This window comes from Triticum aestivum, chromosome 5B (genome assembly GCF_018294505.1).
Source record: "Triticum aestivum cultivar Chinese Spring chromosome 5B, IWGSC CS RefSeq v2.1, whole genome shotgun sequence".
Lineage (NCBI taxonomy): Eukaryota > Viridiplantae > Streptophyta > Magnoliopsida > Poales > Poaceae > Triticum > Triticum aestivum.
Window position 1 is genome coordinate 85,865,120 of NC_057807.1, and position 72,089 is coordinate 85,937,208.

General features: G+C 46.7%; 2 protein-coding genes and 1 pseudogene across 2 annotated transcripts; 1 reads left to right on the plus strand and 2 right to left on the minus strand.

Annotated features, from left to right (window-relative positions):
• Positions 1–3,633: 3,633 nt before the first annotated feature.
• LOC123115744 (senescence-specific cysteine protease SAG39-like) lies at positions 3,634–4,924 on the minus strand. Its single transcript, XM_044536841.1, has 2 exons — positions 4,492–4,924; positions 3,634–4,214 (listed from the first exon to the last, which is right to left on the minus strand). The coding sequence occupies exons 1-2, from the start codon at positions 4,922–4,924 to the stop codon at positions 3,634–3,636; spliced, it is 1,014 nt and encodes a 337-aa protein (XP_044392776.1).
• Positions 4,925–9,048: 4,124 nt separating this feature from the next.
• LOC123110544 (54S ribosomal protein L37, mitochondrial) lies at positions 9,049–13,333 on the plus strand. Its single transcript, XM_044531094.1, has 2 exons — positions 9,049–9,384; positions 12,622–13,333. The coding sequence occupies exon 2, from the start codon at positions 12,641–12,643 to the stop codon at positions 13,028–13,030; it is 390 nt and encodes a 129-aa protein (XP_044387029.1). The 5' UTR covers positions 9,049–9,384; positions 12,622–12,640; the 3' UTR covers positions 13,031–13,333.
• A 949-nt stretch (positions 13,334–14,282) lies between these two features.
• Positions 14,283–60,380, minus strand: LOC123115745 (putative F-box/FBD/LRR-repeat protein At1g78760; annotated as a pseudogene).
• Positions 60,381–72,089: the final 11,709 nt, after the last annotated feature.

Here is a 72,089-nt window from a genome sequence, read left to right on the forward strand (position 1 = left end):
GCTCCATCGGATCCATCCGCTCAGCATATTCCGAGCTGACGTGGAGGCTGTTTTCGATGACCCGAGAAGTCATCGTCGGCGCGGCGGCCGATCGGGCGGTCATGACGAAGCCGCCTAATCGGAGGGTTTGGCCTGAGGCCAGGGCTCCCCCAGAGGTGATGTTGTCCTTGATAACAAGGCAATCCATCAAACCTTTTTTTGACGTCACAGTGGAACTCTCAATGAAAGCACCAATGTTGGTGTCAAAACCGGCGGATCTCGGGTAGGGGCTCCCGAACTGTGCATCTAAGGCTAATGGTACCAGGAGGCGGGGGACACGATGTTTACCCCGGTTCGGGCCCTCTCTATGGAGGTAATACCCTACTTCCTGCTTGATTGATCTTGATGATATGAGTATTACAAGAGTTGATCTACCACGAGATCGTAGAGTCTAAACCCTAGAAGTTAGCCTATGATTATGATTGTTGTCGTCCTACGGACTAAAACCTCCGGTTTATATAGACATCAGAGGGGGCTAGGGTTACATCAGGTCGGTTACAGAGAAGGGAATCTACATATACGAATCTCCAAGCTTGCCTTCCACGCAAAGGAGAGTCCCACCCGGACACGGGACGAAGTTTTCTATCTTGTATCTTCATAGTCCAACAGTCCGGCGCATATAGTCCGGCTGTCCAAGGACCCCTTAATCCAGGACTCCCTCATCAGGAAAGGACCAGTCTTGGAGCAATGACGAGGATGAACCTCGCAGGACAAATAGCGGTGGCCAAAAGAAGTTCCCTTTTTATGTCAAGGATGTGAATATGATCTTTCTCACGCACATTCCCAAGAAGGAGCAAAAACGCGCACTTCGGGACGTCTATGCCTTAGAGCCTGTAGCCCCGAAATTCAACCCTTGATCGGCTTGCCCGATCACTTTTGACAAAAAGGATCACCCAACCAGTATCCGTCATGGCGGGTCGGCTGCCCTGGTGCTAGACCCCATTGTCGATGGATTCCACTTAAACCGCGTCCTTATGGATGACCGAAGTAGTCTCAACCTGATCTATGCCGATACGGTCAGAAAAATGGGAACCGATTCATCACAAATCAAGCCCAGTAACACCACATTCAAGGGTGTCCTACCCCGCGTGGAGGCCCAATGCGCTGGCACCATAACGCTAGAAGTTGTTTTCGGCTCGCCCGAGAACTTCTGCAGCAAGGACTTAATTTTTGATATAGTCCCCTTCCGCGGCGGATACCATGCATTGCTCGGTCGTACTGCGTTTGTTCGCTTCAACGCGGTGCTGCACTACGCTTACCTGAACCTCAAGATGTCGGGGCCCAACGGTGTTATTATCATTAATGGCAACATGGAGCGCTTCCTCCGTACAGAGGAGAAAATAGTTGCCTTCGCAACTGATCTCCAAGCGGCCGAGGAAGCGGCCCAACATACAGCTCGACAAGACTCATCAGCATCCTCAAAGCGCGTCTGTACTATCACTTTAGCCCTTGGCCAAACTCGTGTGAACCCTAAATAGGGGCACACGCTCCCCAGCTCCTCTCCTCTGATAGCAGACAACATACCTCGAGTACATAATTTTGCACTTAAAATTCCATGGGAGATTGGGGAGCATAACTTTATAAAAGAGGTGTGTTATCTTGGGTCACCTGTACACGCAACCATCCAAAACCTAATGTCTCTTCAGCACTGTAAAAGGCCCACCAGGAAGTACATCTTGGCATCATAAAGCTGTCACACTACGGCTTTAGCCTTGTTAGGGGCTCCGCTACTCAAATGCATCTAGCATAGCCTATGCGGAATAGCCGGCAGTATTTACCAACCTTGGATTAGACAAGGAAGAGCTGGTTAATAGCACGGAGGCACAGACGTGCGGCAGGGAAACATGGGACACAACGCCCGCTTTTTTACAGCCTTGTATGACACTCCTTTTTTTCTTCTTCCAACATTATCTCTATATTTTTATGATTTTTTAAAACTAGCTCGGCATGTGTGGTTAAACCTTATGAATGAAGAAGCAAAACTCTTTTTGGTCCTTGCACAAATTTACGTGTCGTTTTTCCGTCCTTGCCTAGTAGCAATAGAGAAACCATTTGCAACATACAAATGAGTCTGACTTTCAATCGGGCTCACTCTCCCTCTTCCTCCCCCCCCCCCCCCCCTCTCTCATTTCTGAAGAAGACTATGCTTTTTACCAGCTATGAACAATGCATGTATTGAGCACATCATCATCATTTCTCTTATGTCCAGAATTGGCATCCTACAACAGAGTTGCCAACCACAACAAACAAACTCCTTGCTCTGTGCTCCTTGCATCCCACGGCACAGTTGCCAACCTCGACACGATACAACTAAAGGAGCTAGGCTATGGAGTTTGCAACTTTGGCAACCTTTCGTTTGGGTGTTGAGGTCCCAAGAGGTAGACAAAGTTGCCCCAAGAACTCCATGACAAACGCAACATAAATGCTTAATTGTTCCTTTTTGCCCTCTGCTAGAAGTACTGGCTCACAAGGTTGATAATTGCTAGTGGAATTTTTCAATTAATAAAAGTTAAGCTTGCAACCGGTATACATATGATCGCAATAGGGCAATGGCCGGACCAACCGACCACTGCAAAGTATGTAGAGAGTGTGCGGGGGCTCGGCTTGTGCCTCTGTTCAAGAATTCATCCGATTAACCAGTTAACTTGCCGATTAATCCCTACTAGTAGGGTCACCGAGTAGCCTATACACCTATAAATTATCCGATTAATTGATTAAATGGTCGATTAACTTGTCGATTAGCCGATTAATCCCCTACTCACCACTCAATCGAGCAGTTACCAGTTAACGATTTTCTCAACAATGCCTTGTGCGCACGTCGAGATGAGAAGTGCCTGGTGAGAAGGGAAGAGGTGGAGAGGTGCATCAAAGAGGTGATGGGTGTGGAGGAGTACAAAGGAATGCTTCCAAGGGCATGTTGAAGGCCAAAGAGGCAATGCAGGAAGGAGGGAACTCTCACAAGAACATTATAGATTTTGCAGCCAAATTGATCCCTCTATCCCGAAATATATGGCATATGAATTTAGTCAAAAATTCAATGCTTCCTATGTTTGACCAAATATATAAGAGTAAATAGCACCAACAATAATATTAAATGAATACACTATAAAAATACATCTAATGGTAAGTATATTTATATTCATTTGTTTTTGTTTTTTGCGAAAAGATTCGGTATTGTTTACCTTCACATATTTGTGTATACGCTTTCTCAAACTTAGAAAACGTTGATTTTTTGACTCGGTTTGTACGCCATGTATTTATGGACGAAGGGAGTATATCAAATTAAGACCTTTTTTTATTAGAGACAATTCTAAGTTGCTAAGCCTATACTGAACATTTGAGTCTCTTTTGTTGTAAAACCGAGTGGTTTCTAATAACTGCTGCTTACTAGGAGAAATAAGATATCCGATTATGGTAGTACACTAGTACTCATGTGAGGACCGGAGGTGTGTGAATAGTAGATTTCTGATTGGAGAATCATTTTTCGAAAAGGGTGATATAGAAGAATACGCAGGTCGTACCATATATATACACCACAAACGCTTCAAAGGTGGATCGATTTACAAGCTAGTAGGATAGGAATGAAGCAGCTGGCTACGCCGTGGGGTAGGAAGGCTGCATGGCGAGCCCGCAGAGGCCCTGCTCGTCGGCGACGTCCCTCTCCATCCTGATAAAGCCGTCCTCGCCCCACCCCGCGCCCCACGAGTTCTTCATCACCCAGAACTTGGTCCCGTCTCCGGACACGCCGTACCCGACGGCCGCGATGCCGTGGTCGAGCTGCGTGCCGCACGCGCCGGAGAGCACGCCGCCCTTGTAGAACCGGAAGAGGTTGTCCCCGCCGTCGACGGCCAGGGACACGGGCTGCGCCGCCACCGCCTTAAGCAGAGACGCCTCGTCATTGGCCGGCACGTCCTCGTGCCCCGTGATGGTCGCCGCGGCCGTGCTGGAGTCGCAGGTGCTGCCCTCTGCACCGGTGTAGGGGTAGTCGGCCTCGGTGGCGAGGCCGCCGTTTTTGACGACGAACTCGAAGCCGTTGTCCATGAGCCCGCCCTCGCAGCCCTTGTCTGTGCCGTCGCAGTCCACCAGCTCCTGCTCCGAGAGGGAGACCAGCTTGCCCGTGCTCAGCTTCACGATGCCCTCCATGGAGGCCACCGTGGAGAACGCCCAGCAGCACCCTGAAATGAACAAACGAGTCAGCATACTCCAGTGACCATAGGTTCATGCAAATATAGAGCATAATTGGTTTGATGCCAAAAATTGGCATGCCAACATTTGGCAAATGCCAAATTTTGTCCAGTGCTTGGTTGGCTACCATGTTTCCTTGCCAACCTCACAAAAAGTTGCCAACTATTGGCAACTTTTGATATTGCCAATTGTTGGCTTGCCAAGTATTGGCAATGCCAAATGTTGGCATCAAACCAATTATGCTTGTTTGTGCTGCGTAGTGCGTACCACATTGGCCTTGGTCTTTGATGGGAGTGACGGCGCCATTGGTCCTCCAGTCCACGGAGGCCGGGAGGTCGTCGAGGCTGGCGTTCGCGTACCTGAACCCGGTGCTCCGGTCCTTGTTAGTCACAGCAACTGGCTTGTATCCGGTGTGGGTAGCCCTGAACTCGTCCTCAGTGATATCGGCGAACTGGTTGGCCTCCAGCCAGAACTTGTTGTTCCCGGCGTTCGCGGACTCGATGAACGCGACGTTGGCCTTGAACACCTCCAGCCGCCTTGCTTTCTCGGCGGCGTCACCGTACACGCGGCCATACTTGCCCATCCACTGCTCGTGCCTCGCGGCCATGGACGCATCGTCGGCGAGGTCGCGTGCCGCCAGTGCGCCACTGAGCGCGCAGGTGCACGCCAAAACGAGAACTATCCAGTAATAACTAGCCATGGCCGGTAGGGGTGGAAGATCGATGGAGAAAGTTGTGCTGGATCTTGTTTGTGTGATGATACATGTGGGTGTAATGAGGATCATATATAGCTATGACATGAGATGGTTCGTCTGCAGTGAACTGCTTAATTTGATTCTGGGGCAGTGATTGCTGCGTGCCGTGAGAGGGCGAACGGAAGATTAGTTCTAATCTTTTGTTAAACAAATGCACGGAATTGCTTTGGGGGCGAGCTGGCTTGGTGAGAACAACACTAGTTAATACTAGTATTATTCGACCGAAGAATGTTGAACATCTTGTTACATCGTTGAACAAGATGTAGATTAACTAATTAGCTGTACACGACCTGTAACATAAATACTGCTTAATTAAGCATTGTGTAGCAATAAAAAAAAGAATGCACTTAGTTATAGAAGGCAAGGCACGGAAGAAGCAAAACTCAAGATCATCCTCCTCAGACCCACATAATATATGCAAAGTAATGGATCCTTCCAAGCCAAAACAGGAAATGAAAAAGAAGAAGAAGAAAACAGACATCCATGCACTTTGTGCGAGGCCTGGAATGAAATGTGAAATCACAGATCAAAGAAATGGCATCCAAACTTTGTGCATGGCCAAAGTTTTCTAGCCAAATGTTGCATGCTAAGAGTGCCACATGTAACAATATATTTGTAAGAAGAGTAGGGCGTTTTGAAGCTTGGCCTCCATGGAGGCTGAATTTTCTGGAAAAAAAAATTCAAACTTATCAGTTTCAAAACAATCTGAAGTTTTTTGTACAAGTATGTATACAAGGATATAATGTGTATGTGTGTATTCCTTTTGGGTGAAATACCTTGAAATGCGAGCTGTACAAATAAAAACAAAATCATGGATTGTAAGGATGAATAGTGCATATAATAAAAAGGCGCAGATTTTTTTTCTTGAAAATTTACACAGTTGTACATTACTGTCTCTAAGTATATGTGTATTTTTAAATAAAAATCTGAAACGTACAAATATGAATCTTGGTCATCTTAAATTCGGCTTCCATGGAGGCTGACCTCCATTCAACATTTTCGATATCTGCTATATATAGTCTACTAAGGCCCAGTTCTTTTGAGCAGATTGTGTAGAATTTCGGTCTGGAAAATCTGGAGTCAAAAGAACTCGTTTTGACTTCCAAAATCTGGAGAGGATTCTCTAGAATCCTAGTGCAATCCAAAAGCACCCAAAAAGCTAGATTTTCCCAGAATCCTGAGATTTTGGCAAGTCCCACCACTGAAAACGTTTCAAAATATGAGTGTACCCCTATCCCATGGAGAAATTACGTCCAAAATGCCACTAGCTCATCCACATCCACGCGCTGGAGAGCTAACGCTTCGCACGGCCGCTCCCTGTTCGCATCAGGGGAAAGCACTCCCATTCTAAATGTAATATTTAGCACTTTTTATGACATTCGGAAATCACTTTCGTACTCATATTCGACTAGATACTGTTAGAAACAACAAGGTGTTAATAAATTCATCAAACATTTTCTGTCTAAAGGTACTACAGACATTTCAACACACAACTTTTTCCCGAATCTCAACCTACAATCTCAGAAAAGAACTCGGCAACAGATTCTGGGAGAAGCAGATTCTGGGAGAATTTTCCAAAATCTTGATTCTGCAGAATCCTGTGTGAAAAGAACTGGGCCTTAGTCTAGTAAGATTCACAAGGTCAATCATATTTGCTGGGAAACTGTTCAAAAATAAGTTTTGCACGGAAGGCCTAAACTGTAATGATACGGCTCAGCTGAGAAACTGCACTGGCTGTGTAACCCGGAGACGCGCTGGCGGCGACCTTCCTGGGACTCATGGCGCCGGAGTAGGTTCCTTGGCACATGTGCCGATTTAATGGAGATAGGCGGGTAGACTGATGTTGTTTCAGTGCGGAGAGAAGGCGTGCGCAACGAACGAGCAACAGGCGGCGAGCCGCTTCAATGCCGACTTCAGTTAGTGGTCGCGTCTGATATGGGCCGGCATGAATGCGAGAAGCTGACTTCGGTGGGAAAATGTGTAGGCGTGGGAGAGGGTTTTTTGGTGGGCCAGGTTAGTTAGAAGCGTGCGTGACAATAGTTCATGCACCCGCATCCCCTCTCCAGATTGTCTAAAAAGCACGTCTGGACCGGTTGATGGATCGATGATGGCAAAACACGTCACAGTTAGACGGGTGCGGGTGGCTCGACGTGGGAGATTCCTTAGAGCAAGTACAATAAGGTGGCATAAGCAGACTATAAGGACTAGAATATTGTATATTTGCTTAGTTGGAGGAGAAGAAGAGGAGAAAGAAAATAAGCGGACTCTTCGTTAGTAGCCAGCTGCAATATGAGCCCCAAGATGCTTTGTGAGGTTGTAAGGTGGGTCAACTACTAATAAAGTACTAGTACACAATTAAAACTTAATATTGTACATGTCGTCTATGAGGTTGACTCTAAATGACATGGCAACTCCTTAGAGCAACTCCAACGCGCCGACCCAAACGGATGACGATTTTGTCCGCCTTTTGTCCATTTGGGTCGGCCGCCCGCTCGACGTCCGCCTTGTTTATGACAGTGCGGCCAATGCGCCGATCCATATTTACCGGTGTGGCCGGTTGGCCGCTGTTTTTCAACAAATATACACCCATTTTGTATAGTTTCACAAGCAAACAAAAAATAGCATAATTTCACAACCAAATAAATTTAGCATAGTTACAAGCCGAATAAAAAATAAATTGTCTCAAATACATTTGAAAAAAAGATACATCTATTAGTTGCCAACATGATCCCACATATACTCAACCAAAACATTTTGCAGCTGCATGTGAGTTTCTCAATCACGCATTTCATGATGAAATTGGGTGAACTGTGCAAACGTTGTCGCTCCTCTTCCATGCTCAGGCACAACATCCTCACCCTGAAATTGAAAACCTTGATTATAGATACGTTTCGGGCGCTCATCTTGCTGGCATTCATCCCAGTGCATGCAATCTATGCTGCCAAGCATCCCTGGGAAGCCCCTGCTGGCTTTCATCGCCAACAATCGGACTGTATCTTGAGCAATCGGCTCTCTCAAGTAATCAAGGCACACATCAATCACAGTTTTGCAGAACCTGTGCATGGACTCTAGGCATGTAGACTCGCTCATACAGACGTACTCATCAATGAGATCACCGAGCACTCCTATGCAAGCATGCGTACGGCTGTAGTGCATTTTTGATAAGATGAGAAGCCAATCTTTCCAAGGGCATCCTATTTGCACTCGAAATAATTATCGTATCCGACCACCCCCTCGCTAATACGGTTGAAAAGATGCCTAGCCATAAGAAAATGCCACATGAATTTTTGATGTTTGAACATCGGGTTGGTTGTGTCAAAGTAGTTCTTCCAAAGAAACAAATGACCGCTCTCTCTGTTGCAATTCAACACCGGAATGTGCCCTTGGATCGAGCCCCAGAACAACGACCGCTGCCTATTAAGGTGGTCATGGACCAACACGGCAGCCAACATATCCTCATCATCGGACAAGGAATCGTCGGAGTCGCACATGAAATTGTGGAAAAAGAACTCGTTGGCGGAGTCTATTGTTTACCTTGACAAACTGTCGAACTACTTGCGGGTGTCGACGGAGAAGCTGGCCGACGAAGAGAAGAGACGGTGGAGTGTGGGGTGGGAAGCTTTTGGGGCCCCGGCGGCGAGGCGTGGTGCCGGCGACGTGGGAGGTGGCAACGATGGGGGAGGCCTGTCGGCACGGGCCACTGGCAGAGGCACCGAAAAATGGGCGGCACCAGCGACTGTGCGGGCAAGGGTTTACTGCCGATATGAATGGAAGAGGATGGCCAATGTGCCACCGATTAGCGGGCCAGAGGAGTAGACGCGCGTCGCGTGCGTCCCTTCGTGTCCGCGTCGACACAAATCAAGCTCAAAATTTGGCAAGAAATGGGTCGGTAGGTGGACAAAAAACGGACGCGCGTTTATTTGAGTCGGCGCGTTGAGTCGATTTTTCTATCCACGCCGACCCGAACAGACACGCGTGGATGAAATAGATCCACGCGTTAGAGTTGCTCTTATAGCTTATCGTTGGCTGTATTATTAACCATGGTCTGAAGTGCTATATAGTCTAGTAAGATTCACAATCAGAGAAGACCTGAAATGAAATGATACAGCTCTGCTGATCAACTGCACTCGCTGAAAAAGGCTCCTCGAATCTGGGCTGCCTCCAGCTCCTCGCGCCGCCGCCTAGATCCCACGCGTCGCCGCAGCCGGCGTCACGCCCCTTCCCTCCCCGGGTTCGTCGCCGAACTTCCCCGCCGCCCGCCGCAGTCTCCTCCCCTACGACCTCCTGCCACCACCAACCGCCGCCGGCTCCTCCCCATCTTCAACTCTACCGACCGCCTCCTCCTCTTCCCCATCTTCAACGGACGCCACCGAGCGTGCGCTCCTCCTGCGCAGCCACCACCCAAGGTACTCAGCAGCCTAGGCTTCTCTCCCTCTCTCTTTTCTCTTCTGCAAAGATGAGTAATTTCAGAAATGGCGATTTCAGATTGCATATTTCTCTGAAACCAAATACTACTATTATCCTCGTTCCTTTCTCTTGTGGTAGTTTGAGAGATGACTAATTTCCGACATTGTAATTTTAGGCTGTACTTCTTTGTTGTAATTTTGCCGACACTAGTAATTTCAGATATATTGTACATCTCTTGGTATAATGTCGACACAGATTGTACTGTACTTCTTTGTGGTTGGTCCATCTATATGGACCAAAAACAATTATGGGTTTAGCATTTTTGACATCTATTCCTTCCATCCCATAATATAAGAACGTTTTTGGAGAGTGGCAATAGAGCACACGAGCTCACTTGCTCCTGTTAGCTGCACCAATGGAACAATCACACTTGGGCACATGTATTAAGTGTGGGTGTTCAAAACAGGGAAGGATACGCAGCATCCACAGTAGCATACCGTGACAGGTTCCGTTTAATGTGACGGCACGAAGACGGTAGGACATGCAACGGAAGATGCACATATGTTCCGTCGGTACAACATGCTATTTATTATATATTTTTTGCAAGAAATACTATTTATTATAATTAGACAATATATTTTTTGTTCCCCAAACTTTTGTCAGATTCTAAATTTAATCCCGTAACTTCGAAACTGGACAACTTGCACCCTCAACTATTGAAACCGGACAAGTTTCACCCCGGTTTTGATTGCGCTGACTCCAATTCATGTATTATTTTCAAATTCGTGAATGTTTTAAAATTCACATACATTTTTCAAATCCGTTTAATTTTCTAAGTTTTCGCAAACTTTTCAAGTTCGCGTAGTTTTTTTTTCAAATCCATGTACCTTTTTGAAGTCCGAGTATTTTTTTAAAGAATCACATACTTTATTTTTCAAATGCATTAACTTTTAAAAAAATTGTGTACTTTTTCAAATCCATAACTGTCTTCAAGTTCACATGCTTTTTTCAAATTCATGTACTTTATTTGGAAAATTCATGAATTTTTAAAAAATCTGAACTTAAAAAAGGTATGCGGACCTGAGAAAGTATACTAATTTGGAAAAAAACATGCGTTTGAAAAATTAGATTAACTTTAGAAAAGTACGTGAATTTTAAAAAAATACCTAAACTTGAAAAAAATAAGTGGATTTAGAAACAGTTCATGGATTTGAAAAAATACGCGGATTTGTAACTTTGTCCAAACTTGAAGAAAGTATGCAATTTTGAAAAAATTATGCGAACATAAAAAAGTACGTGAATTAAAAAAAAAGGTCGCTCGACGTTACCATCAGTTCACACCTTGGACACGTGCCTTGCACATATCGATATAAAAAACCAAAAAAAGCATCTCTGATGCATGGACGTCCGTCGATCTGTGCCGTACTAACGTTGCCTCTTCGGTCCATAGTATACGCATTAAATAAGCCCATAAACCCACGCGAAGCGACGCCTCATGATTCCATGATCAGGCGAGCTTGTCCACGCCTGTGGATATTCGACCAATCATGCTCTTATGTCTACATGAATTTAATTTGCATGTGGGAATTTATGCAACGTGACAATGTGTTAGAATAGACTAGATTTCAGTTGTTGATGTGTTGGGTAAGGTGTCATGAAATGAAATGGAATTCAAACATATAGTGGGTGAGGACAAGTTGCTGTTTAAAATTGAAATGAACGGAGGGTCGGCTTATGATTCATGAAGTGTTGCGTCGATTCAAACGAATGTGCGTAAGTGCGTTCCAGATGCACTAGATGACTCTCCCAACTAGCCATGCCTTTATCTGATGTATCGACAGATAGATTGAAACTTTAGTTTTTCCTGCTGGAGCTCGTCTTCGTTTTCCTTTTTGTGGAAAAAATGGTGGGTAGATAAGCAGTACTACTACCCTTTTGCCTTGGATGCCTCGTGAAAGGATAGTGACTGGGCTCTCGGCAGCCTATTATGACCTGGGCTACGGGTAGAAGACGGAGCCTGCTGTCAACCGCTCTTACCATGGAATGAATGTTACTGCGCTAGGTGGGCCAGCTGGCTAATTTATGGCAGCGTCCTCTGTACCCGCGAGCATCCTTTTAGCAAATCTCGATGATGTCTCACGGTGTATGATACCGTGACCAGGCGAGGACGGGCACTCCTGTGAGTTTTCGGTTTTTGACACTACACTAGTGTCAAAAACGTCCTTACATTATGGGACAGAGGGAGTACATTACACGTAAGATTGGACTAACTACTGCTCTAGGTGGAAAAAAAAATCTGCATCCGCCCCTGCCAAAGTTGTTCATCCTGTGATAGGTGCAGCCCTCCCATGGTTTAACGGTGAATTAAATTTGCTAACCATGTAGTGCCGCATATAGCTGATTCTGAATTGTGCATAATAAATAAATGGTCTAAAGGCGGGATTGTAGTTCTGATTTTGGGTCGGCCAATGCTTGATGCTGGAAGGTGTGTCTGATGTTCCAATTGATTTTGCTTCAACAACAAACAGAACAGTGTTATCTGGGCATTTTCTGGTCTGCACCTTTCTCATGGTTTTGCTAAACTCCTAGACAAATTTGCTAATCATATTGTGGTGCTCATTGCCTGACATCTTGTGAATGATGCCATACTGCCAATCATGCACTATGGCCTTACGCGGGGAATCGGGGATTATTATAGTTCAGATTTTGCTTTGGTTGGGGCTTGATGCTGGGTATAGTGTTGATGTTCTTCAGGACTTTGGTCTGATCCGGTCTAAATGTTGTTTTATTTGTTTTCACTTTTGCAAGAACCTTTAGATGATGGTTATATCTGATTGTCATCTTTAACCATGTGTAATTCATGTATTCAGTTGAACAACATAAGAATTTGGAAATAAATTGCAGTGAACATCTTGAAAGCAGAATAACAAGTCTTAAATAAAACATGTTAGCTTTCGAGCTTTAGTTCCCCATATTACAGTATATAAATAAAGACCTTGTGGCAGAAGCAGGCTGCGATAACATGGCCCCAGATCTGATATTCCAGAGTCAACATACTCCTTGTACATCTGTGTACTAATTATACGACCTTCTGTTCAAATGCCTTGATTCGTTGCGGATTCTGAACCTTCTTTTTTCTGTCAGCACTAGTGGTTTTCTAATGTTATATCAGTACACACTTGATTCTTTTTTTAGCAGAGTTAACACTTCTTAGTTGTGATGTTTGACGTGTGCAGCTAAAATATCGACCCAGGAATGGCAGTGTCTTGGACACGAGTATTGAAGCGTGGAGTTATTCCAAGAGACACAGCTCAATTGGTTGGGACAAGAGGCTTTGCCGTTGCGGCCAAGGGAAAGGAGGGCGGAAAAGGTGGCGCGGCTGATGCTAAACCTGTGCTCAGCAAAGAAATGAAGAGCACAGGTGTGTTTGGGGCGAATATCCTGAAGGAGGGTTCTGACCCGAAGATCCAACCAGACTCTGAGTACCCTGGCTGGCTGTGGCACATGATCGACAAGCGTCCGGTGCTGAGCGAGCTACGGAGGAAAGATGCCAAGGTGCTGCCCTATGAAGACCAGAAGCGTTTTATCAAGCTGGACAACCGGACTCGGATCAAAGAGAACAATGCTCTCACAGTTAAGAACTGATCGGGACACTCTCATCTCATCATAGTGTCTTCTTATCTGGAGTAGTTGATTTTGGTAATAATGTAGCATTGAAGCCGAGCTCACAGTAGAATGTAGCCTATGCGACCAGCAAAATAGTTTGTCATGTTCTTATGAAGATTTAACTTGTGTGTCCTGTAGCAAATGCTGTACCAAGTTTCCCATGCTCCTGCTTGTTTGCGTTTCACGGTAAGATGTAAGTTCCATGCTTTGAAGTAAAAGCTATAGCACAGGGGGGTGCTTGTGATGATACCTATTATTGGTACAGCTTTGAAATTTGAATTATTTATGCTTGTTCCCTCCTTGTCCCAGTGGATAATCACCGACATTTCAAGCAGCGGTGCGTGAACTGACAGATCAATACTTCCGTGCATTAAACCACCAAGGGTTTGTTATGCTTGCTAACGGGAATTGCCATCCTCGCGACAACTTAATTTACCATAAAAAAACGTTTGATTTGCCATGGTTAAAAATCCGACGTCAGATTTTTGACATTCCCGATTAGAAAGTGAGGCAACCGATTTCAGTCAACCGTGGAGGTCTTAAACATGTGAACGGTTTGCCAGATGTCAGCCGTGACAACCAGTTGAGAATAACTTTTCTATAGTATGCTGATGACACCATCTTGTTTGTGGGAAACGGTTGCACCGGCTTTTATTTTGCGCCAATGCGAAATGGCATCAAGTTCTACCGAGGTTATACATGCAGTTCATTCTACACAAACTCTATCAGAACAACAAGCTCTACTAAGTACTACCGAGGTTACAGATGAAGAAAATATTCCAAATGGTCAAATAGAACAGTGCAAACAAAATCTGAACATACAACTAGCAATGCAATGTAAATTTATAGATCAAACGATATGACATCATAATATCATGCATCAGCCCTAATGCTATTAGCAAAATAAGCACGCGAGTATGCAACCCATAAATTAGATTATATTTGTGATTCATAGTTACATGCAAAGCAACAAAGGCTCTTTCAGATATGTGAAAGGCCTGAAAAACATGGCAAGGGGGTGGTGTTCAAAGTCATTGTTGGTCAAGGATACCCGGTCGTGCAATTCAAAGATATTATATGTGATCACTAAAGTGCATGCCAAAGACCATGGAGTGCTCTGATGGTAACTAAAATTTTCAGATCAGTCAGGAAGGGAAGATGCAAATCTGCAAGCAATGTGACATGCTGCCAGATGGGACAAACGTTTGAAGGAGCAAACTTAAGGAGCAAACTTAGGGAAACTAATAACACAGATTACACAGCAAGCAAAATACCATTTAAAGTATTTCTGTTTCCCACCAGATATCAATCAGACCACAAATTTAACGCAAAGTTTGCGATGTAAGGCCACCAAAGTCAGGGGCGGCTACTTAAAGAAGCAGATACCATGGATGCTTCATAGTTCAGCACATCCAAAAATCTTCCACTCCTCACAGGCATTTTGAAGCAGATGTCATGCCTGTTTCCTAATTCATCAAATCTAATAAACTTCGACTGCTGCTGAGTGAATAGGCTGCTCTCCACTGCTAAAAAAGGGTCCTCGCATGAAAAATCACTTCCTTCTTTAAAACTCCATGCTTTGCCTCCTTCGGGCCCTGTACTCTTAAGAAGCAGCACTTCGCAGCACCTTATGACCTCAGAAGCCTCCTTCAGTTTGGAGAACGCCACGGCTACTGAAAATGGAGTGAAGCTTGGGTTTGCCATTATAATCACCGCAGTCTCCAGCACCTTTGGGAAGATCGACTTGAGGAAGGCAACCTCGCCTTGTTCCCCTCGGAATTCACGGAAATACATCTGGACTATGTGCAACATAGCACTTTCAGTAGGACCCTCCTGGAAATTGAGGCTGAGCCTACCAGCGGACCGATCACATTTTCTGGACTGCAAAGGGAGATCAAATCAGTCAATAGTTGGAGAGCAACTGAGAGAGGTGCACACATTTGGTGAATGAAGAAAGCCTTAACATGTGTTGCTTGAATAACTACATACAGGATTCACTTTCCACAACAGAAGAAAACATAGACAGTAAAGAGCTCTGATGGTAATTGACTTGACAGGTCTATGCAAATCAATCAGAACAAATAATCTACAAGTGATAAAATCTGCCGCATGAAGGAACAAGTATTAGATGTAATATCTAGAGGAGATTGGTAGGAATGTAAGTAAAACATGAATTAGCTCAGATATCTACAGTTGCTATTAGCTGTTTCGGAAGAAGAAAATATATAAGGTAGCAGTATTACGAAATTGCGTCTTTTGTGAACAAGGGAGATTTACTTTTGGCAGCTCAGGTTCATAAATTACATGCAGCGCTCAACTCTAAAAACTGGATGCTATATGCACACATAACTAAATGCTTTCATGTGCATGATGAAACTAGCAGAAAGTGCCAAGGACCAAGTAGCAGCTAGTGGTACAGAGATAAAAAAATACAAAAACTAAGATGGTGTGTGCGTTATTCGGCCTCTCATGATTATCGTCCACGCATAAAAGAAAAAAGAAATGAGGCTGCAATCTTTCAATATTAAAAAATCGGAGATACATTCCTGAGCTGATGCAACTAGTATTATGCAAATATTAAAATCGCCCATGAAAGTGCAGCTATTGCGGCGCAATCGCTGCCTGGGATGCTTCCGCGACGCTATGGCCAAAATTACGCGATCTCCCGTGAGGCCCGCGATCGCATTTAAGTTTTCATTTGGAACCAGAACATGGCAGGCTCTTGGTTCCCTTGTTTGTGAACTAGTGATGCTTGTTTGTAAGTTGTAATTGGTGATGCTTGTTTCAGTTTATGTAAGTATATTATATACTGCAATCCTCTGTTTTCCTGATGAAAATACCCTGTTTTCCTGCGAAGAATGTCCATGTACTAGCTGCCGCTAAATGGCTTAGCGGCCGCTATTGCCCGCAATAGCGGCTGTAGCGTTTCGGACAAGCTGCCGCGAAATGGGATTGCCTGCGATTTAAAACTTTGGTATTATGTTATATCATACAGACCACTAAGAAACTGTAGACAGCAATGTGCAAGATTACCATATGTATCTGTCATCAGTGTGAAATAAGCATAGCAGGATTGCTATGTTGCTACTAGCTTGCAACAGCTCAAATGCATCAGTGTGAACTAAGCAAACGAACATTTAGATGCTGTGTTCCAGAAAAGGATCCGGACATGCCAGAATTCAAGAAGCAAAGCAATAGAAACAAAATTTGATATAATAGAAATTGTGCCACGAGAAATTTTTTTATTACCAAATGTCATAGCATAAGCAGATGAGCATGCAATCCCTGGAATTATAGTTGTGTACTCTAGTCTGTGAAAACTTGGGTTTAACGTCGTGTCTTCGTCTGACCGACGGCTGCGTGTTTATATGCTGGGGCGCGACTCCCAGATCGCGTACATGGTTGAGATCACAACTTGGGATACAAGGGATAAGAGGATAGAGAGATAGAGTTGTTACAAAGATAAACATGCTAACAACCTGGACTATCCTAGCCGGACTCCCCTTGGGACGTACGCCATCAACCTGTCACGACTGGGCACACAATGCGTTGCTTAACATCCTCCCTTAATCACAACTTTGTCAAGTTGAGATTACGCTTGAATTCTTCGAAACTTCTTGTGGGTAGTGGTTTTGTGAAGCCATCTGCAACTTGATCTCTGGAATGCACAAAACGAATCTCTAACTGGTGATTTGCAACTCTTTCTCTGACAAAGTGAAAATCAATTTCAATATGCTTCGTTCTTGCATGAAACACTGGATTTGCAGATAGGTAGGTAGCACCAAGATTGTCACACCATAGGCATGGAGCTTTAGTACTCTTTATACCAAGTTCCTTCAACATAGACTGTACCCAAATAATCTCTGCCGTAGCATTTGCAAGTGCCTTGTACTCAGCTTCTGTACTTGACCTGGATACAGTAGCCTGTTTCTTTGCACACCATGATATTAGATTTGGTCCAAAAAATACTGCAAACCCACCAGTGGAACGTCTGTCATCTATGCATCCTGCCCAATCAGAATCTGAGAAAGCACTGACTAGGGTAGACGAAGATTTACTGAAAGTAAGACCAAGATTCATAGTATTTTTCACATATCTTACTATACGTTTAGCAGCAGTCCAATGAACTGTGGTGGGTGCATGCAAAAACTGGCATACTTTGTTAACAGCAAATGAAATATCAGGTCTTGTCAAAGTCAAGTACTGAAGTGCTCCTACCAGACTTCTGTAGTTTGTACTGTCCTCTTGATTCAAGGGATCTCCTTCTGTAAGTGAGAGTTTTTTTGAACTGGTTGGTGAGGGTTTACATCCTTGAAGACCAGCCCTTCTTACCAGATCAGTGGCATACTTTTCTTGAGAGAGATGAAGGCCATCTTCATGTTTCTTTACCTCAATTCCTAGGAAGAAATGCAAATCTCCTAGATCCTTCAGAGCAAACTCAGCACTTAGATCCTTCAGAAGTCCTGTTATTGCTTCATCAGAGGAACTTGTGACAATTATATCATCAACATAAATAAGAACAAATATGGAGGTATTTGATCTATTATAGATAAACAGTGATGTATCAGACTTTGAAGGGACAAATCCAAGTGCTTGCAGTTTCCGACTTAGACGTGAGTACCACGCCCTAGGAGCTTGCTTTAATCCATATAAGGCTTTATCAAGTTTGCACACGTGTAGTGGTGAGTTTTTGTTTACAAACCCAGGAGGTTGCTTCATGTAGACTTCCTCTTCCAGAATGCCATGAAGGAACGCATTCTGAACATCCAATTGTCTGAGACTCCATCCCCTGAAAACAGCAACAGACAAAACGAGGCGAATAGTGGCAGCTTTAACAACAGGACTAAACGTGTCCTCATAGTCTATGCCGTACCGTTGTTTGAACTCCTTTGCAACGAGTCTTGCTTTGTAACGATCTATAGATCCATCAGACTTTCTTTTGATCTGAAACACCCATTTACAATCAATTAGATTTTTACCTGGTCGTGGAGGCACCAAGTGCCACGTTTTATTTTTCTTCAATGCCGAGTATTCTTCTTCCATGGCCTTTCTCCACCGCGCATCATTCATTGCCTCTTCAACTGAACTAGGTTCACCTGTGGAGCAACAAGCAAGGCCGAATTTTGTTTTATAATTAACATGTTGAATTACCCCTTTTTGGAGACGAGTCCGCGGCTGCACCGGCGAAGCTGCACCACTCCGAGGCGCAGAAGATCCCGCCTCAGATCCCGAAGCAGATGCGCCTGGCGCTGTCCCTACAATGTTCCCGGCGCCAGGATCGTCTGTGGCTGTAGCGCGCGCGGAGCCCGTTGTGGGCGGCACAGAAGATCCCGTGTGTGCTACGGCCGCATCATTACGCGATGGTTGCAGGGGATCAGCGCCGGATCCCACGCCCGCGGGCCCCGTCGAATCGGTGTGGGGCTGAGCGCCTGCTGTCGGATGTCGGCGCGCGTAGCAGCGGGGTCCATCCGTGGGCCAGCGCCTCTCAGGCAGACACGTGGTCGCCTCGGATTGGCGTGTCCCGGTGTCTTCAGGTGGGCGAGTCTCTGGCGCCCGCGTGTCGGCTGGAGAGTCGACGCCGCCGCGCCTGATAGGTGACGCGGTTTCTGGCGCGCCGTGCGACGCGGTTTCTGGCTGCAGCCGCGCAGACTCCGAGGTGGATAGCCTGGGCAGGTGCTGCAGTAACGATCCCGAGGAGGATTTGCCTCCCAAACCTGGACACATGAAATATTGCCCATTGGGGCTGATTTCTTGATCATTTTGGGTGATTTCTTCACCAGTTTTGCTTCCTTCTGCTGCATCAACACATAGCTCATGCACATGGTTATGAGAATTAGTCAATGATGAATCAACACAATTATTATCCCCCCTTTGATCAAGACCGGTGAGATGAGAGGGCAGAAGCAAAATTTCTTGGCGTAGTAAAGCGCCAGCGTTTGGATGAAGATCAGCAAAGGGGAACTTGGTTTCATCAAAGACCACATCACGTGAAATATAGACACAGCCAGTAGAGACGTCTAGGCATTTAACGCCCTTGTGCATGGCACTGTAGCCAATGAAAACACATTGCTTAGACCTAAACATGAGTTTGCGGTTTTTGTAAGGTCTAAGATTGGGCCAACAAGCACAACCAAACACACGAAGAGAAGTGTAGTCTGGTTTGGTATGGAGGAGTTTTTCTGTAGGTGTTTCATTGTTGATGACACGACTTGGAAGCATGTTAATGAGATGAACAGCGGTGAGGAAAGCCTCATCCCAAAACTTTAGTGGCATGGAGGCACCAGCAAGAAGAGCTAAGCCAACTTCTACAATGTGACGGTGTTTGCGTTCTGCCAACCCAATTTGTTGATGGGCGTGTGGGCAAGACACGTGATGAGAAATACCAAGTTCTTGAAAAAAGAGTTGAGCTTCTCATACTCACCTCCCCAATAAGATTGGAGGGCAAGTATTTTACTATCAAACTGACGTTCAACGAGTGCTTGAAAGTTACGAAAAACTTGAAATACTTCAGATCTTTTCTTAAGAAGATAGATCCATGAATATTTGCTATAGTCATCGATGAAGCTCACATAGTACGTGTGTCTACCGACAGAGGACGGGGCAGGCCCCCACACATCGGAAAAAATAAGTTGCAAAGGTTTGGTAGAAACACTAGTAGAGATCGGATATGGCAACCGATGACTTTTTGCTCTTTGGCACGAATCACAAATGGTTTCAACATCACACTCTCCAACATATGGGAGCTTATTTTAGTTGGGGAACGTAGCAGAAATTCAAAAAATTTCCTACGTGTCACCAAGATCTATCTATGGAGAAACCCGCAACGAGGGGAAGGAGAGTGCATCTACATACCCTTGTAGATCGCTAAGCGGAAGCGTTCAAGAGAACGGGGTTGAAGGAGTCGTACTCGTCGTGATCCAAATCACCGGAGATCCTAGTGCCGAACGGACGGCACCTCCGCGTTCAACACACGTACAGCCCGGTGACGTCTCCCATGCCTTGATCCAACAAGGAGAGAGGGAGAGGTTGAGGAAGACTCCATCCAGCAGCAGCACAACGGCGTGGTGGTGATGGAGGAGTGTGGCAATCCTGCAGGGCTTCGCCAAGCACCGCGAGAGAGGAGGAGGACTTGGGAGAGGGGAAGGGCTGCGCCAGAACTTGGTTGCAGCTCCCATGCGCCTCCCCACTATATATAGGGGTGGAGGGGGCTGGCTTCTTTCCCTCCAAGTCCATTGGGGCGTTGGCAAAGGTGGGAGGAAAGAAATCCCATCATTTCCTTCCCCACCGATTGTTATCCCCCCTTTTTAGGGATCTTGAACTTATCCCTTCGGGATATGATCTTATTCCTTCCAAGGGGGGATCTTGGTGCGCCTTGACTAGGGGTGTGGGGCCTTGCCCCCACTACCCACGTTCATGTGGGTCCCCCCATGCAGGTGGGCCCCACTCCGGAACCTTCTAGAACCTTCCCGGTACAATACCGAAAAATCCCGAACATTTTCCGGTGGCCAAAATAGGACTTCCCATATATAAATCTTTACCTCCGGACCATTTCGGAACTCCTCGTGACGTCCGGGATCTCATCCGGGACTCCGAACAACATTCGGTAACCATGTATATCTATTCCCTATAACCCTAGCATCATCGAACCTTAAGTGTGTAGACCCTACGGGTTCGGGAATCATGCAGACATGACCGAGACAGCTCTCTGGCCAATAACCAACATCGGGATCTGGATACCCATGTTGGCTCCCACATGTTCCATGATGATCTCATCGGATGAACCACGATGTCAAGGACTCAATCGATCCCGTATACAATTCCCTTTGTCTAGCGGTATTGTACTTGCCCGAGATTCGATCGTCGGTATGCCGATACCTTGTTCAATCTCGTTACCGGCAAGTCTCTTTACTCGTTCCATAACACATCATTCCGTGATCAACCCCTTGGTCACATCGTGCACATTATGATGATGTCCTACCGAGTGGGCCCAGAGATACCTCTCCGTCACACGGAGTGACAAATCCCAGTCTCGATTCGTGCCAACCCAACAGACACTTTTGGAGATACCTGTAGTGCACCTTTATAGCCACCCAGTTACGTTGTGAAGTTTGGTACACCCAAAGCATTCCTACGGTATCTGGGAGTTGCACAATCTCATGGTCTAAGGAAAAGATACTTGACATTAGAAAAGCTTTAGCATACGAACTACACGATCTTGTGCTAGGCTTAGGATTGGGTATTATCCATCACATCATTCTCCTAATGATGTGATTCCGTTATCAACGACATCAAATGTCCATGGCCAGGAAACTGTAACCATCTATTGATCAATGAGCTAGTCAACTAGAGGCTTACTAGGGACATAGTGTTGTCTATGTACCCACACATGTATCTGAGTTTCCTATCAATACAATTATAGCATGGATAATAAACGATTATCATGAACAAAGAAATATAATAATAACTAATTTATTATTGCCTCTAGGGCATATTTCCAACAGTCTCCCACTTGCACTAGAGTCAATAATCTAGTTCACATCGCCATGTGATTAACACTGACAGGTCACATCATCATGTGACCAACATCCAAAGAGTTTACTAGTGTCACTAAACTAGTTCACATCACCATGTGATTAAGACTCAATGTGTTCTGGGGTTTGATCATGTTTTGCTTGTGAGAGAGGTTTTAGTCAACGGGTCTGCAATATTCAGATCCGTATGTACTTCACAATTCTCTATGTCATATTGTAAATGCTGCTTCCACGCTCCACTTGGAGCTATTCCAAATGGTTGCTCCACTATACGATCCGGTTTGCTACTCAGAGTCATTCGGATAGGTGTTAAAGCTTGCATCGATGTAACCCTTTACGCCGAACTCTTTATCACCTCCATAATCGAGAAACATGTCCTTATTTACTCCAAGGACAATTTTGACCGCTATCTGGTGATCCACTCCTTGATCACCTTTGTACCCTCTTGCCAGACATGTGGCAAGGCACACTTCCGGTGCGGTACACAGCATAGCATACTATAGAGCCTACGTCTGAAGCATAGGGGACGACCTTCGTCCTTTCTCTCTCTTCTGCCATGGTCGAGCTTTAACTCTTAACTTCATACCTTACAACTCAGGTAAGAACTCCTTCTTTGACTGATCCATCTTGAACACCTTCAAGATCATGTCAAGGTATGTGCTCATTTGAAAGTACCATTAAGCGTTTTTGATCTATCCTCATAGATCTTGGTGCTCAATGTTCAAGTAGCTTAATCCAGGTTTTCTAATTGAAAAACACTTTTCAAATAACCCTATATGCTTCCTAGAAATTCTACATCATTTCTGATCAACAATATGTCAACAACATATACTCATCAGAAATTCTATAGTGCTCCCACTCACTTCTTTGGAAATACAAGTGTCTCATAAACTTTGCATAAACCCAAAATCTTTGATCATCTTATCAAAGTGCATATTCCAACTCCGAGATACTTACTCCAGTCCATGGAAGGATCGCTGGAGCTAGCATACCTTTTAGCATCCTTAGGATCGACAAAACCTTTCTGATTGTATCACATACAACCTTTCCTTACGAAAACTGGTAAGGAAACTCGTTTTGACATCCATCTGCCAGATTTCATAAATGCAGCTAATGCTAACATGATTCCGATAGACTTAAGCATCGCTACGGATGAGAAAATCTCATCGTAGTCAACTCCTTGAACTTGTGAAAAACTCTTCGCCACAAGTCGAGCTTCATAGATGGTGACATTACCGTCCATGTCCATCCTCTTCTTAAAGATCCATTTATCTCAATGGCTCGCCGATGAACGGGCAAGTCCACCAAAGTCCATGCTATGGATCCTATCTCGGATTTCATGGCTTCTAACCATTTGTCGGAATTTGGGCCCATCATCGCTTCTCCATAGCTCGTAGGTTCATTGTTGTCTAGCAACATGACCTTCAAGACAAGATTACTGTACCATTCTAAAGTAGCACGCATCCTTGTCACCCTACGAGGTACAACAGTGACTTGATCCGAAACTTCATGATCACTATCATAAGCTTCTACTTCAATTGGTGTAGACGCCACATGAACAACTTCTGTGCCCTGCTACACACTAGTTGAAGTGACGGTTCAATAACCTCATCAAGTCTCCACCATCCTCCCACTCAATTCTTTCGAGAGAAACTTTTCCTCGGGAAAGGACCTAATTCTAGAAACAATCCCTTTTGCTTCCGAAATTGAGACTGGAGGTATACCCAACTGTTTTGGGTGTCCTATGAAGATGCATTTATCCGCTTTGGGTTCGAGCTTATCAGCCTGAAACTTTTTCACATAAGCGTCGCAGCCCCAAACCTTTAAGAAATGACAGCTTAGGTTTCTCTAAACCATAGTTCATACGGTGTCATCTCAACGGAATTACGTGGTGCCCTATTTAAAGTGAATGTGGTTGTCTCTAATGCCTAGCCCATGAACGATAGTGGTAATTCGACAAGAGACATCATGGTACGCACCATATCCAATAGGGTGCAACTATGATGTTCGGACACACCATCACACTATGGTGTTCCAGGCGGTATTAATTGTGAAACCATTTCCACAATGTCTTAATTGCGTGCCAAAGCTCGTAACTCAGATACTCATCTCTATGATCATATCATAGACATTTTATCCTCTTGTCACGATGATCTTCAACTTCACTCTGAAATTACTTGAACCATTCAATAATTCAGACTTGTGTTTCATCAAGTAAATGTACTCAGTATCTACTCAAATCATCTGTGAAGTAAGAACATAACGATATCCAATGCGTGCCTGAGCACTCATTGGACTGCACACATCAAAATGTATTACTTCCAACAAGTTGCTTCCTTGTTCCATTTTACTGAAAACGAGGCTTTCAGTCATCTTACCCATGTGGTATGATTTGCATGTCTCAAGTGATTCAAAATCAAGAGAGTCCAAACGATCCATCTGCATGGATTTTCTTCATGCATATACACCAATAGACATGGTTCGCATGTCTCAAATTTTTCAAAACGAGTGAGTCCAAAGATCCATCAACATGGAGCTTCTTCATGCATTTTTATGACTTACACGGCAGTGCCACAAGTAGGTGGTACTATCATTACTATCTTATATCTTTTGGCATGAACATGTGTATCACTACGATCGAGATTCAATAAACCATTCCTTTAGGTGCAAGACCATTAAAGGTATTATTCAAATAAATAGAGTGACCATTATTCTCCTTAAATGAATAACCGTATTGCGATAGACATAATTCAATCATGTCTATGCTCAACGCAAACACCAAAAGACAATTATTCAGGTTTAATACTAATCTTGATGGTAGAGGGAGTGTGCGATGTTTGATCACATCAAACTTGGAAACACTTCCAACACATATCGTCAGCTCGCCTTTAGCTAGTCTCCGTTTATTCCGTAGCCTTTTATTTCGAGTTACTAACACTTAGCAACCGAACCGGTATCTAATACCCTGGTGCTACTAGGGGTAGTAGTAAAGTACACATTAACATAATGTATATCCAATATACTTCTATCGACCTTGCCAGCCTTCTCATCTACCAAGTATCTAGGGTAATTCTGCTCCAGTGGCTGTTCCCCTTATTACAGAAGCACTTAGTCTCGGGTTTGGGTTCAACCTTGGGTTTCTTCACTAGAGCAGCAGCTGATTTGCCGTTTCATGAGGTATCCCTTCTTGCCCTTGCCCCTTTTGAAACTAGTGGTTTTACTAACCATCAACAATTGATGCTCCTACTTGACTTCTACTTTCGCGGTGTCAAACATCGCGAATACTTCAAGGATCATCATATCTATCCCTGATATGTTATAGTTCATCACGAAGCTCTAGCAGCTTGGTGGCAATGACTTTGGAGAAACATCACCGTCTCATCTGGAAGATCAACTCCCACTCGATTCAAGTGATTGTTGCACTCAGACAATCTGAGCACAAGCTCATCGATTGAGCTTTTCTCCCTTAGTTTGTAGGCTAGGAAAATCGTCGGAGGTCTTATACCTCTTGACGTGGGCACGAGCCTGAAATCCCAATTTCAGCCCTCGAAACATCTCATATGTTCCGCGATGTTTCGAAAACATCTTTGGTGCCTCAACTCTAAACCGTTTAACTAAACTATCACGTAGTTATCAAAACGTGTATGTCCGATGTTCACAACATCCACAGACGACGTTTGGGGTTCTGCACACTGAGCGGTGCATTAAGGACATAAGCTTTCTACTGTCCGCATAATCGCTACTGTCAACTTTCAACTATATTTTCTCTAGGAACATATCTAAACAATGGAACTAAAGCACGAGCTATGACATAATTTGCAAAGGGTTTTTGACTATGTTCAGGATAATTAAGTTCATCTAATGAACTCCCACTCAGATAGACATCCCTCTAGTCATCTAAGTGATTACATGATCCGAGTCAACTAGGCCGTGTCCGATCATCACGTGAGACGGACTAGTCATCATCGGTGAACATCTTCATGTTGATCGTATCCACTATACGACTCATGTTCGACCTTTCGATCTCTTGTGTTCCGAGGCCATGTCTGTACATGCTAGGCTCGTCAAGTCAACCTAAGTGTTTCGCGTGTGTAAATCTGGCTTACACCCGTTGTATGTGAATGTAAGAATCTATCACACCCAATCATCATGTGGTGCTTCGAAACGACGAACTTTCGCAACGGTGCACAGTTAGGGGGAACACTTTCTTGAAATTTTAATGAGGGATCATCTTATTTACTACCGTCGTTCTAAGCAAATAAGATGCATAAACATGATAAACATCACATGCAATCAAAAAGTGACATGATATGGCCAATATCATTTTGCTCCTTTTGATCTCCATCTTCGAGGCTCCATGATCATCATCGTCACCGGCATGACACCATGATCTCCATCATCATGATCTCCATCATCGTGTCTCCATGAAGTTGTCTCGCCAACTTATTACTTCTACTACTATGGCTACCGGTTAGCAATAAAGTAAAGTAATTACATGGCATTGTTCAATGACACGCAGGTCATACAATAAATAAAGACAACTCCTATGGCTCCTGCCGGTTGTCATACTCATCGACATGCAAGTCGTGATTCCTATTACAAGAACATGATCAATCTCATACATCACATATCATTCATCACATTCTTCTTGGCCATATCACATCACATAGCATACCCTGCAAAAACAAGTTAGACGTCCTCTAATTGTTGTTTGCATGTTTTACGTGGCTGCTATGGGTTTCTAGCAAGAACGTTTCTTACCTACGCAAAAACCACAACGTGATATGCCAATTGCTATTTACCCTTCATAAGGACCCTTTTCATCGAATCCGATCCGACTAAAGTGGGAGAGACTGGCACCCGCTAGCCACCTTATGCAACAAGTGCATGTCAGTCGGTGGAACCTGTCTCACGTAAGTGTACGTGTAAGGTCGGTCCGGGCCGCTTCATCCCACAATGTCGCCGAATCAAGATTGGACTAGTAACGGTAAGCATACTAAACAAAATCAACGCCCACAACTACTTTGTGTTCTACTCATGCAAAGAATCTACGCAATAGACCTAGCTCATGATGCCACTGTTGGGGAACGTAGCAGAAATTCAAAAAATTTCCTACGTGTCACCAAGATCTATCTATGGAGAAACCCGCAATGAGGGGAAGGAGAGTGCATCTACATACCCTTGTAGATTGCTAAGCGGAAGCGTTCAATAGAACGGGGTTGAAGGAGTCGTACTCGTCGTGATCTAAATCACCGGAGATCCTAGTGCCGAACGGACGGCACCTCCGCGTTCAACACACGTACAGCCCGGTGACGTCTCCCATGCCTTGATCCAACAAGGAGAGAGGGAGAGGTTGAGGAAGACTCCATCCAGCAGCAGCACAACGGCGTGGTGGTGATGGAGGAGCGTGGCAATCCTGCAGGGCTTCGCCAAGCACCGCGAGAGAGGAGGAGGACTTGGGAGAGGGGAAGGGCTGCGCCAGAACTTGGTTGCAGCTCCCATGCGCCTCCCCACTATATATAGGGGTGGAGGGGGCTGGCTTCTTGCCCTCCAAGTCCATTGGGGCATTGGCAAAGGTGGGAGGAAAGAAATCCCATCATTTCCTTCCCCACCGATTGTTATCCCCCTTTTTAGGGATCTTGAACTTATCCCTTCGGGATATGATCTTATTCCTTCCAAGGGGGGATCTTGGTGCCCCTTGACCAGGGGTGTGGGGCCTTGCCCCCACTACCCACGTTCATGTGGGTCCCCCCATGCAGGTGGGCCCCACTCCGGAACCTTCTAGAACCTTCCCGGTACAATACCGAAAAATCCCGAACATTTTCCGGTGGCCAAAATAGGACTTCCCATATATAAATCTTTACCTCCAGACCATTTCGGAACTCCTCGTGACATCCGGGATCTCATCCGGGACTCCGAACAACATTCAGTAACCATGTATATCTATTCCCTATAACCCTAGCATCATCGAACCTTAAGTGTGTAGACCCTACGGGTTCGAGAATCATGCAGACATGACCGAGACAGCTCTCTGGCCAATAACCAACAGCGGGATCTGGATACCCATGTTGGCTCCCACATGTTCCACGATGATCTCATCAGATGAACCATGATGTCAAGGACTCAATCGATCCCGTATACAATTCCCTTTGTCTAGCGGTATTGTACTTGCCCGAGATTCGATTGTCGGTATGCCGATACCTTGTTCAATCTTGTTACCGGCAAGTCTCTTTACTCGTTCCATAACACATCATCCCGTGATCAACCCCTTGGTCACATCGTGCACATTATGATGATGTCCTACCGAGTGGGCCCAGATATACCTCTCCGTCACACGGAGTGACAAATCCCAGTGTCGATTCGTGCCAACCCAACAGACACTTTCAGAGATACCTGTAGTGCACCTTTATAGCCACCCAGTTACGTTGTGACGTTTGGTACACCCAAAGCATTCCTACGGTATCCGGGAGTTGCACAATCTCATGGTCTAAGGAAAAGATACTTGACATTAGAAAAGCTTTAGCATACAAACTACACGATCTTGTGCTAGGCTTAGGATTGGGTCTTGTCCATCACATCATTCTCCTAAGATGTGATCCCGTTATCAACGACATCAAATGTCCATGGTCAGGAAACTGTAACCATCTATTGATCAACGAGCTAGTCAACTAGAGGCTTACTAGGGACATGGTGTTGTCTATGTACCCACACATGTATCTGAGTTCCCTATCAATACAATTATAGCATGGATAATAAACGATTATCATGAACAAAGAAATATAATAATAACTAATTTATTATTGCCTCTAGTGCATATTTCCAACAATTTTTCCTAAGCACTCGCTCAACTAAAGAAAAAGCTGCATGTCCTAAACGATCATGCCACCGTGTGGAAGATAGCTTGGTCGCACTAAAAACTTGTTTATTGAACCTTCTTAGAAGCCCCGGAATCAAAGGATAGAGCCCGCGAACGCATCTAGCTCGGTACAGTACCTTCCTCGTTACCTGATCCTTGATCAAAAAGAAGAAAGGGTGAAACTCGAGGAAGACATGATTATCAATGGCAATGCGGTGAACAGAGAGAAGTTTTTAGATGCACTAGGGACATGCAAAATTTTGCGAAGATGAATTGGACGATGCGGGGTTTTAATAATTGAGTGACCAACATGACGAATTTTCATACCTTCTCCACTTGCGGTGTGGATGTGGTCTTGGCCGCGGTACTTCTCGCGCATGGTCACCTTCTCGAGTTCGCCGGTGATGTGGTTCGTAGCGCCACTGTCCATGTACCAGTTTGTGTCCACGCCGTACGACCCATCAGCCGCGGCAGCCACCTTCTCATCCTGAGAGTCATCATCATCATCGTCGAACCTGTACCAGCAATCCTTTGTTGGGGAACGTTGCAGAAAATTAAAATTTTTCCTACAGTTTCACCAAGATCCATCTATGAGTTCATCTAAGCAACGAGTCAAGGGAGAGAGTTTGCATCTACATACCACTTGTAGATCACGAGCGGAAGCTTGCCAAGGGGATGGTGATGATGGAGTCGTACTTGAACGTGATTCAGATCACCGATGTCCTAGTGCTGAACGGACAACACCTCCGCGTTCAACACACGTACGGGACGGGGACGTCTCCTCCTTCTTGATCCAGCAAGGGGGAAGGAGAGGTTGAGGAAGATTGCTCAAATGGCAGCACGACAGCGTGGTGTAGTTGGTGCAGCAGTACTCCGACAGGGCTTCGCCAAGCACGTACGGAGGAGGAGAGGTGTTGGGGAGGGGAGGGGCTGCGCCTTGGCTTATGGTGTGTAGCAGCCCTCCCCTCACCCCTCTATATATAGGAGAAGGGGCAAGGGGGGCCGTCCCTCTAGGGAAACCCTAGAGGGGGGCGGCGGCCAAGGGGTGGGGGGCTTGCCCCCCAAGCAAGGGGGGTGCGCCCCCTTTAGGGTTTCCCCCCCAACCCTAGGCGCATGGGCCCAAAGGGGGGGCGCGCCAAGCCCACTAGGGGCTGGCTGCTATCCCTACGCAGCCCAAGGGGCCCCCCGAGAGGGGTGGTCCCTCCCGGTGGACCCCCGGAACCTCTCCGGTGGTCCCGGTACAAAACCGGTATGACCCTGAAACTTTCCGGTGCCCGTTTAACAACTTCCCATATATAAAACTTTACCTCCGGACCATTCCGGAACTCATCGTGATGTCCGGGATCTCATCCGGGACTCCGAACAACATTCGGTAGTCACACACTAGTCTTCCTAACAACCCTTGCGTCACGGAACCTTAAGTGTGTAGACCCTACGGGCTCGGGAGACATGCAGACATGACCGAGACCACTCTCTGGCAATAACCAACAGCGGGGTCTGGATACCCATGTTGGCTTCCACATGCTCCTCGATGATTACATCAATTGAACCACGATGTCGAAGATTCGATCAAACCCTGTATACAATTCCCTTTGTCAATCGGTACGTTACTTGCCCGAGACTCGATCGTCGGTATCCCAATACCTTGTTCAGTCTCGTTACCGGCAAGTCACTTTACTCGTACCGTAATGCATGATCCCGTGGCCAACACCTTGGTCACCTTGAGCTCATTATGATGATGCATTACCGAGTGGGCCCAGAGATACCTCTCCGTCATACGGAGTGACAAATCCCAGTCTCGATCCACATAAAACAATAGATACTTTCGGAGATACCTGTAGTGCACCTTTATAGTCACCCAGTTACGTTGTGACGTTTGATACACCCAAAGCACTCCTACGGTATCCAGGAGTTACACGCTCTCATGGTCGAAGGAAGAGATACTTGACATTGGCAAAGCTCTAGCAAACGAACTACACGATCTTTGTGCTATGCTTAGGATTGGGTCTTGTCCATCACATCATTCTCCTAATGATGTGATCCCGTTATCAACGACATCCAATGTCCATAGCCAGGAAACCATGACTATCTGTTGATCACAACGAGCTAGTCAACTAGAGGCTTACTAGGGACATATTGTGGTCTATGTATTCACACGTGTATTATGATTTCCGGATAATACAGTTATAGCATGAATAAAAGACTATTATCATGAACAAAGAAATATAATAATAACACTTTTATTATTGCCTCTAGGGCATATTTCCAACAGTCTCCCACTTGCACTAGAGTCACTAATCTAGTTACATTGTGATGAATCGAACACCCATAGAGTTCTGGTGTTGATCATGTTTTGCTCGCGAGATAGGTTTAGTCAACGGATCTGCGACATTCAGATCCGTATGTACTTTGCAAATTTCTATATCTCCATCTTGAACATTTTCACGGATGGAGTTGAAACGACGCTTGATGTGCCTGGTCTTCTTGTGAAACCTGGGCTCCTTGGCAAGGGCAATAGCTCCAGTGTTGTCACAGAAGAGTTTGATTGGCCCCGACGCATTGGGTATGACTCCTAGGTCGGTGATGAACTCCTTCACCCAAATAGCTTCATGCGCTGCCTCCGAGGCTGCCATGTACTCCGCTTCACATGTAGATCCTGCCACGACGCTCTGTTTGCAGCTGCACCAGCTTACTGCTCCACCATTCAACATATACACGTATCCGGTTTGCGACTTAGAGTCATTCGGATCTGAGTCGAAGCTAGCGTCGACGTAACCCTTTACGACGAGCTCTTCGTCTCCTCCATAAACGAGAAACATGTCCTTTGTCCTTTTCAGGTACTTCAGGATATTCTTGACCGCTGTCCAGTGGTCCTTGCCGGGATTACTTTGGTATCTTGCTACCAAACTAACGGCAAGGTTTACATCAGGTCTGGTACACAGCATGGCATACATAATAGATCCTATGGCTGAAGCATAGGGGATGACACTCATCACTTCTTTATCTTTTGCCGTGGTCGGTGACTGAGTCGAGCTCAATCTCACACCTTGTAACATAGGCAAGAACCCTTTCTTGGACTCATCCATTTTGAACCTTTTCAAAATCTTATCAAGGTATGTGCTTTGTGAAAGACCTATGAGGCGTCTCAATCTATCTCTATAGATCTTGATGCCTAATATATAAGCAGCTTCTCCAAGGTCCTTCATTGAAAAACATTTGTTCAAGTAGGCCTTAATGTTGTCCAGAAATTCTATATTATTTCCCATCAAGAGTATGTCATCTACATATAATATGAGAAATGCTACAGAGCTCCCACTCACTTTCTTGTAAACGCAGGCTTCTCCATAAGTCTGCATAAACCCAAACGCTTTGATCATCTCATCAAAGCGAATATTCCAACTCCGAGATGCTTGCACCAGCCCATAAATGGATCGCTGGAGCTTGCATACTTTGTTAGCGTTCTTAGGATCGACAAAACCTTCCGGCTGCATCATATACAGCTCTTCCTTAAGATGCCCGTTAAGGAATGCCGTTTTGACGTCCATCTGCCATATCTCATAATCATAGTATGCGGCAATTGCTAACATGATTCGGACGGACTTAAGCTTCGCTACGGGAGAGAATGTCTCGTCGTAGTCAATCCCTTGAACTTGTCGATAACCCTTAGCGACAAGTCGAGCTTTATAGATGGTGACATTACCATCCGCGTCCGTCTTCTTCTTAAAGATCCATTTGTTTTCTATCGCTCGCCGATCATCGGGCAAGTCAGTCAAAGTCCATACTTTGTTTTCATACATGGATTCTATCTCGGATTTCATGGCTTCAAGCCATTTGTTGGAATCTGGGCCCGCCATCGCTTCTTCATAGTTCGAAGGTTCACCGTTGTCTAACAACATGATTTCCAGGACAGGGTTGCCGTACCACTCTGGTGCGGAACGTGTCCTTGTGGACCTACGAAGTTCAGTAGCAACTTGATCCGAAGTACCTTGATCATCATCATTGTTTTCCTCTTCAGTTGGTGTGGGCATCACAGGAACATTTTCCTGAGCTGCACCACTTTCCCGTTCGAGAGGTAGTACTTCATCGAGTTCTACTTTCCTCCCACTTACTTCTTTCGAGAGAAACTCTTTTTCCAGAAAGCATCCGTTCTTGGCAACAAAGATCTTGCCCTCGGATCTTAAGTAGAAGGTATACCCTACAGTTTCCTTAGGGTATCCTATGAAGACGCATTTTTCCGACTTGGGTTCGAGCTTTTCAGGTTGAAGTTTCTTGACATAAGCATCGCATCCCCAAACTTTTAGAAACGACAGCTTAGGTTTCTTCCCAAACCATAATTCATACGGTGTCGTCTCAACGGATTTAGACGGTGCCCTATTTAAAGTGAATGTAGCTGTCTCTAGAGCGTATCCCCAAAATGATAGCGGTAAATCGGTAAGAGACATCATAGACCGCACCATATCCAATAGAGTGCGATTACGACGTTCGGACACACCGTTTCGCTGAGGTGTTCCAGGCGGCGTGAGTTGTGAAACGATTCCACATTTCCTTAAGTGTGTGCCAAATTCGTGACTTAAATATTCTCCTCCACGATCTGATCGTAGGAACTTTATCTTTCGGTCACGTTGATTCTCTACCTCATTCTGAAATTCCTTGAACTTTTCAAAGGTCTCAGACTTGTGTTTCATTAAGTAGACATACCCATATCTACTTAAGTTATCAGTGAGAGTGAGAACATAACGATATCCTCCGCGAGCCTCAACGCTCATTGGACCGCACACATCGGTATGTATGATTTCCAACAAGTTGGTTGCTCGCTCCATTGTTCTAGAGAACGGAGTCTTGGTCATTTTTCCCATGAGGCATGGTTCGCATGTGAATCAAGAGACTCTAAAAGTCCATCAGCATGGAGCTTCTTCATGCGCTTCACACCAATGCGACCAAGGCGGCAGTGCCACAAGTATGTGGGACTATCGTTATCAACTTTACATCTTTTGGCATCTACACTATGAACATGTGTAATATTACGCTCGAGATTCATTAAGAATAAACCATTGACCACCGGAGCATGACCATAAAACATATCTCTCATATAAATCGAACAACCATTATTCTCAGACTTAAATGAGTAGCCATCTCGTATTAAACGAGATCCAGATACAATGTTCATGCTCAAACTTGGCACTAAATAACAATTATTAAGGTTCAAAACTAATCCCGTAGGTAAATGTAGAGGCAGCGTGCCGACGGCGATCACATCGACTCTGGAACCATTCCCGACGCGCATCGTCACCTCGTCCTTCGCCAGTCTCCGTTTATTCCGCAGCTCCTGCTGTGAGTTACAAATATGAGCAACGGCACCGGTATCAAATACCCAGGAGTTACTACGAGTACTGGTAAGGTACACATCAATTACATGTATATCAAATATACCTTTGGTGTTGCCGGCCTTCTTATCCGCTAAGTATTTGGGGCAGTTCCGCTTCCAGTGACCCTTCCCCTTGCAATAAAAGCACTCAGTCTCAGGCTTGGGTCCATTCTTTGACTTCTTCCCGGCAACTGGCTTACCGGGCGCGGCAACCTCCTTGCCGTCCTTCTTGAAGTTCTTCTTACCCTTGCCCTTCTTGAACTTAGTGGTCTTATTGACCATCAACACTTGATGTTCTTTCTTGATTTCAGCCTCTGCTGACTTCAGCATCGAGAACACTTCAGGAATGGTCTTTTCCATCCCCTGCATGTTGTAGTTCATCACAAAGCTCTTGTAGCTTGGTGGGAGCGACTGGAGGATTCTGTCAATGACTGCCTCATCAGGGAGGTTAATATTCAGCTGGGTCATACGGTTGTGCAACCCAGACATCTTGAGTATGTGCTCACTGACAGAACTATTTTCCTCCATCTTACAACTATAGAACTTGTCGGAGATGTCATATCTCTCGACCCGGGCGTGAGCTTGAAAAACTAGTTTCAGCTCTTCGAACATCTCATATGCTCCGTGATGCTCAAAACGCTTTTGGAGCCCCGGTTCTAAGCTGTAAAGCATGCCGCACTGAACGAGGGAGTAATCATCAGCACGAGACTGCCAAGCATTCATAATGTCTTGGTTCTCTGGGACGGGAGCGTCACCTAGCGGTCCTTCTAGGACATATTGTTTCCTGGCAGCTATGAGGATGATCCTCAGGTTCCGGACCCAGTCCGTATAGTTGCTGCCATCATCTTTCAGCTTGGTTTTCTCTAGGAACGCGTTGAAGTTCATGTTGACATGAGCGTTGGCCATTTGATCTACAAGACATATTTGCAAAGGTTTTAGACTAAGTTCATGATAATTAAGTTCTAATCAAATTATGAACTCCCACTCAGATTAGACATCCCTCTAGTCATCTAAGTGTTACACGATCCGAGTCGACTAGCCCGTGTCCGATCATCACGTGAGACGGACTAGTCATCGTCGGTGAACATCTTCATGTTGATCGTATCTTCCATACGACTCGTGTTCGACCTTTCGGTCTCCGTGTTCCGAGGCCATGTCTGCACATGCTAGGCTCGTCAAGTTAACCCTAAGTGTTTTCGCTGTGTAAAACTGTCTTACACCCGTTGTATGTGAACGTAAGAATCCATCACACCCGATCATCACGTGGTGCTTAGAAGCGACGAACTGTAGCAACGGTGCACAGTTAGGGGAGAACACTTCTTGAAATTTTGTAAGGGATCATCTTATTTACTACCGTCGTCCTAAGTAAACAAGATGCATAAACATAATAAACATCACATGCAATTATATAGTTGTGACATGATATGGCCAATATCATATAGCTCCATTGATCTCCATCTTCGGGGCTCCATGATCATCTTGTCACCGGCTTGACACCATGATCTCCATCATGATCTCCATCGTGTCTTCATGAAGTTGTCACGCCAACGACTACTTCTACTTCTATGACTAACGCGTTTAGCAATAAAGTAAAGTAAGTTACATGGCGTTCTTCAATGACACGCAGGTCATACAAAAATAAAGACAACTCCTATGGCTCCTGCCGGTTGTCATACTCATCGACATGCAAGTCGTGAATCCTATTACAAGAACATGATCTCATACATCACAATTCATCATTCATCACAACTTCTGGCCATATCACATCACATGATCAATCGCTGCAAAAACAAGTTAGACGTCCTCTAATTGTTGTTGCATCTTTTACGTGGCTGCAATTGGGTTCTAGCAAGAACGTTTTCTTACCTACGAATAACCACAACGTGATTTTGTCAACTTCTATTTACCCTTCATAAGGGCCCTTTTCATCGAATCCGCTCCAACTAAAGTGGGAGAGACAGACACCCGCCAGCCACCTTATGCAACTAGTGCATGTTAATCGGTGGAACCGGTCTCACGTAAGCGTACGTGTAAGGTTGGTCCGGGCCGCTTCATCCCACAATACCGCTGAAGCAAGAAAAGACTAGTAGAGGCAAGCAAGTTGACAAGATCCACGCCCACAACAAAATTGTGTTCTACTCGTGCAAAGAGAACTACGCATAGACCTGGCTCATGATGCCACTGTTGGGGAACGTTGCAGAAAATTAAAATTTTTCCTACAGTTTCACCAAGATCCATCTATGAGTTCATCTAAGCAACGAGTCAAGGGAGAGAGTTTGCATCTACATACCACTTGTAGATCACGAGCGGAAGCTTGCCAAGGGGATGGTGATGATGGAGTCGTACTTGAACGTGATTCGGATCACCGATGTCCTAGTGCTGAACGGACAACACCTCCGCGTTCAACACACGTACGGGACGGGGACGTCTCCTCCTTCTTGATCCAGCAAGGGGGAAGGAGAGGTTGAGGAAGATTGCTCCAACGACAGCACGACGGCGTGGTGTAGTTGGTGCAGCAGTACTCCGACAGGGCTTCGCCAAGCTCGTACGGAGGAGGAGAGGTGTTGGGGAGGGGAGGGGCTGCGCCTTGGATTATGGTGTGTAGCAGCCCTCCCCTCACCCCTCTATATATAGGAGAAGGGGCAAGGGGGGCCGTCCCTCTAGGGAAACCCTAGAGGGGGGCGGCGGCCAAGGGGTGGGGGGCTTGCCCCCCAAGCAAGGGGGGTGCGCCCCCTTTAGGGTTTCCCCCCCAACCCTAGGCGCATGGGCCCAAAGGGGGGACGCGCCAAGACCACTAGGGGCTGGCTGCTATCCCTACGCAGCCCAAGGGGCCCCCCGAGAGGGGTGGTCCCTCCCGGTGGACCCCCGGAACCTCTCCGGTGGTCCCGGTACAAAACCGGTATGACCCTGAAACTTTCCGGTGCCCGTTTAACAACTTCCCATATATAAAAATTTACCTCCGGACCATTCCAGAACTCCTCGTGACGTCCGGGATCTCATCCGGGACTTCGAACAACATTCAGTAGTCACATACTAGTCTTCCTAACAACCCTAGCGTCACCGAACCTTAAGTGTGTAGACCCTACGGGCTCGGGAGACATGCAGACATGACCGAGACCACTCTCGGGCAATAACCAACAGCGGGGTCTGGATACCCATGTTGGCTCCCACATGCTCCTCGATGATTACATCGGTTGAACCACGATGTCGAGGATTCGATCAAACCCTGTATACAATTCCCTTTGTCAATCGGTACGTTACTTGCCCGAGACTCGATCGTCGGTATCCCAATACCTTGTTCAGTCTCGTTACCGGCAAGTCACTTTACTCGTACCGTAATGCATGATCCCGTGGCCAACACCTTGGTCACCTTGAGCTCATTATGATGATGCATTACCGAGTGGGCCCAGAGATACCTCTCCGTCATACGGAGTGACAAATCCCAGTCTCGATCCGCATAAAACAATAGATACTTTCGGAGATACCTGTAGTGCACCTTTATAGTCACCCAGTTACGTTGTGACGTTTGATACACCCAAAGCACTCCTACGGTATCCAGGAGTTACACGCTCTCATGGTCAAAGGAAGAGATACTTGACATTGGCAAAGCTCTAGCAAACGAACTACACGATCTTTGTGCTATGCTTAGGATTGGGTCTTGTCCATCACATCATTCTCCTAATGATGTGATCCCGTTATCAACGACATCCAATGTCCATAGCCAGGAAACCATGACTATCTGTTGATCACAACGAGCTAGTCAACTAGAGGCTTACTAGGGACATATTGTGGTCTATGTATTCACACGTGTATTATGATTTCCGGATAATACAGTTATAGCATGAATAAAAGACTATTATCATGAACAAAGAAATATAATAATAACACTTTTATTATTGCCTCTAGGGCATATTTCCAACATCCTTGGCCGAGTGGCCAAGTTTGCCACAGATCTGACACTTGACTGCATCAGGGCGCGAGTGATTGGAGTTGTTGCGGTGGCCCTGGTTGTTGTTGGAGGAGGGCCGGCCGCCGCCATCATTGTTGCCACGGTGGTTGTTGCTGGTGTTGGGGCTGCCGTTGTGCCTGCCCCGGCCGCGCCCGCGATGACGTGAACCGCCACCACGACCGCGCATGGCCGCGTTGGTGGAGGATTTGAAGCTGCCGCCAGAGTGGCCCCCTTGGTAGAGGGCAACCCGCTGGTCAAAGTTGCTGATCATGGTGAACAGATCGTCGAGCGAGATGGGCGTGGTGCGGGCATCAAGCACAGAGACGAGGGGATGGTACTCCATGTCTAGGGCGGCGATGATGTAGGAGACGAGTTCACCATCTCCGAGCGGCTTGCCAGCAGCCGCGAGCTCATCTGAAAGTGAGTGCATGTGCCTGAAGAAGCTCGCCACAGGCTGTGTCCCCTTCTGCGCGTTGGTGAGGGCAACACAGATATTGTTGACGCGGGACAGAGACTGGGACGAAAACATGTTCGCCAGTGCTGTCCAGAGATCTTGCGCATGATCGATCGTGGTGACCTGCACAAGGACCTCCTTGGAGAGATTATTCAGAAGGTATCCAAGTACCTGTTGTTCTTCATGGATCCAGACTCGATGAAGGGGATTGGGTGTAGTCGTCTCCTTCCCATCCTTGTCCTTGACGACGACGAGTTTGGCCGGCTCAGGCATGGAGCCGTCAACATACCCGAAGAAGCCCGCACCACGGAGCTGTGGCGTGACTTGAGTCCGCCAAAGGATGTAGTTGGTGGGGGTCAGCTTCTCGGTGACCTGACCAGAGAGGTTGGCCGGTGCAGCACTGGAGGAGGCGGCCATGGTGGTAGCGGAGGTGGTGATGGGGATGGTAGATGGGATGTGGAAGAGTTAGGCTGATACCATGTGAAAACTTGGGTTTAACATCGTGTCTTCGTCTGACCGATGGCTGCGTGTTTATATGCTGGGGCGCGACTCCCAGATCGCGTACATGGTTGAGATCACAACTTGGGATACAAGGGATAAGAGGATAGAGAGAGATAGAGTTGTTACAAAGATAAACATGCTAACAACATGGACTATCCTAGCCGGACTCCCCTTGGGACTTACGCCATCAACCTGTCACGACTGGGCACACAATGCGTTGCTTAACATAGTCAACGTATAAACAAGACATGATCGCTGACGATGAATGGCATCTTAACACGTGGTAAAAGTGCATAATTATCAGCATTCACCATAAAGAGCTATGACTGACTGACTCTGATGAATAAATGACTTGAAAGACCTATGCATTCAATCAGAACACAAACCATTTACAAGTACTCCCTCCGTCCCACAATATAAGAGTGTCAAAACGCTCTTATATTATGGAGTAATAACATGCAAATTAAAACTTGAATTGGTGGAAATTACCATGATATGGAGTCGCACGACATTGGGAAAGCATTTAAGGAACATGGGCACCATCCTTGCCTCATTGGGGACTCCAAAACGCACATTTAAGCTCAGGATCTTAACGCTTGCGACAATGGTCGCCGCACTCTCCTTTATCCCAGCCTGAAATTCACCCAATTTAAGAACAAAGATCGCACATTTAACTCATGGACCTCCCACAGCAACAACTGCACAAATGGATACTCACCATTATGACGGTGTCTCCGAACCCCAGGACATGATTGCCTGGCTCCAAGAATCCAAACGAATGTAGCTTGGGGGCATCAAGAATCCTGACCATGGTACACAGGCCATTAGCAGCGTGCCGACCTCCCTGCAGGATGAGCCACTCGAGGCATGGAGCCTTCACCACCGTGACGTTCTCCACAACAGAGTTGCAGATTTGCACGCACCATAGGCTCTGGCTCACGATGTGGAGGCGCAGCCCCTTGTGGCTTCCCTAGATGCTCAAGATCTCCAGGATGGGTGTCGGTGTCAAAACCGGCGGATCTCGGGTAGGGGGTCCCGAACTGTGCATCTAGGCGGATGGTAACAGGAGACAAGGGACACGATGTTTTACCCAGGTTCGGGCCCTCTTGATGGAGGTAAAACCCTACGTCCTGCTTGATTGATATTGATGATGTGGGTATTACAAGAGTAGATCTACCACGAGATCAAGGAGGCTAAACCCTAGAAGCTAGCCTATGGTATGATTGTTGTTCGTCCTATGGACTAAAGCCATCCAGTTTATATAGACACCGGAGAGGGCTAGGGTTACACAGAGTCGGTTACAATGGTAGGAGATCTACATATCCGTATTGCCAAGCTTGCCTTCCACGCCAAGGAAAGTCCCATCCGGACATGGGACGAAGTCTTCAATCTTGTATCTTCATAGTTTTGGAGTCCGGCCGATGATGATAGTTTGGCTATCCGGACACCTCCTAGTCCAGGACTCCCTCAGTTGCCCCTGAACCAGGCTTCAATGACAACGAGTCCGGCACGCATATTGTCTTCGGCATTGCAAGGCGGGTTCCTTCTCTGAATAATTTATAGAAGATTGTGAACACTAGGATAGTGTCCGGCTCTGCAAAATAAATTCCACATACCACCGTAGAGAGAATAATATTTACACAAGTTCAATCTGCTGACGTATTTTGTGGCGTGACGTCACACCACTACCAAGCCTTTACTCGAATTGTTTTTTATTGTACCACCTCAGCGCGTTTAGCGAAGCGGTTTCCTTGGCACGTCTTTTCGAAGCAGAGATCGTGTTCCCCTTATTTTGGGATTCCCATCAATTCGGACGTGGGTAACCCAACCGTGCCCGTTGCTACGCCCCCTCCATCGAAGGCGGGTTCCAAACAGTCACGGGGACGGCTCTTGGTATTCTCCCTCTTTATAATGAGACCAAGGCCCGTTCTTTTTCTTCAACCCTCAATCGAATCCGCCCCTCGCCCCGAGTTCCAACACCCAAGGCTCCAGATTTGGGTACTTTCGACCTTCGACAATGTCCGACTTCGACCTAAGAGGCCGGTGGATGCCCTCCTCTATCACGGAAGAGGACGTGCTCAAGCTGAGAGACACCAGGTACTTAACCTACGAGATTTCGCATAGGTTGCCTGCCCAAGGGCAAGTTATTCCTACTCCCGAGCCCGACGAGAGTGTCGTGTTCGTGTCTCACCTCCATCGGGGTTTAGGCTTCCCAATGGATCCCTTCGTGAGGGGGCTCATGTTTTATTATGGGCTGGAATTTCACGACTTGGCTCTGGTGTCCATCCTCCACATCTCATCATTCATTGTCATGTGCGAAGCCTTCCTCCGCACTACCCCTCACTTCGGCTTGTGGCTCAAAACCTTCAACGTGGAGCCGAAGATGATTGCGGGGCGTTAGGCAGAGTGCGGCGGGGCGGTTATAAACAAGAGGGCCGATGCTCCATGGCCCGAGGGCTTTTTTAGGAGGAGCTCGGTTTGTGGCAACAAGAGTGGTTCTATATCACCGCTCCCAGGGGCAGAAGGCAGAGGCTGCCGCCCGTCTTTCGCCCGGGCCCTCCACAACGGCTGACGTCATGGGTCAACAAAGGGCTTGACTGGGGGCCTTCCAAAGACGTACCCCTGTTGCAGGGCCGGATTCGAGACCTCCAGGAAGGGGAGATCAATCTGGTCGTAGTGACACAGGTTATGGTAATTCGGCGCCTTCTACCCTGCAAACGTCGCCCCCTCCGCCTGTGGGAATTTAATCCAGAGGGACCACGAGCTATCCAACACTTCATGGGTTTGACACCCGTGGAGATGTACGAACTGTTCTTCGGATCACAAGAGATGCGTCCGGACTTGACCGAGGATGCTGGCCTAAGCTGCAATCGCCCAGATACTCAAGTAAGTAGCCCTGTGTCCAGACACATTGTCCATTTATTTATCATGGGTTTGCCTTTTAACCAGCTATCCCTTGAACAGGAGTGGATAGCGCAAGCAAAATTGATACGGTGTCCGGCCCCCCTCCCTGAGACCACGCCGGATCCCGTGTTAATTAAAATGTTGGAGGTTGCACCTTCGGAGGAGGGCAAAGGGGGGCACAGGGAAACTACCACCTCTGCCAAGGAGGCTTGCAGTAAGGGGGGAATCGAGGGTCCCTCCCTCCAGGGGGAGAAGAGGACCGCTTCCGAAGACCCGGAGGCCAAGGCCTCAAAGCGGGGAAGGAAATCACCGGAAGGTCCCGTGCCGGGAAGAGCCCCGGCCGCACAGTCTCCCCACAGGAATCAGCCCTCCAGCGAGCCGTAAGTAAAAAAGGGGGTTTTTGTAATAGGGGACATCCCTACTTTATTTCTAAGGTTAACCGAAGTTTTTACCTTGTAGTTCGGATCTCAGCCCTTCTCAGTAGAGCTCATCTTCGGGTGACCTTCGTCTGGAGATTATGGAGAGTGAAACGCCTCCATCTGCCGCCCCGTCGGGCGGGGCGGACGACCCTGAGGTGTCGTCACGGAGGGTCTCCCCGAGTCCGGCGGGGCCGGGGAGTTTGGCACCCACTGGAGTACGGCCGGTGGAGCTGCAGGATTTGCTCGAGAGGGCGTCTATCTCAGAAGATCACCGCACATTAATGAGTATGGTGATTGAAAGGATCTCATCCGCCGAGAGTGGGTTGTATGAGGTCGTCGGAAATTTGCTGACGGGGTTTGAGGTACGCAAAAAATGACATACCTTTTGACAGTTTTGCACATGGAGTGCGCCCTGTATAGATAGTAGCCCCTGAGACTTGGTAGGGTGTCGAAAGTGACAGCGTGCCGAGGATCATAATCTCAGTTATAGAATGTCGCATTTCCTGTGCAGGTGGTGGAACGATCGGTGGCCAGCCGGACTGATGGAGCTGCCGAGTTGAAGCGGCAACTCGACGTTGCGGATGCGGACATCGCGCTGGTCAATAAGCGACTTGACGAGTCACAAGGTAAGTGGTTGCTCCACGGTCACCGAGTAAGGGAGCTGATGCCCGTTCCTTACAATTTGTATGCTTGATGCAAATGGTGCCGCTGCTGTGGAAGACCTTCGAGCAGAGCTTGCTCGAGCCAAGGAGCAAGCCAGGAAAAGTGATGCTGCTGCCTCGAAGGCAGCAGAAGAGCTAAAAGCCGAAAAGGCTGTTCACTGCCGAAGCAAGGAGGAGATGACCGGAATGGCCATGAAAGTAAAAGATGCTACCGACCGCTATGAGGTTCTTGAAAGAGAACGCCGAGCGGAGCAAGAGGACCTGAAGAAAGCCGTCGCCGAAGCCAAGGATGCCCGTAGTGCGAAGCGGGCTATGAAGGAGGAACTGCGTCAGGCCGGAGACATTGTGGCTGGAAAGCCTTTTCTGCTGCGTAGGAAGTTCACGGATCCGAAGTATGCTCAGTTGGGCCAATTGTGTGGTGCGGAGGATCCTTATCTGGATTTGGCGGCGAGTGCGGCGGACGCAGTCGTGCACTTCCGAAGCCAGAAGGATCACGAAATGGAAGAGCTTTTCTGGTCTCAATTCCATAGTCCGGAGCGTCCACTTCCGTTGACTGATCGGTTGGCGGAGTGGGCTGAGCTGAATAGGTTGTCCGGACTTGCCATAACGGATGTGGTGGCTCATCTGTGGCCAGAAAGGCCCAAGCCGGAGAGTTATTTTGGCTTGTTGCAGCAATTCCTTGGGGGCGGTGCTGCATATCGAGGCGATGCAGCGGTCGGCATGCATAGAGGGTGCACGGATGGCTCTTTCCCGTGTTAAGACATACTGGGCGGAGATGGATGCCACCGCTGTTGCATCCCGGGGTTCGGACAAAAGTCGATTACCCGCCGAGCACTATTTTGAGGAAGTCCTGCAGGGCGCTCGTTTAATAGAGTCACAGTGCTCGAAAGATTTTATGTTCAAATGACGTGTATGATTTGTGAGATCATGTTTATAATGTAACAACTTTTTATACTTGTGCGTTCAAGTATTGAACTATCTCCTGTGCAGCCGTATATGTATGTATAACCTGAAAGATGGCAGTCTTTGGCTTCAGCCCCCACGCACATGGTGCGGGGGTGTTTGCAAAAGAAAAGTGCTTTTTCACACTTAATCCAACGTCTTGGTCCTTTGAAGGAGGTGATAGCATAGCAAACTAGAGGCATAGCAAACCGGACTATAATGCTTTATCACTTTCACTTAGCCATAGGAGCTCAAAGGTGGGGCTACGATATAGCCCCTAGAGGCACCGCGCTTCTCCAAACTCGGGGCATGTATGTGCCTGACCGAGAAGCGGTCCTTCGTAAAAGTGGAGGAATTCTAAACATTCCAGTAGTCGATCGAGTGGTTGACCAGTCTCTCGCTATATCATGACAGTCAGTTTTTGGCTTTCTCTACTGAGGTGCTCGCCCGGCCGAACCTGGGCACAATCACAGTAGTTCTCCTGGTGCCGCGTTAGCCGATGGAGCGGAACGTAAGGCAGCAAAACACAGGAGCCGGGCAAACCCAACATTTGACCAAAGACATGATTCGGAGCTGATGCATATAAGGCCTAACTCGAGACGCCGAACACTCCCTGAGGTATTCAGTCTTTATGATACCGGGCAGAACAATGCCCTAAGCCCCTAGTGTCCAGATATGGGCGAGAACTTCTGACGCGGCCGATGCCAAAACGCCAGCCTCCTCCTCGGTTATGGTAGGAAACCGGGGGATGTGTATCAACAAGAGACAGTAAGAAAGGTTTACGCAGGGTCTTAATCTGAAAAGAATCCTTGCAACGGGTCCCTGCTGCACGTCTGCGCCTGTGTCTCCGTTGTGCTGTATCCTGGACGGGTGTAGCACGTGCTTCATCTGTAAAAGAGAAGAACTTAGTTTGGAAAAAATATCGTGCAAAAGATGTATTTAAAATAAAGTATGATAAAGTTGAGCTTTATTGGCTCTCATTGTTTATACGTGCAACCCCTTGTAAAGAGGTATGCGACTGGGAAGCCCCTTGTTTATTTATGCCGGACTCGCCTAACCGTGTCCGAGGTCTGAATGACCTGTTTTTAGGGGCTTTGACTAGCAAGGTCGGATTAGTGTGCGGCTGTCAAAGCAGTCTCACGTTTTCCGTGGTCGAGGAACACTCAGAGTTACCCTTTAATGAGATTATGCCGCATGGACCAGGCATTTTAAGCATAAGAGACGCGTAATGCGGTATTGCGTTAAAGCGGGCGAAAGCTTCGCGTTCCAGTAGTGCTTGATGGCTACTTTTGAATGGGGCAATATGGAAAATGAGCTTTTCGCGACGGAGGTTGTCGGATGAACCGAACACAACCTCTAGTAGTATAGAGCCTGTACAATTGGCGTAAAGGCCAGGCGTCACTCCTTTGAAGGAAGTGCTGCTATGGTGAATTTTGGTAGGGTCTATCCCCATTCTGCGGATGGTGTCCTGGTATAGCAGGTTTATATCGCTGCCGCCATCCATTGGGACTTGTGTGAATTGTAGTCCGTCGATTATGGGATCCAGTACCAAAGCAGTCCCTCCTGTGTTTCGAACGCTTCTGGAGTAATCCTGATGGTCGAAAGTAATTGGTTTAAACATCCAATTTCGGGACTCTGCTGGGGTGGACCGTGCGGCGCGTGTTTTAGCAGGTGCCGCACTATTTTTCCTTGTTATCACATGAAGTGAGTTCACTGTTCTGACTTCTAGTGGGAAATTCTTCTGTTTTCCGGTGTGCTGCTTGTGGGGTTCGTCGTCATCTTCGCTTGGTGTGTCGAGCCCCTTGTGTTCGTCGGTAAGTCGGCCAGACTGCTTGAAGACCCAACAATCTCTGTGGGTATGGTTTCCAGGCTTCCCGGGGGTACTATGCATTTGACATATCCTATCCAAGATTTTGTTTAGGTTGGATAGCTCATCACTGTTGTCCTTGAGTGGCGACGAGCCTTTTATGAACGTTCTTATGCTCCGGTGATGTGTCCGGCGTGAGATCGTCTGGACTGTTGTTTTCGCCGGGGATGGGTTGCTTGTCCAATTCATCCTGTTCGGATGGTTGCTTGGTGGCATGTTCGTCGCCCACTGCTTCGCCCTGCTCTAAGGCCGGGTCAGTATGGGTGCCGTTGTTATCGAGGCGGGACTTCGGGCGGCGCTTGCGTCGCCGTTTTGGTTGTTTGTCGGGGGAGTTGTCCTTTGCCACGTCCCGTTGTTCGTTGTTATCGCTTCCTTTTGGCGCATCCACCATGTATACGTCGTGAGTTGAGATGGCTTTCCAGTGCCGAGTAGGCGCTGGTTCTTGGTCGTCTCCGGCATCGTCGTCCATACCGTCGATGTCTTCGGAGCCGAAGTCTAGCATGTCGGTTAGATCGTCGACAGTGGCTACTAAGTGGGTGGTGGGTGGGCTTTGAATTTCTTCGTCGTCCGCATCCCAACCGTCCTGACCGCAGTCCGGCCAGGGCTCTCCTGATAACGAGAGATACTTTAGCGAACTCAAAATGTCGCCGAAAGGTGAGTGTTGAAAGATGTCCGCAGCGGTGAATTCCATGATCGGCGCCCAATCAGATTCGATTGGAGGGGGCGCGGGAGGTTCGGATGTAACGCCCCAGATTCGTTGCACCAGGTGTCTGCCAGTTATTCGCCGTCGTTTCCATGTCATTTGCTTGCGTGTTGCATTTTATCATGTCATCATGTGCATTTTATTTTGCATACGTGTTCGTCTCATGCATCCGAGCCTTTTCCCCATTGTCCGTTTTGCGATCCGGCACTCTTATGCCCTCCGGCGTTCCCCTTTGGTCTCTCGTTGTGTGTGGGTATTAAACTTTCTTGGAATGGACCGAGGCTTGCCAAGTGGCCTTGGTATACCACCGGTAGACCGCCTGTCAAGTTTCGTGCCATTTGGAGTTCGTTTGGTACTCCAACGGTTAACCAGGTAACCGTAAAGCCCCTTTCTCTTTGCAGCCCAACACCCCTCCAAAGTGGCCCAAAACCCAGCAAACTCCCCTCCATGCTCTCGGTCGTTCGATCACGATCGCGTGGCCGAAAACCGCTCCTCATTTGGACTCTCCTAGCTCCCTCTACCTATAAATAGACCCCCCTTCCAAATTCGCGGATGAAAATCCCCCTAACCCTAGCCCCGCTCCTCTCCGTCGCCGGACACGTCCAGATCGGGCCGGACATGTCCGTCGGACACCTCACCCCGACGAATCAGAGCTCGCCACGTCGCCTTCCCCGCCGCCTCGGCCAACCCAGCGCTGCAACGTCATCGCCCGCACCTCCCACCGCGCTCCCATCCACTGCGCGGCCGGCCGAGCCCGCGCGCGGCCCACCGTGGTCCGGAGCGGGCCCGACCACGCCGCCGCCTGGGCGCCTCGCCCGATCGGCTCCGTGCCGCCTGAGCCACCTCCCTCCGGCGCCGCCCATCGCCGCCGGCGCGCCTCCGCCCCGACGCCGCGCGTCGCCCGGCCGCCGCCTCCGTCTGCCACGTCGCCCCCGCCGTCCTGCACGCCGCCCGGCACCATCGCCATGCGCCGAGACCTTCCTGCCGGCCGGTGAGCCGCCCCCGCACTTCCTCTCCGGTGCCGCGCCGCCCGTCTCCGGCGCTCGCGTCCGGCGCCGCCCCTTGGAGTCCGCGCCCGGATCCGGCGAGATCCGGCCGGATCTGCGGCCCCGCGCTCTCCCCGCCTTCCTCCTCTCCGAATCCTGCCGCTCTGGTCATCTCCCCGCAACTCCGGTGAGTCTCTCCGGCGAGATCCGCGCTGCATCGAAATCCGTGCCGAGAGGTTGACTTTTCCCCTTCCCCGAATCTGCCAAGTCCCGAGTATTTTGTCATTTTCATGCCATGTTTGTCATGCTATATCTCTGCATCCGTAGCTCCATTTCGTGCGTGTAATATGTCAAATTGTTCGGCTCAACGAGTACATCATTTCATTCCATTGCATCATATTCATTTGAGGTCATCTTGATGCCTGAATCATCGTTGTAAGAGTGCTTCATGATGTTTTCTGCTGTCTGTTATCAGAACGAGCTCATTTGTCATTTTTGCCATGTTTGATGTGTGCATCCTATGAGGTTGATGTCTCATGTGTTTTGATCTATGCCATGTCTTCTTTACAGAGGTGCTTACTATGTACTTTTGTGATTAATGTGGTGACTAGCACAAGCATGCAAACTAGGCTTCGTGATGTTACTGTTTTAGTCCCTGTTCTGCTGTTATTTTGATGCCATGTAAACTTGATGCTACATAGATATCCATGCATATTTGGAGATATTTCAGTAAGGATGTTTTGAACATATGGTTATTTTCTATCCATTTATGCCCTTTGTTGCAATTATGGAGTAGTCTAGCATGTCATTTTTGTGCTCTACTTTTGCTTCAAAATGTTTCCTGGCAGATTGTTTACGTGTTATTCAATTTTGCCAAGGTTGCTATAGTTGATCCTTGCATGCTATAGACTTGTTCTTGACTTGGTTTGTTTCACAAACATGTCTTCTTGATGATGCTATGCTTATCTTGTCATGCAATGACTTGTGGTGAGTGAATCAAGCTTGTTAAGTAGTGTACATGATGTTGCTGTTTTGCTAGGCTGAATCTGTTATTCCGTGATGCTATGTAAACATGTTGCTACTAATCATTCTATGCATAATCTGGAGATGTTCTATAAACATGTTTTGATCTACATGTCATCCTCTATCCATCCATGCCCCTGGTTGCATTTATAGGTTGCTGTAGCTTGTTGTAATCTTGCTCTAAAGTTGCTTGATAATGTTGTTGTCAGCCTGTTAACATTAAGTTCAGTTGTTACCATGATTGTTGCTAGTGTTCCATGCACCCTATGATCTTGCTCTTGCCATTCTTAGCTTCACAAATATGTCTTCTTACTGTTGGTTGCCTTGCCATGCCATTTATTGCTCTGTAGTGAGTTGCACAAGCTCATTAACATGCCTTCATAATTCTGTTTGTCATGTATGAATCTGTAATATAACTTGCTATGTTTATGTGGGTGCCATCATATTTTCTGATCCTTTTTGGCTTATGGTCAGTAAGGGACTTTTGATCTATGCAATTAGTAGATTCATGCCATGCCTTTATTTGCCATTATAAGTTCCTGTAACATGTTGTTTGATAGCTCTAAACATTGCATCGTGATGTTATTTTCTGCAAAGTCTGAAATTGTTATAACTTGCAATCTTACCACGTGTGTTTGAGCATGTTCCAGTGATTTCTGGAGATAGCTCAGTGTTCATGTTTTGTTATGCTTTACCTGTACATCATGACCATTTCTTTTGTTATTATGTTGAGATGCTGTAGCATATAGTTTTGATGCTTGCAATATGCCTAGTTGCTGTTTTGTACAGCTTGTCCTTTAAACTTGTTTCATGTGTGTGTGTTGAACCGTTGCTCCGTTTTGAGTGTGCTCTATATGAAACTTGCTTGATTTTGCATGTAGTTTCATATTATCATGTTGCATCCTTGTTTATAGGTGTTTGCTTGATGTTTGGGTGCATTTTGCATCTATGCCATGTTTAACTTGTGTTGCTCATATCTTCTAGGCCGTAGCTCCGAACTAAATGAAGTTTATATGTAACTTGACTAGAATCTCGTGTAGATCATCTTTGTGCATCTTAACTTGCTTTTTAACAACTTGAACATAAGGTTTATTCAGATCTGGACCAATTTCGAAATTTGCATATGAGGACTTACCGGAATTGTTATATGTTGTTCCCGGCCTCATTTAAACTTGCCTTGATGTGTTGCTCTTGTTTGCATCATCTCTTGCCATGAGTAGCTTCATGTAGCTTTTTCATGCATCATGCTTGTCGTGCATCATGCCTTGTTCATGTGTGGTGTGTTTACCATGTTGTGTGCTTCTTCTTGTTAGTTCCTCTTTCGATGCGATCGTGAGGATTCGTTCGTCTTCGCTTGGTTCGGCTTGATCCGTTCGTCTTCTTCAGGGACTCGTTCTTCTTCCTTGCGGGATTTCAGGCAAGATGACCGCTACCCTAGATCTCACTACTATCATTGCTATGCTAGTTGCTTCGTTCTATCGCTATGCTGTGCTACCTATCACCTGTTTATCAAGCCACCCATATTGCCATGAACCTCTAACCTTTGACACCTTTCCTATGCAAACCGTTGTTTGGCTATGTTACCGCTTTTGTTCAGCCCCTCTTATAGCGTTGCTAGTTGCAGGTGAAGTTGAAGATTGCTCCATATTGGACAGGATTATTGTTGGGATATCACAATATCTCTTATTTAGTTAATGCATCTATATACTTGGTAAAGGGTGGAAGACTCGGCCTTTTGCCTGGTGCTTTGTTCCACTCTTGCCGCCCTAGTTTCTGTCATACCGGTGTTATGTTCCCGGGTTTTGCGTTCCTTACGCGGTCGGGTGATTTATGGGACCCCCTTGATAGTTCGCTCTGAATAAAACTCCTCCAGCAAGGCCCAACTTTGGTTTTACCATTTGCCTCACCACCACCTATCCTTTCCCTTGGGTCGGCTAACCCGAGGGTCATCTTTATTTTAGCCCCCCCGGGCCAGTGCTTGTCTAAGTGTTGGTCCGAACCGAGTAGACTGTGGGGCCCCCTCGGGGAAACTCGAGGTTTGGTTTTACTCGTAGGATGTCTCATCCGGTGTTGCCCTGAGAACGAGATATGTGCAGCTCCTATCGGGATTGTCGGCGCATCGGGCGGCTTTGCTGGTCTTGTTTTACCATTGTCGAAATGTCTTGCAAACCGGGATTCCGAGTCTGATCGGGTCTTCCTGGGAGAAGGTCTATTCCTTCGTTGATCGCGAGAGCTTGTCATGGGCTAAGTTGGGACACCCTTGCAGGGTATAATCTTTCGAAAGCCGTGCCTGCGGTTATTGGCAGATGGGAATTTGTTAATGTCCGGTTGTAGATAACCTGACACCAGATCCGAATTAAAACGCATCAACCGTGTGTGTAGTCGTGATGGTCTCTTTTCGGCGGAGTCCGGGAAGTGAACACGGTTTCTGGGTTATGTTTGACGTAAGTAGGAGTTCAGGATCACTTCTTGATCATTACTAGTTGACGACCGTTCTGCTTGCTCTCTTCTCGCTCTTATTTGCGTATGTTAGCCACCATATATGCTTAGTCGCTATTGCAGCCTCACCACTTTACCCCTTCCATTCCCTTTAAGCTTTGCTAGTCTTGATACCCATGGTAATGGGATTGCTGAGTCCTCGTGGCTCACAGATTACTACAACAACAGTTGCAGGTACAGATTGTGCGATGATCATGACTTGAGAGCGATGCTTGCTTGCGTTGAGTTCTTCTTCTGCTTCTTCGATCAGGGGATAGGTTCCAGGTCGGCAGCCTGGGCTAGCAGGGTGGATGTCGTTTGAGTTTCTGTTTGTCTTTCATCCGTAGTTGGATGATGATCTTATGTATTGTGATGTTGTATTCGTGTGTCATTGTTTGCCTTTTGTATGTATCCCCATATAGTGTGTAATGTTGATGTAATGATATCCACCTTGCAAAAGCGTTTCAATATGTAGGTCTATCCTTGGTGGGACCTTCGAGTTCCTTTTGGATAGGGTCGCATATTGGGCGTGACAAGTTGGTATCAGAGCCAGGTTCGACCCTAGGAGCCCCCTTGATTGATCGTGTAGTTTGGCCGATGTTGAGTCTAGAAGAAAACTGTTTTCAGAGTCTAGTTATATTGGAGAGTAGGAATTCTTTTTACTCCTCTGCCCCTTCGTCGCTCTGGTAAGGAATCTTGACGTAGCTGTTTTGAATTACTCCTCTCCCCTTTCAAATTGTTTTAGGATCACACAGTTGGTTTTCTGATCGTTGGTTCTTAGCTCTTTGCATCTGGTGCATTTCTCGTCAAGTCGACTCGAGCCTCTTCATCTTTGAGTTCAATCCTCAGTTGTTTTCTTTCCCACCTGCCCACCCTTCTTCTTCTTGAAACCGGAGTACATAATCGAGTATCCATCCTACTCGTGCGAAGTTTGCTTTCTTTCCTCAATTATTTCAACCGGTGTCTTCTCTTCAAGTTATTCGTCGGTTCCCCCTCCCAAGTTGCCTTTGTTTTCCCGCCCTCCCACCCTTTTCTTCTTGGAGCCTCAGTCTCTTTCGAGCATCAATTTTCATTCGTACGGAGGTTTTCAGTCTTCCCTCAATCATTTCAACCGGTGAATTCTTGTCTCGTTCCTCATTCCTCATCCCTCTCTTTTCCGGTGGATTCAATTCAAGTTTTTCGGGTTGATCATATTCTTTTCCTCAGCTCAAGTGTTTTCCCTGCTTGTTCGTCTCTCGCCAGTTTATCCTTCCGGAGTCCTCAAGACATCTCAGGAGATTCGACTGTGTTCTAATTAATTCGAGGTTGCCACCTCATTCAAATATTTCAATTGTTCCGGTGCTTCATCAATCTGTTCATCATCCTTTTTCAACGGTGTTTTCTTTTAGTGGGCCCTAACCCACAGGTCTTTTTCCAGGATCTTACCTGACTCTTCTAATTCCCCCGGAGTTATTCTCAATTCTTTTCAAGTGTGACGTAAGAATGGATTTCATCAGTCACATGCCTTCTCCAAGATTTCGTTCAAATCATTTTCATTGTTGGCTCAACCTCTTCTCTTTTCATTCCCCCGGAGTATCTCAGTAATTTTGGTGGTGTTTCTCGTCGTCAGTTGAAGACCGAAGAAGAGTTTTCCTCTAAACCTTGTCCGTCCTCCCGAAGTTTCGTGGTTCTAGCTTCATGTTATCCTCACGAAATATTCCTTTTGTCAGATATTCTTTTCATCCATCCGGAGTATGTCAGGAGTTGTTTTTCCATTTCTTTTCATGGAGGCCTTCATTCCAGTTATCGTTCTCTATTTATCCCGGTGCTTCGTTCAAGTGTTCTTTAATCAGCTCGTGATCTCTTTGTTCTTTTGCATCTAAATCCCCTCTAACATATTTGTTCCTTCTAATTCTTCCCAGTGACTCATTCTCTTTCATCAGTCATTTTCGAATTCTTACGGCGGTTCGTTCAAGTTTCTTTTTCTTAGTTTATCATTTTTATTCATTCGTTCTTTCGAAACCTACCGGTGGTTCATGAAGACTCTCTCCAGTTTTGTGCTATCCCTTTCTCAGTTTGCGATATGTCACTTCTCAATCTTTTTCAAGAAGAATAAGTAATATGCGAAATCCATTGTTTGTCATCAATTTAATTTGATGAAGGATAAGCATACAATAAATCTTATTCTTATTTCATCCAAGTGATTAATCCTTTTCCTTCGGAGTTTGTTCGTGATGAATAAATTCTAGTTCCATGTGTTTTCATCTTTTCTTTTCCGGAGTTCAAATTTTCCTCGGCCTTCTCATCGGAACCTCCATCTAAATCATCGCAAGGCTTTAATCTTATTTTTTCATCCTTCATTCTATGTCATCATCCTTTCGTTACCGGAGTTCTTCATGGTGGTTCTTCTTGATTTAATTCATTCTTCAAGAGTTCATCAAGATTTTGTTGGTGGAGTTCAAGTACCTTTTCTTTTCGCGTCTCAAAGTGCAATTAATTCTTCATTTTCTTTTGAAGTGGATTTTTGCCTTTCTTCGTTCTTCTCAGCTATCCAATCATTTCCGTTTGCGGCTGGTTATCACCTCATAATTTCTGAGATGTTATCCATAAGTCCACGACAAGCTTATTCTTTCGTTGTTGATTTTCTCAACAACTCCAGTCAATCCTTTCTTCTAAGTTCTTTTCATTCAATTCTTTCAATTTTTCTGAAGGCATTGCATTGTTCATCTCGTCAAGTGTCATCCCATCTTGTGAAGTTCATGTTCTTTTCCTTCCATTTTCAGCCGGAGTGCTGCCTAAATCCTTTCAGTCCTATTCGTTTCTTATCTCGTTCTAACCGGAGTGGTTTCATAGTCTATCTGATTCCATGAGCATTTGATTCTCGTCATTGTCGTCATTCCTCTCTTCTTCTCAAATGCTCTCGATTCTTTGCTTCTTATCTTGAGTTCTTGCTTCACCTCATCCATTTTCCCTTCCGTCTCGGTCCTAAGATCTCGGGACGAGATCTATTGTTAGTGGAGGAGTGTTGTAACGCCCCGAATTCGTTGCGCCAGGTGTCTGCCAGTTATTCGCCGTTGTTGCCATGTCATTTGCTTGCGTGTTGCATCTTATCATGTCATCATGTGCATTTCATTTTGCATACGTGTTCGTCTCATGCATCCGAGCCTTTTCCCCGTTGTCCGTTTTGCGATCCGGCACTCCTATGCCCTCCGGCATTCCCCTTTCGTCTCTCATTGTGTCCGGGTATTAAACTTTCTCGGAATGGACCGAGGCTTGCCAAGTGGCCTTGGTATACCACCGGTAGACCGCCTGTCAAGTTTCGTGCCATTTGGAGTTCGTTTGGTACTCCAATGGTTAACCGGGTAACCGTAAAGCCCCTTTCTCTTTGCAGCCCAACACCCCTCCAAAGTGGCCCAAAACGCAGCAAACTCCCCTCCATCCTCTCGGTCGTTCGATCACGATCGCGTGGCCGAAAACCGCTCCTCATTTGGACTCTCCTAGCTCCCTCTACCTATAAATAGACCCTCCCCTTCCAAATTCGCGGATGAAAATCCCCCTAACCCTAGCCCCGCTCCTCTCCGCCGTCGGACACGTCCGGATCGGGCCGGACATGTCCGCCGAACACCTCACCCCGGCGAATCAGAGCTCACCACGTCGCCTTCCCCGCCGCCTCGGCCAACCCAGCGCTGCCACGTCATCGCCCGCGCCTCCCACCGCGCTCCCCTTCACTGCGCGGCCCGCTGAGCCCGCGCGCGGCCCGCCGCCTGGGCGCCTCGCCCGATCGGCTCCGCGCCGCCCATCTCCGCCTCCCGCCGGCGCCGCCCATCGCCGCCGTCAGTCGCCATCACCGCCGGCGCGCCTCCGCCCCGGCGCCGCGCGTCGCCCGGCCGCCGCCTCCGTCTGCCACGTCGCCCCCTCCGTCCTGCACGCCGCCCGGCACCATCGCCGTGCGCCGCGACCTCGCCGCCGGCCGGTGAGCCGCCCCCGCACTTTCTCTCCGGCGCTCGCGTCCGGAGCCGCCCCTCGAAGTCCGCGCCCGGATCCGGCAAGATCCGGTCGGATCTGCGGCCCCGCACTCTCCCCGCCTTCCTCCTCGCCGGATCTCGCCGCTCCGGTCATCTCCCCGCAACTCCGGCGAGTCTCTCCGGCGAGATCCGCGCTGCATCAAAATCCGTGCCGAGAGGCTGACTTTTCCCCTTCCCCGAATCTGCTAAGTCTCGAGTATTTTGTCATTTTCATGCCATGTTCGTCATGCTATATCTCTGCATCCGTAGCTCCGTTTCGTGCGTGTAATATGTCAAATTGTTCGGCTCAACGAGTGAATCATTTCATTCCATTGCATCATATTCATTTGAGGTCATCTTGATGCCTGAATCATTGTTGTAAGAGTGCTTCATGATGTTTTCTGCTGTCTGTTATCAGAACGAGCTCATTTGTCATTTTTGCCATGTTTGATGTGTGCATCCTATGAGGTTGATGTCTCATGTGTTTTGATCTATGCCATGTCTTCTTTACAGAGGTGCTTACTATGTATTTTGTGATCAATGTGGTGACTAGCACAAGCATGCAAACTAGGCTTCGTGATGTTGCTGTTTTAGTCCCTGTTCTGCTGTTATTTTGATGCCATGTAAACTTGATGCTACAGAGATATCCATGCATATTTTGAGATATTTCAGTAAGGATGTTTTGAACATATGGTTATTGTGTATCCATTTATGCCCTTTGTTGCAATTATGGAGTAGTCTAGCATGTCATTTTCGTGCTCTACTTTTGCTTCAAAATGTTTCCTGGCAGATTATTTACGTGTTATTCAATTTTGCCAAGGTTGCTATAGTTGATCCTTGCATGCTATAGACTTGTTCTTGACTTGGTTTGTTTCATAAACATGTCTTCTTGATGATGCTATGCTTATCTTGTCATGCAATGACTTGTGGTGAGTGAATCGAGCTTGTTAAGTAGTGTACATGATGTTGCTGTTTTGCTAGGCTGAATCTGTTATTCCGTGATGCTATGTAAACATGTTGCTACTAATCATTCTGTGCATAATCTGGAGATGTTCTATAAACATGTTTTGATCTACATGTCATCCTTTATCCATCCATGCCCCTGGTTGAATTTATAGGTTGCTGTAGCTTGTTGTAATCTTGCTCTAAAGTTGCTTGATAATGTTGCTATCAGCCTGTTAACATTAAGTTCAGTTGTTACCATGATTGTTGCTAGTGTTCCGTGCACCCTATGACCTTGCTCTTGCCATGCTTAGCTTCACAAATATATCTTCTTATTGTTGGTTGCCTTGCCATGCCATGTATTGCTCTGTAGTGAGTTGCACAAGCTCATTAACATGCCTTCATAATTCTGTTTCTGTCATGTATGAATCTGTAATATAACTTGCTATGTTTACGTGGGTGCCATCATATTTTCTGATCCTTTTTGGCTTATGGTCAGTAAGGGACTTTTGATCTATGCAATTAGTAGATTCATGCCATGCCTTTGTTTGCCATTATAAGTTCCTGTAACATGTTGTTTGATAGCTCTAAACATTGCATCGCGATGTTATTTTCTGCAAAGTCTGAAATTGTTATAACTTGCAATCTTACCACGTGTGTTTGAGCATGTTCTAGTGATTTCTGGAGATAGCTCAGTGTTCATGTTTTGTTATGCTTTACCTGTACATCATGACCATGTCTTTTGTTATTATGTTGAGATGCTGTAGCATATAGTTTTGATGCTTGCAATATGCCTAGTTGCTGTTTTGTACAGCTTGTCCTTTAAACTTGTTTCATGTGTGTGTGTTTAACCGTTGCTCCGTTTTGAGTGTGCTCTATATGAAACTTGCTTGATTTTGCATGTAGTTTCATATTATCATGTTGCATCCTTGTTTTGAGGTGTTTGCTTGATGTTTGGGTGCATTTTGCATCTATGCCATGTTTAACTTGTGTTGCTCATATCTTCTAGGCCGTAGCTCCGAACTAAATGAAGTTTATATGTAACTTGACTAGAATCTCGTGTAGATCATCTTTGTGCATCTTAACTTGCTGTTTAACAACTTGAACATAAGGTTTATTCAGATCTGGACCAATTTCCAAATTTGCATATGAGGACTTACCGGAATTGTTATATGTTGTTCCCGGCCTCATTTAAACTTGCCTTGATGTGTTGCTCTTGTTTGCATCATCTCTTGCCATGAGTAGCTTCATGTAGTTTTTTCATGCATCATGCTTGTCGTGCATCATGCCTTGTTCATGTGTGGTGTGTTTACCATGTTGTGTGCTTCTTCTTGTTAGTTCCTGTTTCGTTGCGATCGTGAGGATTTGTTCGTCTTCGCTTGGTTCGGCTTCATCCATTCGTCTTCTTCAAGGACTCGTTCTTCTTCCTTGCGGGATTTCAGGCAAGATGACCGCTACACTGGATCTTACCACTATCATTGCTATGCTAGTTGCTCGTTCTATCGCTATGCTGCGCTACCTATCACCTGTTTACCAAGCCTCCCATATTGCCATGAACCTCTAACCTTTGACACCTTTCCTATGCAAACCGTTGTTTAGCTATGTTACCGCTTTTGTTCAGCCCCTCTTATAGCATGGCTAGTTGCAGGTGAAGTTGAAGATTGCTTCATGGTGGACAGGATTATTGTTGGGATATCACAATATCTCTTATTTAATTAATGCATCTATATACTTGGTAAAGGGTGGAAGATTCGGCATTTTGCCTGGTGCTTTGTTCCACTCTTGCCGCCTTAGTTTCCATCATACCAGTGTTATGTTTCCGGATTTTGCATTCCTTACGCGGTCGGGTGATTTATGGGACCCCCTTGATAGTTCACTTTGAATAAAACTCCTCTAGCAAGGCCTAACTTTGGTTTTACCATTTGCCTCACCACCACCTATCCTTGCCCTTGGGTCAGCCAACCCGAGGGTCATCTTTATTTTAGCCCCCCCGGGCCAGTGCTTGTCTAAGTGTTGGTCCGAACCGAGTAGACTGCGGGGCCCCCTCGGGGAAACTCGAGGTTTGGTTTTACTGATAGGATGTCTCATATGGTGTTGCCCTGAGAACGAGATATGTGCAGCTCCTATCGGGATTGTCGACGCATCGGGCGGCTTTGCTGGTCTTGTTTTACCATTGTCGAAATGTCTTGTAAACCGGGATTCCGAGTCTGACCGGGTCTTCCTGGGAGAAGGTCTGTTCCTTCGTTGATTGCGAGAGCTTGTCATGGGCTAAGTTGGGACACCCCTGCAGGGTATAATCTTTCAAAAGCCGTGCCTGCGGTTATAGGCAGATGGGAATTTGTTAATGTCCGGTTGTAGATAACCTGACACCAGATCTGAATTAAAACGCATCAACCGTGTGTGTAGCCGTGATGGTCTCTTTTCGGCAGAGTCCAGGAAGGGAACACGGTTTCTGGGTTATGTTTGACGTAAGTAGGAGTTCAGGATCACTTCTTGATCATTACTAGTTGACGACCGTTCTGCTTGCTCTCTTGTCGCTCTTATTTGCGTATGTTAGCCACCATATATGCTTAGTCGCTGCTGCAGCCTCACCACTTTACCCCTTCCATTCCCTTTAAGCTTTGCTAGTCTTGATACCCATGGTAATGGGATTGCTGAGTCCTCGTGGCTCACAGATTACTACAAGAATAGTTGCAGGTACATGTTGTGCGATGATCATGACGCGAGAGCAATGCTTGCTTGCGCTGAGTTCTTCTTCTGCTTCTTCGATCAGGGGATAGGTTCCAGGTCGGTAGCCTGGGCTAGCAGGGTGGATGTCGTTTGAGTTTCTGTTTGTGTTTCATCCGTAGTCGGATGATGATCTTATGTATTGTGATGTTGTATTCGTGTGGCATTGTTTGCCTTTTGTATGTATCCCCATATAGTGTGTAATGTTGATGTAATGATATCCACCTTGCAAAAGCGTTTCAATATGCGGGTCTATCCTTGGTGGGACCTTCGAGTTCCTTTTGGATAGGGTCGCATATTGGGCGTGACATCAGAGTCCGGCGAGGAGTCCGGCACCTCGGAGTCACGAGCTTCATGAGGGGCAAGGTCAGTGTTCGGCTCCATCGCCGTAGAGGTTGCAGCCCCCGAGGCGGTCTCTAGCCACCCGTCCTTGATCTGCGCAGCCGGCTCCGAATTAAGAATCAGAGCGGACTCGTGTGCAGCCTCCAGGGCACTGTCTGGCTGCAGAGCTAAATCATGCCCATCGTGTAAGTGTGGCGCGCTCGACTGTGGCTTGAATCCATCGAAGATCAAGTCTCCGCGGATGTTAGCCGTGAAGTTCAAACTTCCAAATCTGACCTGACGGCCAAGGGCGTAGCTTTCGATCTGCTCCAAATGGCCAAGCGAATTGGCCCACAGTGCAAAGCCGCCGAATACGAAGATCTGTCCGGGGAGAAAGGTCTCACCCTGGACTGCATCGTTGTTGATGATCGAAGAAGCCATCGAGCCTATCGGTGACGACACAGAGGAACTCTCAATGAAAGCACCAATGTCGGTGTCAAAACCGGCGGATCTCGGGTAGGGAGTCCCGAACTGTGCGTCTAGGCGGATGGTAACAGGAGACAAGGGACACGATGTTTTACCCAGGTTCGGGCCCTCTTGATGGAGGTAAAACCCTACGTCCTGCTTGATTGATATTGATGATGTGGGTATTACAAGAGTAGATCTACCACGAGATCAAGGAGGCTAAACCCTAGAAGCTAGCCTATGGTATGATTGTTGTTCGTCCTATGGACTAAAGCCATCCGGTTTATATAGACACCGGAGAGGGCTAGGGTTATACAGAGTCGGTTACAATGGTAGGAGATCTACATATCCGTATTGCCAAGCTTGCCTTCCACGCCAAGGAAAGTCCCATCCGGACATGGGACGAAGTCTTCAATCTTGTATCTTCATAGTCTTGGAGTCTGGCCGATGATGATAGTTCGGCTATCCGGACACCCCCTAGTCCAGGACTCCCTCAACGAGGCTGCTGGCGACCATGGAGTCGACGTCGCCCTGCTCCATCACGACGGTGCAGATGCCGAGCTCACGGGGATGGGGGAAGGAGGTGCCACGCAGGCCGGCCGTGTCCGGGAGCTTCCAGAGGCCGATGTAGAGGCGGACGATGGAGCTGATGCTGAACAACGCATCAGGGAGGGGCACATCGCACGGCCACGGTCGGTTAAAGAGGACGAGGTCGTGGACGCCCTTGGTAGCGAGGAGCTGGAGCCAGCGCGCGAGCTGGGCCTGGTGCATGCTCATGTGGCTGCAGGTTAGGTGGACGCGGCGGAAGGGCCCGGGGTGCGACTCGAGGATGCCCCAGACGGCGGCCGTGACGGAGGATGAGTTGGGCCGGAGGAAGGCGTCGATGGGGTCGGGCTCCGTCCAGAGCCAGACCCGGCGCCAGCGCGAGGCGAGGACGGCGGTGCGCGCGACGTCCGCGATGGGGAGGCGGGAGACGATGTTGCGGAGGAGGGTGTCGGGGAGGACGCTGATGCGGTCGGCGCTGGTGGGGAGGGTGAGGTCGTGCGTGGCCTCCGTGATGAGGAGGCGGGAGAAGATGCTGCGTGGGGGCGCGTCGGAGACGGGCGGGGCCGGGGCGGGAAGGAGCTCAGCGCAGATGTAGGTGAGCAGCTGCTCTGTGGCTCGGTCCAGCTCGTGGGGGTCGAAGCCCAGGAGCCGCAGGTCGGCCGCTGTCTCCGGGTCGACGTTGGTGAACGGCGTACGGCCGGCCATGGTCGGCGGCCTGATTTGGGGGGTTTCCGAGCGGAGCGAGGGACTAGTGTAGTGGAGACTAGGCTGTGACTGTATATGGCGCTTGGTTCGTTTAGTTGGGATGTCAGCACCATGGCCGAACTAGATCGGAATCGCGCCTCGACGCGAGGGTGCCGATCACAAGGTTTTGGTCAAGCACGTAATGCTAAATCGGTAGTAATTCAGGTTTAGGATATGCTATTAAATTATGACCACTGAAAAGTTACTTCAGTTTCTTTCTGCTTTCCTATAACAAATAATTTTAAACTAACATCTCATAAAAACAAATTGTTAAAGCACTGAAGCTTCAAAACATGTACTTCTCCAAAACATGTTCTGCATATTCTAATTCTGATAGATCCAAGTGCAAACTTGAACTTAGAAAATAATATCAGTTTGAAAACATCCAGGAGTGTAAGTCGACTAAAACGAATGTCAAATTTAGGTCGAAGCTACAAATTGTAGAATTCACAAAAAGATATTTAATGCATTAAATTGCTGAGCCAAAATATTTTGAGCTAGATAAATCAAGTGTAAATTTTGTTTCTGTGACCTAGAACCCGAATATGTCAACGACCTGGACTGTAAGTTATGTGGCGAACAGGCCTGAGACATGTCGAGCTCCATGATGCCGGCTGGCTAGCCACCGATCCAGGCGCTACCACGAGCCCCTTCTCCATGTGGTCTCGCGTCAAAGAGGACAGGCAACGACAACGGCTGGCCACCAGATCTAGCGATGCCACGAGAAGTCAGCCTCTGCTTTACAGTAAAAGAGAAATCAACACAGGAAAGCTAAATAAACAATAGGCAACTACACCTGAAAACCACACTTAACTACCCATTGTCAAAAAAAGTATGTGCCTAACCCTATATCCTAATAGTAATGCAACATCATGCAGGTTCATTAGAGCATTGATCATCATTCTTACTCTAGTATTCAACATCAACAATGTGTCTGCACTTACACTTGACATACCCCTGCAAGCAAATCAAACTTTAGCCCAATATAAGACAGGCATAGCTCCACGAGCAGATAAAGCGCTGAAACTGTAAAAACATTGATCATCATGCAGGTGCAGAAAAATAGTAGAAGTAGAAATAAAATAGGCGCATAAATAATTTGAATGTAAATACAGAAATAAAGTAGAAGCATAAATAAACTGTAGATGCAGTAATCAAACTAAGTAACTTATAGACTGGACCGGAGAAACCGATATAGGAAAACTAAAAAAACTAATAGGAAACTACACCTGAAATGGCATGATCGCATTATAACAAATAAATGATCTGCTTAGGCTGGATCGGCAACATTACAACCTATGTTTTTGAGGCGACGCTTCGCTTTAAGGCGCTGGGGGGCGCCTTGACGCCTAGGCTCCTAAAGCGGACATATTTGCAAAGCGCTAGGGGGGGCGCCTCGACACCTAGGCGACGCCTTACAGACGCCTTAAAAACATAGATTCCAACTTAAATTTTTAAGCAAGGTGAGAAACTAAATCAACCGTGTTGAAGATAAAGAAATCAGACTTGCAATCTACAAAACATCTTTGACACATAATCATAGGGAAGAAATGATGTTTTTGTTTTTACTGCCCTAGGGAACTAATATGGTCAGTACCAAATAGCAACAAACTCATCAACAGATAATATTCGCTTTTCTACATAACGTAGAAGTAGAACCATGAGAGATTTTCTGCATGAGGTAGAACTAGAAATTCAAGAGGCAACAAATGGCTTTGGATTTACTTTGAATCATCTGAATAAGTCATCGAATGAGAAAAAACAATATAACCATCATCTACAACCCCCCTCCAAACCGAACATGTGCAATAGACTGCATAATCTTTTTTTCCTCGAATCAGGATTGGCTACTCAACACACTCCAATCTTACAACATTGTGCAGCAAACAAAAAAAATATGTCAGGCAAGTCGAGCCCTGGCCCAGTGACACGGAGGCATACCTCGATGAGAGAAAAATTACACAGAACAACCACACACTATTGTTCCATAGACTTATTTTTGTGGTGGTTGCAAACTTGAGTCCTCCTTTGCTGAACCTCTTGTATATAGTCTGTAAATCGGAGAATACAAAGACCTCATTGAGCAGTTTAGATAAAATTGCATTGGTACAGGCAATACCTAACATACACTCTACAGAGTGGTAGTAAGTTAGAGATATCAGCACAGTTAATCGTACATTATCAAGCACCGGTAGGACTTCTCTTAATATTAGAATCACTTCCACAATGAAAGAATCGACGCTTATATTATTGTAAGCAAAATGAACAAATGTAGGAACTCATAATTAGTAGCAAAAGCAAGCTACTATGACCAACAATGATAGAAGTCATCAAGCTCTTTATGATATTTTCTACTTCAGATTGCAAGTGGCATTAAATGAGTGTGCAAAACGGAATATAAAAATAAAAAGGGTCAAGGTACTTCTGACAGAACTCCTCTCAGCATTATTTTGGTATATAACTCAAGCCTTGGATCAACTAATCTAGCATGGTAGCTTTTTCTTCCTAATATATGTAGGAACTGCTAGTTAATCACAAGTCCAACTAATTTAGCAAACCAAGCCATGAATGGGAGCAAGCATCACCTTTGTAGAGACCAAACATTGGAACACCTTTGTAGAGATAGACCAAAATAATTCTCCTATTAAGTTCTTTGATTTTCATCTATCATCGTTATAAATATGGTGTTAGCTGAGGCAATTCTTTTCCTAACGCTGACTTTGGTAAGTCCAGACAATTATTCCCTTCTAATTCATATAAGTTCCCATTCAAACATTTGTGTAATTGAACTACTGTTCTATCTTCAAACAACACACTTCCTGAAGTTGCAATTATAAAAGCACTTGCACCAGAAGTGAAGATTGGCAAGCATGGCAAAGCTGACATATAATTTAAATCAAACACTCCCATATCTATTATATAAATTAGTTATTCTGATAACATCACAGAAATATATTATCAAATCTAATAGTGTACTACATTTGAAAGCATGATTTCATGATAAGAGAAGTGAACAAAATGAAAGAAAGAGAGGTAAAGAAATTTGAGTATACCTTCCCCTCAACACATCCATCTCCCTGAAATTAGCCCCAAAGAGTTGGTTCAACAGGGTACTCTTTCCTGCTCAAAATAAAAAGTATGATTAATCTGATGCCAACTAAATTTTGAAGTACGCCCTGTCTAGTTGTGCTAAAAGGGAAGGAAGTCCACAACTCACACATATTATCGAAGAATAAATGTTTAATTTCAGTATTAGACTATCCGTCAAATAATGAAAATACGCATTTTACAGTTAATATCATAGAAACTAACAAATAATCCCCAAGAGAAAGGATATATAGTGCATTTATAATTAATTGTTCATCAGTGGACTTTGATTCTTAGATGTCAGTCATGTCAGCAAGTGAAGGGCTCCAAAATACACTACTAGGAAAAGGGCTATAGATGGAAATGACACTAATGGCGCACCAGACTTGTGGTGCGCCATTAGTATATACTAATGGCGCACCACCTTCTGATGCGCCATTAGTGTTGAAACTACTAATGGCGCACCCTGCCGACGGTGCGCCATTAGTACCAATTTTTTTTGAACTAGTGCGCCTGTCCAAACATACTAATGGCGCATCCACTGGTGGTGCACCATTACTAGTTGTAACTAGTAATGGCGCACCAGCCAGAAGGTGCGCCACTAATGTTATTTTTTTTATTATTGTTTTTATTCCTTTTTTTTGCAAAAGTACTAATGGCGCACCACCAGGGGGTGCGCCATTAGTAACCTGGATTACTAATGGCGCATTTGCTGCTGGTGCGCCATTAGTAAGTGGGCGGCAACAAGATATTTTGGACAGCCTCTCCTCCCACACTCACTTTCTCCCCACTTTATTCTCTCCACCGCCTCCTCCTTGTCTTGGGTGCCTCCTCTTTTTCACCTCATTTCCACCATAGATTCATTCAAATTAAGTGGTTAAGTTACCTTGTTTTGCTAGGTAAGTAAGGGGGGAAGCTATATTTATGTTGTTCTCCCTACAACAATGTGCACATGCACTTTTTACGGCCTAGCTAGATCTATGTATGTTCGTGGTGTTGCATATGTTTGTGGTGTTGCATATGTGTTTGTGTTTGGAGGTGTACGGGTATTTGAAATGCGATAGTTGCCAATATTTTGCCGGAATGTTGATTCATTTCCGTTTCGGCGAGAATTTTGGCATTAAGCATTCTTTTTGGTCCTATTTTTAGGGAAAGTCATGCCAAATTTTTTCTTGGTTCTAAAATATCATTTTGCTCTACCCCGCAGGCGACCATGGTCCGCACGATGACCGAAGGCATCGTGAATAGGTTTTTGAGGTCCGCGAAGGCCGAGATGCTTCAAAAGAACGAGACGGAGATAAGATGTCCGTGTCGAAGATGCAAGCTGAATAGCCTTATTGCGGACCCGGATTCCGGGCAGGTGCGGGACCACCTGCTCTTGCGTGGTTTCATGGATGGCTATAGGTGGCAAGGTGATGAAGATGACTACAAAGTCGTCCATGGGGGCCAGGCAAGAAATGAGGAAGGGCAGCAAGACAACCACCGCGGCTCGGGGGGGGGGGGCGAGAAGACGAAGAATCCCCAGGAGATGATCACGACGGTGATGCTGTACACAGTCATCAGGTAGAAGATGCAGGACATGATGATGATGCCGGCGGAGCAGACGACGCTGGACCATCGATGGGCTGGGTGCAGGACCCTCATATTCAAGAGCTGCTTCTCAAGCAGACGGATAACGCAAGAGCTGCCGCCTGAGAGAAAGCCAAGATGGATCAACTTGAGTTAGACGCGGTTACTCCATTGTATGAAGGATGCAGGCCCGAGGATACCCGCCTGAAAGTAACGCTCATGGCTCTGGAGATGAAGGTAAAACACAAAATGACTGACGCATGCTTCGACGAGAACATGTCATTCTGGCACGAACGTCTTCCCAAGGGGAACAAGTGCCCGACCAGTTTGGAGGAGGCGAAGAGAATTGTGTGTCCTCTGGATTTACCGCACGTGAAATACCATGTGTGCAGGAACAATTGCATCATTTATCGGGACGAGCACGCGGAGTCTACCATATGTCCGATGTGCGGTGTCACTCGATACAAGAAGAGGAAGAAAGCTCCTCGAAAAGTGGTGTGGTACTTTCCGATCACTCCTCGTCTGCAGCGGTATTTCGCAGACCGTAAGGTAGCAAAGCTCCTGCGTTGGCACGCGGATAGGGAGGAGAAGAAGCGAGAAGATGACGCAAATGATCCGTAGATAGATAAAAAAGACAAGATGCTGAGTCACCCTAAGGATGCGAGCCAGTGGAAAGCGTTGAACTTCGAATACCCAGAATTTGGGAACGATCCAAGGAACATCATGCTGGGCGGAAGCACCGATGGAGTCAATCCGTTTGGCAGCCAGAGAAGCACACATAGCACCTGGCCTGTGTTCGTGTGGATGTACAACCTTCCCCCCTGGTTGTGCATGAAGAGGAAGTACATTCACATGAGTATGCTAATTGAAGGGCCGAAACAACCAGGGAACGACATCAATCTGTATCTGGGGCTGCTGAAAGAGGAGATTGACACGCTGTGGAAAACGCCAGCCAATACGTGGGATGCCGCAGAGAAAGAATATTTCCCTATGAGAGCCGCACTGCTCACGACGGTGCACGACTATCTCGGTTACGGATATCTTGCGGGGCAGGTAGTCCACGGATTTTCTGGATGCTTAAGGTGCATGGATGACACAACGTATCGCCAGCTAGATAGAGATCCCGGGTCTTCGAAAACCGTGTTCATGGGACATCGAAGGTGGCTTCGCGATGATGACCCGTGGAGGAAACGCAAGGATCTGTTCGATGGTGAAACCGAACCCCGAAAACGCCCGTGTACGAGGAGCGGCGAGGAAATAGACAAGCTGTTGAAAAATTGGAAAGACTGCCCACTGCCGGGAAAGAAGCAAAAGGCGCCAGAGCCGCTGCTGAAGGTATGGAAAACGAGGTCTGTTTTCTGGGACTTGCCGTACTAGAAGATCCACCGTGTGCCTCACAGCCTTGATGTCATGCATATCATGAAGAACGTGTGCGAGAGTCTGCTTGGTACCCTGCTCAACATGCCAGAGAGGACCAAAGATGGGCCGAAAGCAAGGGCAGACTTGAAATCAATGGGCATCAGGCAGGAGCTTCACGCTATATATGATGATGATGATGATGATGATGATGATGATGATGATGATGATGATGATGAGGCGAAGCAGGACACAGAAAGTCGTCGCAAAGGCAAAAAGGCCAAGAAGACCGGAAATGACTACCCTCCCGCGTGCTTCACTCTAAGTCAGGAGGAGATCGAGCAGTTTTTCACCTGCCTCCTAGGAGTAAAACTTCCTTACGGTTACGCGGGGAAGATAAGCAGATACCTAGACCCAGCGAAGCAGAAGTTCAGCGGGATGAAGTCTCACGACTGTCACGTGCTGATGACGCAGATACTTCCAGTTGCAATCCGTGGGATCATGGACGCGCTCGTCCGTGAAACACTATTTGGCCTATGCAACTTCTTCGATGTCATCTCTCGGAAGTCGATTGGCGTGAGGCAACTCAGAAGGTTACAGGAAGAGATCGTGGTGATACTATGCGAGCTTGAGATGTACTTCCCGCCCGCATTCTTCGATGTTATGGTGCATCTTCTGGTCCATATAGTGGAGGATATCATCCAGCTCGGGCCGACGTTCCTGCACAGCATGATGCCGTTCGAAAGGATGAATGGTGTCATCAAAGGATACGTTCGCAACATGTCACGTCCAGAGGGAAGCATAGCCAGGGGCTTTCTGACCGAAGAGTGCATCTCCTACTGCACGAATTATCTAGGCATCGAGAACCCCGTTGGTCTGCCCGTCAACAGGCACCTCGGCAGGCTCGCTGGATGGGGTCACCGTGAGGGTCGCCGCGAAATGCATGTCGACTTCGAGGGTCGACTCGCCGACTTTGAAAGAGCAAACCTAGTCGTGCTACAACACATAGACGTGGTCGATCCTTGGGTGGTAGAGCACAAACCTTTATTAAGAAGACGTACAATGACCGAGGCCAACAGAGGACGGACGGAGATATACTCAAAGAGCACAACTCATGTTTCACGCGTTGGTTCAAGCAGAAGCTTCTGTCGTACCCTTTACATGAGGATTCTTCCACGGAAGAACAACTCATATTCGCCTTGTCACAGGGCGCCGAGCACAACCTGATGACCTATGTGGCATACGATATCAACGGCTACACATTCTACACCGAGGCCAAGGACATGAAGAGCGATGGTTATCAGAACTCCGGGGTAACGATGGAATCCTACACCGGTAACGACAAGGACAGATACTCCGGAAGGATCGAGGAGATCTGGGAGCTGAGCTACACTGGAGAGAAGGTCCCGATGTTCCGTGTCAGATGGGCCAAGAACGTCATAAAAGAAGACCGGTATTTCACCACCATGGTTATACCCGAAGCCAAATCCAAGACCGCGGGCGCAAACGTCACCGCGAAAAATGAGCCATGGGTACTGGCTTCCCAAGTGGACCAATGCTTCTTCATTACCGACCCGCCAAAGCCCAGTCGTGTTGTCGTGAGGAGAGGCAAAAGGAAGATCATCGGAATGGATGGAGTAGCCAATGAGCAAGACTTCGACAAGTACGGCGACCCGAGGATCGAACATGACGATGATGATGAAGTAGCAGCATACACCACAAGAAGAAGCAGGACCACCCTACCTAAAGGACGTCCGTTCCACAGAAGAACCCCATTTGTGAAAAAGAAGGGCAAGAAGATTGTGAACAGATAGCTAGCTAAGATCGATTGTATTTAAATTGTAGACTTCATTTCTCGATTGTATTTCATGGGTACTTTTTGAACTATCATGAATATTTTTAAATTTCATGGACACTCGATCTCGATCCCCCTCCAGATCTAGTCCCCCTCGCCGCCGAGCACCCCCCCAGTCCACCGGCCGCCGCCGCCGACCCCCCGCACCCTCGATTCCCCTACTCAACCGCTGCCGCCGACCCCCCGCACCCCGCGCACCGTCTTATAAAAAAATAAGTATCAAATAGCTTTTTAAATGCTACTGTCTTATAAAAAATATTACTGTTATTATTTAAACAAGTTTGAACATATTTAAACACAAATAAGTATCAAACAGCTTTTTAAATGCTAAAAAAAATTTTGTGGAGCCCACCTCGATCCCCCTCCATCTCGATCGCTATCCGACCTCGCCAGATCCGGTCCCCCTCGCCGCCGAGCACCCCCCCAGTCCACCGGCCGCCGCCGCCGACCCCCCGCACCCTCGATTCCCCTACTCAACCGCCGCCGCCGACCCCCCGCACCCCGCGCACCGTCTTATAAAAAAATAAGTATCAAACAGCTTTTTAAATGCTACTGTCTTATAAAAAAATATTACTGTTATTATTTAAACAAGTTTGAACATATTTAAACACAAATAAGTATCAAACAGCTTTTTAAATGCTAAAAAAATTTTGTGGAGCCTGGGAGTCGAACCCAGGACCTCCTGGTGTGAGAACTGGCTGCTGACCAGTCGAGCTAGTAGAGGGACTTGATGTGGATCAGTTCTGGTGGTACATAACCTGTTGGCTTGAGTTGAAATAAAAAAATACTAATGGCGCACCACGGTGAGGTGCGCCATTAGTATGGATACACTAATGGCGCACCACGGTGAGGTGCGCCATTAGTATTGTGCCCACGGTGAGGTGCCCGATCCCCCCTTCCCTCTCCCCCTTCGCCCGATCCCCCCTTCCCTCTCCCCCTCGCCAGTTCCCTCTCCCTCTCGATCCACCGCCGCCGCCGCCGCTGCCCTGACCCACTGCTCGCCCTCGGCCCTCGCCCTCTCCCTCCCTCGCCCTCTCCCTCGCCCTAGATCCCCTTCCCCTCTCCTCTCTCGACGCCGCTGCCCCGCCGCCTCGACGCTGCCCCGCCACCCCGACGCCGCCCCGACGCCGCCTCGACCCCGCCCCGACGCCGCTGCCCCTGCCACCTCGACGCTGCCCCGCCGCCTCGACACGACCCCGCTGCCCGGACGCCGCCCCGTCCACACCACTGTCCCGCCGCCCGGACGCCGCCCCGTCCACACCACCGGACGCCGCCTCCTCCACCCCGGCCCGCTCCTCCAAGGTAAGCTACAGCCCCGACCCCTATCCCCTTCCCTCCTCCCATCCCATCTCCATATGAGCATGATAATTTGCACTCAGCTTCCGCCAGGACCAGTTTGATGCACATTTCATTCATTGCCTCGAGTAAAATTATTTATTAATGCAGAATGATTATGATCCATGCATTTGAATTCCTATTCGCTGATGACCTTCTGAATTGCAGGCAAAGAGAACTCATGAGAGGACCCCTACCCCTAGAGAATACTATGGTCCGAGAGGTATGCATGGAGACGAGTTTTGCTTCCCGCAGTTGCATGTTCATCTGGATGCTTTGCTTCCTGTTGTTGATATTGTTTCAGTAGGTTGTCTGATCTGTCTTGTAGCATGAATTTTAGCGCAACTTATTATCCCACGGTTGACTTTAGCCGACACGATGGGCTATGCATTTTTAGTTCTCCAGTGGTGTCATCCTAGATTAATTCACTCACATCATAGTTGTTCCTCTTGGTTCACTGGAACACTTTTTCATGTAACCAGAGGTTTTAGTATGAACATTGTATGGCTGTCTTGTTTTACAATGGAGATTAGTTAGTCTCCTGGAAGGATGGGGATATCAGGGTGTAGATGATTTGTACTGCGGTTGTCTGATCTGTCTTGTAGCATGATTTTTTTTACTTGTCGTGGCTTTGCTCAGATTCCTATAATTTAGAGAAGCATATTGTTATATGATTAACTCTGGCCAACACGATGGGCTGTGCATTTTTTAATTTTCCAGCGGGTGTGATGTTAGCTTAGTTTACTGTATCGTTGCTCTTGGTTCACAGGTTTTAGTATGAAGAATGCGTTATTATTTGTGTCTGCCTTTGATTGTTTTTCGCTGGAGAATTAGTTGTGTCTCTCCTGGAAAGGGTGAGGGGATACAAAAGACTGGAAGGTAGATTGCAATCAGATGAGATGATATGTGGTCTGATAAGACGCTTTCCGTCCTGTTGGTGATATATGTTTTGTGTAGGTTGCTTCCACCAGTGATGCATACATGCACAATGAACCAGTGATGCCTTGCTTCCACCAGAAGGAAAGTGAAGGAGAAAAATGAACACGATGATCATCAAGTCAACTGGTTATTGGTCGATAGTATAGACAACTAGCTACACTGAGTGACGAAACTAAACAAGCCTGCCTGGACACCCGTCCATCCTACATGAGGGCAATTATGCCTGAACCACGGAACTATTTAATTTTTTATATAACTCATAAAACAAAAAAAATGGCTCCATTGGGTTTTGGTGCTTCCCCATGGCCAGGACAAGATAACTTTATCATTGTGCTATGAGATTAAACAGGGAGAGGGATGCTAACGCTCCTTTTGCTTGGCAGTATAAAGTACTAGTAAGTATAGATAAGAGGTTGGTTTTTTGAGGAATCAACAGTTAACGGGTGAGGCTCAGGCTGCAGTGATGGCTGCAGTATAAAGTAATATTCTTGTTTCGGTGTACATATGTAGGACACAAACAATTAAGGTGTCTATTTTGATTTAGTGCCTTTGCCTCCACTGCCTTTATCTGGATTGAAGCTTGCTTGTGTTTACTTCTGATTACAAGATCTCCATACTCGGAGATTTCTTTATATATGTTGTAGTATAAATATATTGTTTTTTCATTCTGTAATTGTTAGTGGAATTTACACTGTAAATGTTAGTGGGTTTACAGTGTACTTCTAGTGGATTTTTGCTATGTATTTGCTAGTGGCATTTTTACTGAAACTAAATTGAAAATGGGACTCTGTGCACCAAGTGCATGCATGCTGCTGCTGCTGCTGCTGTACTACTTGTCAAGTGATGCTGCTGCTGCTATCTGCGAGTTGCTGCTGCTAGTTGTGATTTTGTCAAGTGATGCTGCTGCTACTTGTGATCTTCTAAAATGACCCCTTTCTCCTGAAACATTGATTAATTTCCGTTTCGGTTGAGAAATGGGGCACTCCAAGGTCAAGAAAATTAGCAAAGGTCATGCCCAATTTTCTTGACCTAGAAGGTGCCCGATTCTCAACCGAAATAAAAATTAATTTGCTTTAGTGGTTGGATTAGTTTAGTATTTTTTCACACACTCAGACACCCTTCCTTGCCATGTGTGTGAGAGAGATAGTGAGAGGAGACAAGAAGAAGGGGGTTAGGAAGATGTTGCCTGCTCATCAAAGCTAACCATCACCCCCTTTTCACCCCTTTTCCTTTGTCTTTTGTGGGTTGCAAGGAAGCTACTGTCTTAGCTAGCTTAGCTTGTGCACAAATCCCAGTGTTACAATCTAGAAAATTAGCCTGCAAAGATGAGGTCCCATGATGGCTGTACCACTGCATCATGCAACAGTGCCTTCAAGATCCAAGGCAATATCACAAACATCATAGGCAATTTGACCAAACTCACAACGTTGTATCTTTGCAGCAACCAACTTTCTAGACACACCCCTCAAGAACTAGGTTACCCTGAGAATTAGGTTATTTGGTCAACTTAGAGATCTTGTTCCTTGATA

What these genes read in the sequence shown, in the direction of transcription:
- LOC123115744 (XM_044536841.1), bottom strand. Translation starts at nt 4,924, where the DNA reads ATGGCTAGTTATTACTGGATAGTTCTCGTTTTGGCGTGCACCTGCGCG. An exon ending in CAAAGACCAAGGCCAATGTG is followed by an intron (nt 4,215 to 4,491) that starts GTACGCACTACG and finishes TGTTCATTTCAG; the next exon opens with GGTGCTGCTGGGCGTTCTCC.
- LOC123110544 (XM_044531094.1), top strand. Translation starts at nt 12,641, where the DNA reads ATGGCAGTGTCTTGGACACGAGTATTGAAGCGTGGAGTTATTCCAAGA.